This window comes from Vigna angularis, chromosome 6 (genome assembly GCF_016808095.1).
Source record: "Vigna angularis cultivar LongXiaoDou No.4 chromosome 6, ASM1680809v1, whole genome shotgun sequence".
NCBI lineage: Eukaryota > Viridiplantae > Streptophyta > Magnoliopsida > Fabales > Fabaceae > Vigna > Vigna angularis.
In genome coordinates this window covers 10,551,455-10,623,543 of record NC_068975.1, presented here as the reverse complement: position 1 = coordinate 10,623,543, position 72,089 = coordinate 10,551,455, and the positions used below count along the sequence as shown (strand labels likewise).

At 36.6% G+C, this 72,089-nt stretch overlaps 2 protein-coding genes across 11 annotated transcripts; one reads left to right on the top strand and one right to left on the bottom strand.

The window, feature by feature from the left end:
- The first annotated feature begins 28,347 nt into the window (after positions 1-28,347).
- LOC108344091 (AT-hook motif nuclear-localized protein 17) lies at positions 28,348-29,061 on the top strand. The gene has a single exon (XM_017582559.1). The coding sequence runs from the start codon at positions 28,348-28,350 to the stop codon at positions 29,059-29,061; it is 714 nt and encodes a 237-aa protein (XP_017438048.1).
- A 1,939-nt stretch (positions 29,062-31,000) lies between these two features.
- On the bottom strand, positions 31,001-33,940 carry LOC108343921 (uncharacterized). 10 transcript variants are annotated; one of them, XR_008250062.1, is made up of 6 exons: positions 33,491-33,927; positions 33,172-33,377; positions 32,257-32,331; positions 31,785-31,862; positions 31,545-31,709; positions 31,001-31,485 (listed from the first exon to the last, which is right to left on the bottom strand). XR_008250062.1 is itself a non-coding variant. In XM_017582367.2 (5 exons), exons 1-4 carry the CDS (start codon positions 33,583-33,585, stop codon positions 31,665-31,667), a joined length of 399 nt encoding a protein of 132 aa, XP_017437856.1. In that variant the 5' UTR covers positions 33,586-33,937; the 3' UTR covers positions 31,001-31,485; positions 31,545-31,664. The 10 variants fall into 10 exon arrangements, 6 of the variants coding, with proteins under 6 accessions (XP_017437856.1, XP_017437857.1, XP_017437858.1 ...); XR_008250061.1 differs by having other exon boundaries at positions 32,257-32,326; positions 33,172-33,355; positions 33,491-33,924; XR_001833548.2 differs by having other exon boundaries at positions 31,545-31,698; positions 32,257-33,377; positions 33,491-33,940.
- Positions 33,941-72,089: the final 38,149 nt, after the last annotated feature.

The window sequence follows — 72,089 nt, the reverse complement described above, 5'->3', positions numbered from 1 at the left end:
CGCTAAGCGGCACTCTGACAGACTTTGAAATTTTGCTGAATTTTGTACTGGATGGATGTATTGGTGGCGCTGAGGGGTGATTTTGACCCTCAGCGGTGGTTTAGCATGGAATTAGGGTCTTGTTTTTGGTTTACTAATGATTAACAATATGTCTTTTGGTTTTGTAATCTGTGTTTGATGTAGGAATGGCATCCTCTTCAGGCAAAAGAGTGAAGACCATGGCATTCAAAAGGAAAGAAAAGGAACCAGAACAACCCCACTCTAGTAGGTTCCTATCTCGAAAACATGAGAAGCATTTTAAGGTGGTCCAAGATAGGAGGCTCCTTATGGAGAGGAAAGTTGGAATGATACCTAACTTTACTCCTCAATTTGGAGAGCAACTACTGGGAAGGAATTGGGGGAAGCTAGCCACATACCCTGCACCAGCCAATATAGCTGTGGTGAAAGAATTTTACACCAATGAAAGGAAAATTGGTGATTCTCCAGCTGAGGATTATCTAGGCTATGTCAGAGGCCACGCTATTAGGTATGATCCTGACTCTATCAACAGCTTCTTGGGTACTGTATGGGCTGGTGAGCAGTGCCAGTTTACTCTATGTATGGAAGAAGGCATTGATTTTGATGATGTGGAGAGTGTTCTATGTGTACTTGGAGGACATTTTTAGAGGAACAGAACCGGTTCTGTGGTGAACATTAGGAGGACTGACTTGAATCCTCTTGCAAAGTATTGGATGGCATTTTCTCATGCCAACATTCAGCCATGTTCTAATGTTTCAGAAATCACTCTTAGCAGGGCACTCCTCCTTTACTATGTGATCAGGAATTTGAATGTCAATATTGGACAGGTAATAGCTAATGAGATAAGGGTGTGTGCTAACACAATAAACAACATAGAACCCTTAGGACATCCTTCTTTGATCACACACCTGTGCAAGATAGCTGGGGTGGATACTTCTGCTCTACCATTTGAGAGGCCAAGGAAAGCAATTGGTGAGGCCTATTACAGACAATACTGTGGAGGTGAGGAGGCAGCTCAGCCAGTTCCACCAAACCGTACTCACAGAGAAAGAGGACAAGCACAGAGTCAGGCATCTGTAGAGACACATGAAGCAGAGCCTTTCCAAATGAGGGACATGTATATGTCTCTTATAGGTGCACAGTTGCAATCTATCCACAAAGGGCAGGTGGCCACTATTGAGATGATTGTTGGAATGTATGATACACCTCTAGCACACAGGTGGACTATGGATGAGTTCCATAATGTGGTAGCTTGGCCAGAGGAGCAGGCCCAAGGCGACAAAGCTGGAGCAGCTGAAGCTTCAGCTATGGAGAAGGATGAAGATGATGCTGATGATGCTGAGGATGACGAATTTAAGGATGCTGAAGATGAGGAAGAGGAGGAGGATACAGATGACAACATAGACTGATGAGGAGCTGAGATAGAATTTATTGATGAATGCTATCAACACTAGAGCAGGATTTGTTTTATCTTCTGTTTTGTTCTAAACTTATTTGCTTCTGTTAGTAGAATAGGGTTTGATGTACTCAATTGGAAACTCTGTCTGTTATGATAGTTTGCTTATGATTGTTGTGCGGTAAGTAGTGCTTGATGATGCTTTGATATTGATTGATGTTGAGATTGTGCACATTATATGCTTATACAGGTGGTTCACAAGCTATGTGAACAAATGCATGATGTTGTGATTGTGATTATGATACTAAGCAGCATGTGTATATGTGGAATGTGAATGAGCATATATGTGAGGCTTGGAGCTCTAGAGTTTTTGTGAATCAATTCTATTACTTTGAAAGCATGAATGATTTTGCCCAGGTTTTCTATGATTGAATCAATTGCTTGTTTGCATCATATGATCAAGGCCATTTGTTGGTAAACCTTTTATTAGCCAAATTCATGATTTTAGCCCACAAAAGAGAGCACTATGTGTTCTACTCTTTGAACCTTTAGCCTTGAACATAATTTGAAAACCCCTTGTGAAAAGCTTTACCTTGAGTAAAGTAGAAAATATTTTGTGATATTGACGAATGTTCAAGTTTGGGGTTGTTGGGAAGTTATGAAAGGGAAATTGAAAGCATTGAGCTAAGAGCTAAGAACTAAGGATGTGAAAAGAAAAAGAAAAAGAGAAAGAAAAGAGAAGAAAAAGCAAAGCTCAATACAAAGGAAAGTTGGGAATAAGTAAGAATGATTGTGTTTATATGATTCTCTTAACTCAAGGGTTTTGTGATCTAGAAAAACAAATTTTCTTGTTAGCCCAGCCACATTATAAGCCATTGAAAAATCCTTGTGATGATGCATGTTTGTGAATGTATTTGATTATGGTTAAATGAAAGGCAAAGTCAATTCATGTGACATTGTGATAGTCGAGTGAATGAGTGATTACCTCTTATACACTTGTGTTTGAGTGAAACACTTTATCTAGTGAGGAAAGATTCCATGAGCACATGAACATCCATACTTAGTTGATTGATCATTCATGAAAAGAAGCATTTGTTGGATACTAGGTGATTGTGTGAACCCTAAAGCATGTGCATGTCTTGATTGAAGTTTTTGTCATGAGCTTAATTGAGTACTTACTTATCTTGAAAAGAGGATTTTTGAATGGAGTGAACCATTGTATTAATTGGTAGAAGATTGAGTTACAGCTTGTTTGCTTGAGGACAAGCAAGTGAAACACTTTATCTAGTGAGGAAAGATTCCATGAGCACATGAACATCCATACTTAGTTGATTGATCATTCATGAAAAGAAGCATTTGTTTGATACTAGGTGATTGTGTGAAGACTAAAGCATGTGCATGTCTTGATTGAAGTTTTTGTCATGAGCTTAATTGAGTACTTACTTATCTTGAAAAGAGGATTTTTGAATGGAGTGAACCATTGTATTGATTGGTAGAAGATTGAGTTACAGCTTGTTTGCTTGAGGACAAGCAAAGTTCTAAGTTTGGGGTTGTGATAACAGTTGAAAAACTATTATTTTCATGCTTAAAATTGATACTAAAAGCAACCTTTAACACTTAGAAACTAGTTTGGAATCATGCTTTTGTTTATACTTTTGGAAATAAGAGAGTTGGGCAGGTTTATGCTTGATTTCAGTGTTTTATGCAGGTTTTAAGGTGAATTTGATGAAAGAGGTGAAGAAGGATAGAGATGGAATCAGAAAAGAACTCAAAAAGTGCAAAAGAAGAGAAGCAGCAAGTACCGCTCAGCGCCAGTTTACCGCTGAGCGGCACTAATGAACACCCGTTGGCTCCGTTGAGGGGTGAAAGTACAGCTGAGGGGAAGAATTCAACACACGCACTTACCGCTGAGCGGCAGTTTACCGCTGAGCGGTAGTTTACCGCTGAGCGCCATTATTTTGGGCTTAGGCCCACTTTTCTGTAATATTTCGAATAGTATATAAACTTTAGGACTTTCTAGGGTTTGTATCTTTGGCAGAGTACGAAGCAAACACTCACCTTTCCACCCCTTGGAGGAAGATCTTGGATGCTAAGGCTACCTACTCAACTTTCTAGGGTTCTATCTTTCACTCTTTCATTGTATTTCATCTAGTTTCACCATGAATATGGTGAACTAAACTCTTCTTGTTGTTGGGGAATCAATGTAATCTTTTGAAGCTCTCATATATGGAATTTTGTGTTTAAACATCATATTTATGATACATGCTTTCTTTCATTAATAGTTAGGGTTTTTCCTCTTTGCTCAAAGCATGCATTGTTTAACTCATTCGATGTCATGATTATTGATTTTGTCGATATGGACACATACAAGAAAATCTAGAACTGGGGAAAGTCTCCCAAAAGCAGTATTGCCTAGACATAGGAATATGAGGGTTGGTTGCCTTTAAGCTTCTGTGCTTCAGAATTAATTATTAGGGATGCTAGGAATTGTATGAACTCATAATTAAGGATAGGCTTTCTTAGCCGAGACATCGGGTTTAAGGTAATTTAGAGAGTGACATTAACATTGATGAAAAGAATGATGAATTCCTAAAATATATGAGAGTGGATAAGATGAAATTGATTACCCCAACAACATACTCATCCATATAATTCGTTCAGTGTTTGTGTTCTTCTTTCCCATTGATCATCACATGCATACATGTTTACTTTTTGTCTTTTGCATTTGAAACTTATAACAATTTGTTCACAAGTCTTAAATAATCAAGAAAGCATATAACTAACTAGGTCGTGAGTCCTTTGGGAGAACGATACTTGGTCTTACCGAGTTTATTACTTGATACAATTCGGTCACACTTGCTGAGGGTTAAGCATGTTTTTGGTGCCGTTTTTCAGTGTTCATAAATTTGTCATCAACTTGGCCAGAGAAGAGAGAAGGTTTTTTGTACTATCTTTTATGCAAGCAAAGTTTTGAATGAGGCCCAATTGAACTATGCCACCACAGAAAAGGAATTCCATGCCATAGTGTACGCCTTAGAGAAGTTTAGATCCTATCTCATTGGGTCTAAGGTGACTATTGATAACGATTGATTTCACCGTTATTTGGGATTAAATTTTGATAATAAAAGAACCCTTTTTAACTTAGGAACTTGCTTGTTCTCTTGTTTTTAGCTTATTTTGGTGAATAAGAGAGTTTGGGTTATACTTGAAGATTTTATCACAAAATTCTCTTGATTTTGTAGGAAATTGGGATGAATTGGAAAAGGAGTTAAATGTCAAGAAGTTGGAACTCAGAAAGGACAAAAAGAGTACCAGAAGAGAAGGCTGCTGAAGGTCGCAAGACGCTTGGGCGCCCTTTTCTAGAGCCCTCAGCGCAGGATGTCTTTCACCCACGCCTGAGCGCCCTTTTAGGGACGCTGAACGCCAGTCTTCAAGTAACGTTTTGTTAGCAAAATGATGAAAATGAAGTTTTGATGATGTCCAAATCAAGTCAAGAAGAAATCAAGATTCAAGATGTTATGAAGACTTGTATTGCTATGGAAAGCTTTTGTAATACTCTTTGAAATATGTATAGGACTTAGATTAGAAAAAGAAAGTGTTTTGTAAAATACTGTAGCACATTACTGTAGCAATGTACTGTAGCAATGTACTGTAGCAAAACACTGTAGCTAATCGATTAACAGAGGGTGTTAATCGATTAACGCTAATCGATTAACAGAGGGTGTTAATCGATTAACACAGTGACCGTTTGAAAAACTAGCCGTTTTTAGAGCCGTTGGACTATCCGTTGGAGTGTTAATCGATTAACCACTGTAGCTAATCGATTAACACAGTAAGAAAGGCTGAAAACGAAAAATGGAAGAGTCTTTGGATGAGTCTATAAATAGACTCTCATTTCCTCTCAAGAAAAAAATCCAGAGACACAGAAACTCTTCCCTTGTGCTCAAAATACTCAGAAATTCTTGAGACTTGTGTGTTCTTGTTCGGCTTGTGAAACTCTTGTCTGTGGAGCTGGTGAAGTGCTACTACGGTGACAGAGGAAATAGCTGGTTCATCCTTGATGTGTCTAAGGAGGTGTTCGGAAGAGAATCATCCTTCGTGAAGTATTCGGAGGAGGTGTTCATCCTTCGTGAAGTATTCGGAGGAGGTGTTCATCCTTTGTGAAGACTCAAAGGAGGTGTAGTTTCATCTCTTGTGGTATTAAGAGAGGTGTTTTCTAAACTCTTACAAATTGTATCTTTGTGATTGTAGTTTGTAATTGTTTTGTGTTAGTAAAAAGGTTTATCTTGTTTGAGATAAACGATTGGACGTAGGATTGGTAAGATCCGAACCAGGATAAAATCATCTGTGCAAATTTCTCTCAACCTTACTCTTGCTTTATTTGTCTTTGTTAATTGCTAAGTAAGTTTAATTGAGTAGAAATTAAAAGGCACACGTTAGTATTAAAAACCCTCTTGGTTTGTTATTCCACGCTTACCATTCCGCTGCAGCCGCTCCTGACACGTTTCACGTCTGGGTGCCCTTCCTAGGGCATTGAGCGCCACTCCTCTCGCATGCTCGCTTGGGTGCCCAAAGTTGGGGCACTGACGACGTTGGCCCATGACCCAATTCAGCTGTATATAAGGACTTGGACGTCCTAGAGGGATTATCTTTTGACATAATTGACACAAATTCAGATTTTTCCAATTCTCTAGAGGCAGAAGTGGATGCAGAAGCTCTTCTCTTCGGTTTTTAGGGTTTATCTTTGATTCTCATTCCATTGTTCATCTAGTTTCTCCATGGCAAGGGGGAACTAAATTCAATTTGTTGTTGGAGGATGATGTAACCTTGTGAACTCTCATGTATTTGAATTGGTTCTAATTGATATTTGCTTGTTTCATTAATTATTAGGGTTATTCTTCTTTGCTCTATGCTTGCTATGTTTAACTCATTCATGACATGATTATTGGTTTTCGTGATATGAACACATATGAGGAAACCTAGATCTAGAGAATTTCTCCCAAAAGCAGTATTGCCTAGACATAGGGATATGAGTTTTGGTTATCTTAAGCTTCTAATCGTAATGCATAATTAATTATTAGGGATACAAGACATTGTGATCTAGTAATTAAGGATAGGCTTTCTTCGCCGAGACATCGAGTTTTAAGTAATTTAGAAAGTGATATTAACATTAATGAAAAATATGAATTCATATATGCATGAGAGTAAACTAGGTGAAATCTAAATGCCAACAACATATTCATCTCATATTTTCAATATCATCCATTCATCTTTGTGTTTTTCTTCAATTGATCAAAAGTGCATTTATATTTACTTTCTTATTTTTGCATTCAAAACCCTAAATTGTTCTTCAAAGTCTTAATTAGTTAAGTAATTACATGACTGTTTAGTGTTGTAAGTCTCTTGGAGAACGATACTTGGTCTTACCCATTATTATTACTTGATACGATTCGGTATACTTGTCGAGGTCTTAACAATTGTATACACGGATCATGCGGCCATCAAATATTTGTTAACCAAGCCTGATTCTAAATCGCGCTTCATTAGATGGGTACTTTTGTTGCAAGAGTTTGATGTGGAAATTCGTGAAAAGAAGGGTAGTGAAAACTTAATTGCTGATTATTTATCTCGGCTCATCATTGATGAAGTCACAAGCAAGGAAAAAGAAATATGGGAATCTTTTTCAGATGAAACACTCTTGCATATTCAGCAAAGGCCATGGTTTGCTGATATGGCTAATTTTAAAGCTGCAGGAGTAATCCCAAAAGATTTTAAATGGCAACAGAAGAAGACGTTTTTGCATGATGCAAAACAGTTTATTTGGGATGATCCGTTCTTGTTCAAGATTGGAGTCGACAACCTCTTGAGGAGGTGTGTTACTAATGAAGAAGCAACAGGAATTCTTTGGCATTGTCATAATTCACCATATGGAGGGCAGTTTAATGGAGAAAGGACAACTGCTCTTTGGGCATACAAGACTGCAATGAAGACAACTACAGGGCTATCTCCTTTTCAGTTAGTCTATGGGAAAGAATGTCATCTTCCAGTGGAGATGGAGCATCGGGCTTATTGGGCTTTAAGGTTCTTGAATTTTGATCCCTTTGAGACCGCTATAGGAGGAGAAAGCAACTTCTGGAGCTTGAAGAGATGTGCTTGAATGCTTATGATTCTTCAAAGAATTACAAAGAAAAAGTTAAGCTCTATCATGATAGGAAGTTGGTGAAGAAGGTCTTTCATCCAGGCCAACAGATGTTATTGTTCAACTCACGCTTCAAGCTCTTTCTTGGAAAACTGAAATCCAAGTGGTCTGGACCTTTCATAGTTAAGGAGGTCAAACTTCATGGTGCAATTGAGTTGACGGATCCATCTGCTGAAGATCCGCAAAGAAGTTGGGTGGTTAGTGGGCAACGCCTCAAGCATTACTTTGGCGGTGAGGTTGAACGCCTTGCTACAATCATTGAGTTGGTTGACCCTTGAGCATAGCGGTGTCAAGCTAGTGACATTAAAGAAGCGCTTACTAGGAGGCAACCCAGTTTTCTTGACCCTTTCTTGTTTATGTGTTTAGGTTATATGCTGCTTCTCTCGGACTTTAGGGAATTTCACTTGATGAGTTCATCACTCGCATGTCTTGGCCTGGGGACCAGGCCCAAGCTAGTGGAGGAGGTGGCAAGTCCACAATTAGATGTTTTTGAGGGGAGTAATAACAACATCTCCTATTTTTGTTATTTTTATGCTTTGTCTATTTTGTTTTTAATTGTAGTTTGAGTCATGTACTTGGTTAAATGGATAGTGTGCTGAAATGGTTTGGTATGAAGTGATAAACTGTTTGATTGTGATGAGAAGTAGTATTTTCTTGTGTTTTCTTTATTGTGGTGAAAGTGATGTGTTGACAATATTTTTGATCTCCAAAATCGAAACCAAAAACTTGTTGATGGATCGGCAAGTGTACCGAATCGCACTAGTAATATAAAATGGTAAGACCAAGTATCGTATCCCAGAAGACTCTCGGCACTAAACAATTGCGTGATAACTCAATTAATTAAGACTTAATAGAAACGAGATCATTGGTTTAAAATGCAAAAACAAAAAATTAAATATGAATGCAAATTGATCAATAGTAGAGTAACACAAAGATGAACGGATGTTGTTTAATATGAGATGAATATGTTGTTGCGGTTAGATTTCACAAACTTCCTTCTCATGTATATAAGAATTCCTCTTTATGCATTAATGTTAATGTCACTCATTAAAGTACTTAGAACCCAATCTCTTGGCGCAATAAGTATGCCTTAATTCCTAGTTCGTGCAATTCCTAGCGTTCCTAGGAAATTAAGTCTAAAGATTAAGAGCTTAAGACGACCAATTACTCATACCCTCATCCCTGAGAAATATTACCCTTGGGAGAATTCAACAAGAACCTGAATTGTAAGGAACCTCTCGGCACTCATGCAATTCATAAATCATGCAACTAAATGAGTTAAATAGAGCAAGCATTGAAACAGATGAATTCCCTAACAATTAATGAATAAAGCATATATGATTAAGAATCAATTCAAATACATGAGAGTTCACAAGGTTACATCATTCCCCAACAACAAATAGAGTTTAGTTCCCCATAGACATGGAGAAACTAGATGTACAATGGAAAAGCATGAGATAGTAAAACCCTAAGAGTAGAAGAGGAAGCTCCCGCCTCCAGATTCGCCTTTAGAGTAGAAGAGTGTGTTGTTGTGTTGCTCTAGCCAGAGATACCAAACCTAGAGCACCTCGGTCCTTTAAATAAAGTTGGAAAAGAGTAGGAACACGGCCCGGTCAAAAAAAGGCTCGAAATAGAGCAAAAACTGGGTCGGATCTGCAACGCGCGACGCTCGGGCGCCCTATTTAGGGCGCCTGGGCGGTGGACGTCCATTTCTGTAGGGCTTGAGCCTTCAATTTCGCCCAGGCTTCAGGGGTTCAACGCTCGGGCGCCCTAGGGCGGCGAACGTCGATTTTTCCACGCTCAAGCCTCCTATAGGTCGCCCAAGCTTCATGCGGTTCCCTCTTCTGGTGCTTTTCTAGGCCTTTCTGAGCTCTATATCCTTAGCACTTCATCTCTGCTTCCTATATTAACTCATTTTCTATCAAAACAAAGGGAATTAGTAATAAAATAATCAAATTCAACCTCAACTCTCTTATTCTCACAACTTAATGAAAAAGCATGAGTGCAAGCAAGTTTCTAAGTCAAAAAGGGTGCATTTAGTATCAAAATTACATCATAGATAACGATATTTTAAACTGTTATCACAACCCCAAACTTAGAACTTTGCTTGTCCTCAAGCAAAATAGAATGTAACTCAGCTCTTAACAATTATCACAATGATTCAGCAATTTTTCACAATCTTTTTCTCAAGATAAATCATCACTTCAATCAGCCCATCATAAGAGTAATCTTTCAAATAACTCAAAGTGATGCTCAAACAGTTCAACAAATGTTGTTCTTAAGAGTAATCAATCAACCAAGCAGAGATGTAATCAGAAATTCAAAGAACTATTCCTCACCAAGGAAAGTGTTTGACTCAAGTACTCAAAAGTGTATCACTCAAGCATTCAAAAGTATCTCACTCCCTTATAGGTGTATAGTGTTGGTGCCTTTTTCACTCTGCTATCACAATGTCACACAAATTAATTTTGCTTTTCATTTAACCACAATCAAACAGACTTACCAGCAACCCCAAACTTGAACCTTTTTCAATACCTCACAAATATTCTCAACTCAACTCAAGGTAAAGAATTTAAAATAGGATTTTCAAAACATGCTTAAGGCTCAAGGTTCAAAAGGTAGAGCAATTGGTTTTCTTTTTAGTGGAAAAATTTATGAAGGCTAAAAGAATAAGGGAAAACAAAAGATGGCCTTCATCATATGAAACCTACAAGAAAGTAGTTCAATCACAGAAAATTTGGGCAAAATCTTAAGTAATAGCAATTATTTACAACAACTCTGAAGCCCAAAACTCACACAGGTACACTCTCAAGTTCTAGAATTCAGAAAAACACACTAGTGCACAATTGACCTTTAACGTCACCCCATAGACGTCCGTCCACAAAAGCCCCAACGGAAATAATTGACCGGTGGCATATCCGTAAATAAGTGAAACTGTAGACGTCCGTGGTGAAGGGGGTCAGACGTCTATAATATTATAGACGTCCGGGCCCCTACCACGGACGTCTAAGAGGCTGGAACAATCACCTCTTCAACTCCCTCTGTCAGCCCTTAAACGTCCGTTGTGGAGGGGGTCGGACGTCTATAATATTATAGACGTCCGTCCCCCCATATCGAACGTTTAGGGTGCTGACAGGGTGGTTGAAGAATTAATTGTCTTCAACCCTTAAACGTTCGTTGTGGAGGGGGTCGGACGTCTATAATATTATAGACGTCCGTCCCCCACATCGGACGTTTAGGGTGCTGATAGGGTGGTTGAAGAATTAATTGTCTTCAGCCCCTTAGACGTTTGTGGTGGAAGGGGTGGGACGTCTATAATATTATAGACATCTGGCCCCCTCCACCACGGACGTTTAAGGGGCTGGAGACAATTAATTCTTCAACCACCCTGTCAGCACCCTAAACGTCCGATATGGGGGGACGGACGTCTATAATATTATAGACGTCCGGCCCCCTCCACCACGGACGTTTAAGGGCTGACAGAGGGAGTTGAACAGGTGATTGATCCAGCCTCTTAGACGTCCGTGGTAGGGTCCCGGACGTCTATAATATTATAGACGTCTGACACCCTCCACCACGGACGTCTAAGAGGCTGACAGGGAAGTTGAATCGTTCATTTCTTCAGCCTCTTACACGTCCGTGGGGAGGGCCCGGACGTCTATAATATTAGTGACGTCCGGGCCCCTCCACCACGGACGTCTAAACCCCCCCGCGAATATCAATTTTAAATCCCCATAGACATCATATTAGTGATAGCCCCGACGTCTATAGTATTATAAACGTCGGGGCCCCATAGTACCGGACGTCTATTGGTTTTTATAGTAAAACGCAAACCCGCGAGCAGTTACGCTCACTGTTCATCGTCTTCCCCACGAACTCTCTCTGCGGCATTGCTTTCCAGGTGTGTTTTCTCTGTTTTGGACCGTTTAAATTTACTTTCAATCCAATTACATTGTTATGTGATGAAATATCTTTGATTTGAACCGATTAAAAATCGTTTTCGGTGCGTTTTAGTGCAATTTGGTGCGTTTTAGTGCAATTTTTGAATGGGTAGGGCCTAGAGGATCATGCTCTGCTGTAGAACCCACTCAGTATAGCGGTCAGTATGAGTTGTTGATTGATGGGGATTTCCCACGCATTGTGGCTGTCGGACGAATGCTTAAGGTAGGGCAGACTATTCATGGTGTTCCCATATTACCCCAGCACGTGCGTGTGACGATTGACGAGGTTCGGGATCCCCAGGCTCAGCTGCCTGTACCCACTCCAGAAATTAAATTTGTGGGGAAGGCCATAGGATCATTTATTTCCTGGCTTAGAGCATTGATCATGTCACACATCGCTACTCCACAGGTATAATGTCTTTTTCCTTAGTATTTCTATGTTTATTCTTCAAATATTTGTTGATAACTCTTTGACGTAAATTCTTATCTTCAGTTCACACGTCCTCAGAAGCAGCCAATTCATGATACAGTCATACATGAAGATGATGACATGGCTGAAGCGGAGGATGATCCTCTATCAAAGCTAATGACAAAATTACCCAAGTTGAAGAAAGCACCATTAGAACTATACTGGAATTTGAGAGTATTTGGTCTTCCCCCACATGTGCCAGTTTATATCACATTATCTGATGCATTGGAGATGATTGGGGGAGACCGGATGTTGAATATTTCCATCATTCAGCTGTGGTGCATGTAAGATAGTCAATTTGGTCTTTCATATTACTTTTATTTAGATTCTTATAGTTTCTAACAACTTAACTTTGTTGTTTTAGGTACATGGACACAATCGTTGTAGAACAAGGTCGGTCTTCCATGTACGGATTTGTTGAACCTCAGACCATTCAATCGTCTGGTAACACACTTCAAAACAGACAACATTATTTGCAAACATGGATGGATGAGTCAAAAAGAGACGTATACCTTGTGCCATACATTGATGGGTAGGTGTTGTTATATGTGGTCAATTCATTATTATAGTTTCCTTAATTAGTTAAATAATTATTTATCCTTTATGATAGCATGCATTGGCAGCTGATGGTCATCATTCCCAAAGCATGTAAAATTATATGGTTTTGTTCGTTGCATAGGATGAAAAATGACTTGAGAACAATGCTTCAAGGGTAAGTGTTTCTCCAAAAATGACTTTGAATTTGATGTTCACCTTCAACTTTTATGATAAATATAGTCATATTAATTATACTTTGTGTTTTCCATCTGTACAGAGTTATTGGTAAATCACGTGGTCAACTGCTTCAAATTTTGTATCCAAAGGTTTTAAGTCATTTATAGTTCTAATTCATTATTTTCTATGTTATTGAATGATCTAAATTCTTAACAATTTAGTTTGTTATTTTAGTGTAACCAGCAGCTAGATTCATGGGAATGTGGCTTCTATGTGATGTGTTGGATTAAGACCATCATTCGAGCTGTCATTACAGATGACTGGAATGAGGTAATGACGTGTACCTTAAATACATTACAAATCAAATTCATCTTCAAACATATATGAAACCATAATGAATCTTTCTTGAATTTTGCAGCGCTTCAAGAGTACATCGCCTATACCAGAGGACACAATTAGACAGATAAGGCAGGAGTTGACCGCTTATCTTCTGCAAAGATGGAGTTAGGAATAGTTTTATTTGTTGTTGAACATTGCTTAGTTTTAGTTTAAGTTTTAACTTGATAGTTTTGGTAGTGGATTATATTTTACATTAAGTAGAACTTTGTTTATATGAAACGCATATATATATTATTGCAAAATTGTTCTGGGACAATTTTCTGCTTTTCAGGTGTGGTTTTATTGCAAAAATAAATTATTTTTTAAAAAAAAAAACGCCTAGTAGACATCGGTTAGTGCACTGTCGGACGTCTATAGACGTCAGGCAGTGCACAGACCGACGTCCAACCCCACCCCTAGCACAAGACAGTTCAGGCATGTGGTCGTCGGGTGACACACCTCGGACGTCTGTAGAGACGTCGGGGGAGGAGGAGACGGACGTCTATACGGACGTCCAGTGGGGCACGTTGGACGTCTATATGGACGTCCGACGGGTGTACACCGGACGTCTGGATAGGCGTCGGGCCTGACACATCGGACGTCTATACACATGTCCGATGTGGACCCCCCGACGTCTGAGTAACGTCACCCACATAGACGTCGGGGGGAAGGTCGGACGTCAAAAAGCCAAAAGAATGGACGTCTAAAGCCCTTTCTGCACTAGTGACATCCTGCTCAATATCTCAATAAAGTTTTACCTCAAGCACCTGTTTCACATGTTAGAAGCAACCTCCTATGTATTTTCACATCATGCATCATCTCAACCTCAACCCAAACAATAAGCATCAAAAAGTAACACTCTTCAAAACACAACATTAGAAGAACTAAACCACTGTAATAAGATAGAGCAAAGTACATCATTCCTATACTACATAAAAACAATAAAACAATAAACACAGAAGCAAAAAATAGTTCAACAATGAAAACCATAAAAAATATAAACATAAAAATAAAAGAAATCATGTTCTATAGACAAAATAGCATTCATCAGTAGATGCTCTCATCTCTGCCATCAGAAGCAACATATAACCTAAAAAAAAAACTTAAACATACAAAGAAAAATCAAATCCAAACCACACAAATAATCAAAATAAATAAAAAAATCAGAAACTGGGTTGCCTCCCAGTAAGCGCTTCTTTAACGTCACTAGCTTGACCAAAGCAAACACAAAATAAACAAAAAACAATTGAAAACTTAAAGAAACAATAAACAAATAAAAGTTTGTAAAACACTGGGTTGCCTCCCAGGAAACGCTTCTTTAACGTCACTAGCTTGACCCAGTCTTCATCATCATAGCATCCATCAGTAGATGCTAATATTTCTTATCTTCATTGGTATCCCTCAGTAGACACCTATCTTTCTCATCTTCATCGGCATCCATCAGTAGATGCCTAATCACCTAACATCCATCAGTAGATGTCTAGTCACCGTCCTCTTCCATAGCAGCATCCATCAGTACATGTTGTCATTCATCATGTTCATCATAGCAACATCCATCAGTAGATGTTATCTAGCATCCATCAGTAGATGTTATCCTTTATTACAAAACAACTCAAATCCAAATCACACAAATAATAAATTAAAAAGAAAAAATAAAATAAAACAAAATAAGAAATAAAAAATTCAGAGACTGGGTTCTTCATCATAGCAACATCCATCAGTAGATGTTGTTCTCTGAATCCGCCTAGCATCCCTCAGTAGATGCTTAAATCCTAAAAAAAACTCGAACACAAAAAAAAATCAATTAAAGTCAATAAAAAAACCAAATCACAAAAATAATAAAAAAATCAAAATCAATTAAAAAGAAAAGTTCAGAAAACTGGGTTGCCTCCCAACAAATGCTTCTTTAACGTCACTAGCTTGACCCAATAGGCTCATGTTTGAATCACCCAATTCCAACTTTAATCTTGGTGTTCTCCTTTCTGTCTCCACACCAACTTATCTTCAACAGCTTCCTCTTTGTAGGCTTTACTTTAAGACCATCAATATTTTCAAGTACAGATAAGGGCATCAAGTTGATATTGGACCCTAAATCAGTTAGGGCTTTCCCTATTTCATGACTCCCAATAGTGCAAGGAATAGTGAAACTTCTCGGATCTTTAGATTTTGGAGGAACTCCCTTCTGCAAGATCACACTGCAATTGCCTTGTACCTCAATTGTTTCCTCCTCTGGACTTTTTCTCTTTTTGTTGAATTTCCTAAAGAAGTTAACATAACCGGGAACCTGTTGCAATGTCTTAGTCATAGGAATTTTAATCTCCAATTCCTTGAAGATTTCCATGGATTGCTCAAACTGTATTTCCTTCTCCTCCCTAGAATAATTCTTTTCGTAAGGAAGAGGTTTTTCATATAATTCTTTCTTTTTTTCCTCATCCTCTTCCTCTCTTTTTTTCTTTTCTTTCCTCTCTTTTTCCTTTTCTTTTCTCTCACTCTCTTCTTTTTCTTTCTCTATATCTTTCTCTTTTTCGCTCAAACTTTCTTCTTTTATCTCTATTTTTTTCTCATCTAAAAACTTGCCATTCTTAGTGATAACGGTGTTGCACTCCTCTTTAGGGCTAACTTCCATATTGCCCCCAAAATCATCCAGCTTCTGAATTATGAACCTATAATGCTCTTCATCCTTCTACATGCTGCTTGAGTGTTATTACGATGATACTCAGACATATGTATGAACTGTTGAAGCGTGTCATCCATATCAGCCCATCTTTCTAATATAGAGGGTTGTTGCTGCCATTGTTGTTGTGGTTCTCCATAAAATTGTCCGGCAGCATGCCCAAACTGACTTTGATCCATGCTTGAGTGAGGTGCCCAGTGCTTGAAAGTACCTAGGTGGAATTGAGTGCCCATATAATTAATTACTTGTCCGAATTGCATCCTGCAAGCATTTAGACACAAAACCCTAGAAAATATTGTAAGCACAAAACAAAAATAAAAATAAAAAATATGAAAATAAAATAAAAAAGAATAAAATCAAATCAAATAAAATAAGGTAAAATAGAATAAAGCCAAAATTAATTAAGAATCACACAAATAGAATAATTTAAATCGTGAGTCCCCGGCAACGACGCCAAAAACTTGTTGACAATATTTTTGATCTCTAGAAACGAAACCAAAAACTTGTTGATGGATCGACAAGTGTACCAAATCGCACAAGTAATATAAAATGGTAAGATCAAGTATCGTATCTCAGAAGACTCTCGGCACTAAACAATTGCGTGATAACTCAATTAATTAAGACTTAAAAGAAACGAGATCATTGGTTTAAAATGCAAAGACAGAAAATTAAATATGAATGCAAATTGATCAATAGTAGAGTAACATAAAGATGAACGGATGTTGTTTAATATGAGATGAATATGTTGTTGGGGTTAGATTTCACCAAGTTCCCTCTCATGTATATAAGAATTCCTTTTTATTCATTAATGTTAACGTCACTCTCTAAAGTACTTAGAACCCAATCCCTTAGCGCAATAAGCCTGCCTTAATTCCTAGTTCGTGCAATTCCTAGCGTTCCTAGGAAATTAAGTCTGAAGATCAAGAGCTTAAGACGACCAAGTACTCACACGCCCCTTCCTGAGAAATATTACCCTTGGGAGAATTCAACAAGAACCTGAATTGTAAGGAACCTCCCGGCACTCATGCAATTCATAAATCATGCAACTAAATGAGTTAAATAGAGCAAGCATTGAAACAAATGAATTGCCTAACAATTAATGAATAAAGCATATATGATTAAGAATCAATTCAAATACATGAGATTTCACAAGGTTACATCATTCCCCAACAACAAATAGAGTTTAGTTCCCCACAGACATGGAGAAACTAGATGTACAATGGAAAAACATGAGATAGTAAAACCCTAAGAGTAGAAGAGGAAGCTCCCGCCTCCAGATTCACTTTTAGAGTAGAAGAATGTGTTGTTGTGTTGCTCCAGCCAGAGATACCAAACCTAAAGCGCCTTGGTCCTTTAAATAAAGTTGGAAAAGAGTAGGAACATGGACCGGTCAAAAAAAGGCTCGAAATAGAGCAAAAACTAGGTCAGATCTGCAAAGCGCGATGCTCGGGTGCCCCATTTAGGGCGCCCGGGCGGTGGACGTCCATTTCTATAGGGCTTGAGCCTTCAATTTCGCCCAGGCTTCAGGGGTTCGACGCTCGGGCGCCCTAGGGCGGCGGACGTCGATTTTTTCACACTCAAGCCTCTTGCAAGTCTCCCAAGCTTCGTGCGGTTCCCTCTTCTAGTGCTTTTCTAGGCCTTTCTGAGCTCTATATCCTTAGCACTTCATCTCTGCTTCCTGTATTAGCTCATTTTCTATCAAAACAAAGGGAATTAGTAATAAAATAATCAAATTCAACCTCAACTCTCTTATTCTCACAACTTAATGAAAAAGCATGAGTCCAAGCAAGTTTCTAAGTCAAAAAGGGTGCATTAAGTATCAAAATTACATCACAGATAATGGTATTTTAAACTGTTATCATGATGTTGAGATAAATATTTCTTTAGCTTTTAGGCACAGATGGTGGTTGCTCATATCATAGTTGTTTAAGACAGATGCATGGTTTGAATTGTGATTAATATGCTTGGCATGATGTTTATAAATATTTGGAAACTTTTAATTATCCTATTGTGCCCCAGAGTTTTTTTTTATTGAATGCTATTGATTTTGAATCACAATTGGTTTTGCCTGAGTTTCTCTATTTGAACAATTTGCTTGCTTGTTGTTAAGATATCGGCAAGTGTACCAAATCGTATCAAGTAATAATAAATGGTAAGACCAAGTATCATTGCCCAAGAGACTCACGACACTAGACAGTCATGTAATTACTTAACTAATTAAGACTTTGAAGAACAACTTTAGGGTTTTGAATGCAAAACAAGAAAGTAAATATGAATGCAAATTGATCAATTGAGGCTAAACACTAGAATGAATTGATGAAGTTGAAACTATGAGATGAATATGTTGTTGGGGTTTAGATTTCACCTAGTCTACTCTCATGCATATAAGAATTCATCTTTTTTATTCAATTGTTAACATCACTTTCTAAATTACTTAAAACCCAATGTCTCGGCGAAGAAAGCCTATCCTTAATTACTAGATCACAATGTCTTGTATGACTAGTAATTAATTCTTCATTACGATTAGAAGCTTAAGATGACCACATACATAAGAATCTGTTGAAAAGAGAATGGCTTTATTTCTCACACCAAGAGGGGGGTGAATTGGTGAAATGTAAAAACAATATTTTCTTTAAATCTTTTTCGCAAAGTGGATGCCTTTAAAAGCTTTCTTGAAACACAAGGAAAAAGAATTGTTTATGCATCGGAAATTAAATCGATTTAGTACCGTAAGAAGTCGGCTGAATAAAAGAGTGTAGGGATAGAAAGATCAAACGCTGAGTTTTTATACTAGTTCGGTCAAACCTACATCCAGTGTCCTTCCAACCACATGAAGCCAATGCACTATAATGATCAAGGTTTTTACAACAAGGTTTTTATAGCGACCTCACGTCAAAAATATAAAACACCTCTCTAACCCTCTAATCAAAATATAGGCATATACAAACAGACTAGCAGCAAGAATCCCCTCTCATACAGTCCAAACCCTTTGAGCCACCCTTAACGTCAAGAACGCAACACGCTCTTCTTCCTGTAATCACAACAAGGAACCTCAATCCAATCTTTGCAAGATTGTAGCCTCTGATCTCTCAGTTACACCCAATATGCAGATATGATCAGCCTTTGTACGTGCAGTGAACTTGCTCTTCAAGAATCCACAAGTAGATGATCACCACGGTCACTTCTTGTTTCTTGGAGTTCTTTCTCTCTTTCTGTAAGATTGAACTTTCTACAAAAGATATCACAAATTTTTAGATTCACAAAAGTTCTTACAAAAATCAAGTTCGCGTCAATTTATAGATTTTCACAATTCAGACGCATTTTAATCAACTTAGCTACTAATGTAGTCGAATATAGCAATTATGTTATAAGAGTTACCAACAATAAATGTAGTTAATTGAATGTACAATTAATGCAGTCGAATCTCAATCAATGCTTGGTCAACATATTAAAAATATAGTCGTTGTAACATTTAATTCAAGCATTAACAGAATTTCAAAACTGTAACAGACTTAGTCGAATGCATGTTGCATATAATCGACTATATAACACAGTTAAACAAAGTTTTGAAAAACTTTCACTTTGAAAATCCTCACAGCACACTTTGAAAATGGTTTGTGCAAAGCCACAAGTTTTAATCCACTCACCCCATAATGAAGTCAACTTAAAACTGTTGTTTTGCCACACAATTAAAAGTTCAACATAAGTGCTTGTGGTTTTCCTACTATAAAACATCAGACATGCATTCACCAATAAAATCAATTATATAACAGTGAAATGCAATGTATCAACATAATCATGTTCTCAATGCTTTAAACAGATTTACACATTGATTAAAACATATAACATGTAAGCAATAGAACATGTAACACATAAACAGCACATGTGTTATTAATTATGTTGTCATCATCAAAAACTAGAAGCTTTGAGATTGTAGGTTCAGCTAAACCAGTGCTCCCCTATTAACAATCTCACCACCCATGATCCAATTTGGTTCTATTTAAGGGTTTCTACACTCTAGGGTTGGCATCTTTTGGCAGAAGAGATGCAGAAAGACACTTTTCGACTCTCTAGAGGCAGAATTGGATGCGGGAGCTAACCTCTTCAGTTTCTAGGGTTTTTCTATCACTTTCATTCCATTGTACACCTAGTTTCTCCATGACAATGGAGAACTAAACATTAATTGTTGTTGGGGAAGATGTAACCTCAAAACTCTCATGTATTTGAATTTGTTCTGAATTGTTATATGCTTCTGTTATTAATTGTTAGGGATTCCCTCCTTCACTCTATGCTTGTTGTGTTTAACTCATTTATGACATGATTTTTGGTCTTCTTTGTTATTGGGAAATACCTATAAACCTAGATCTGGAGAATTTCTCCCAAGGGGACTATTGCCTAGACATAGGGATAGAAGGTTTGGTTGTCTTAAGCTTCTGTTCGTAATGCATAATTAATTATTAGGGATGCAAGACATTGTGGTCTAGTAATTAAGGATAGGCTTCTTTCGCCGAGACATTGGATTCTAAGTAATTTAGAAAGTGACATTGACATTTAATAAAGAAGAAGAATTCTTATATGCATGAGAGTGATTAGGTGAAATCTAAACCCCAACAACATATTCATCTCATATTATAAACATCATCCTTTCACTTTTGTGTTTTTCCTCAATTGATCGAATTGCATTCATATTTACTTTTAATTTCATTTACATTCCAAACCAATGAAATTGTTCTTAAGTATTAATTAGTTAAGGTATTACATGAATGTTTACTGTCGTGAGTCTTCTGGGATACGATACTTGGTCTTACCATTTTATATTACTTGATACGATTCGGTACACTTGTCGAGGTCTTTAGAAATGACTTTGTTGCATATATGTTCAAAACTGACCAAATGAACAGTGCACACAAGATTCAAATGACCAAATACACTTGCACAAATGTTAATATTGCACTGAAACAGCTAGATGCATCATATGACAGTAGTTGTAACCAAATATTCAGAAAAAACACCAAAATTACAGCAGATTTCATAATTCAGTGAATTGAAAGGAAAACAGCAGCACAAAGACTCTAGGAAAGTCCTAATATACTAGATCTAACTGCAGAATATCAGCTAGAGAATTTAAATGACCTAGGACTAAACAAGGATTTCAAGTACGGTGAATAACTTGGAGGAATTGTGAGACCATATTTTTTTTTCAGCAACTCAACTACTCATTTCGCAATTCTGTGATTGTTAGAGTTGGTATCATTTGAAACATGTTTAAAATCATCAAACATACTCGTATAATGCTTAAGAGACAAAAAATTTGGATAGAAACTGATAATTGCACATCCACCAGATTTGGATCTTTATGCAGAATTTTAAAACAGAATCAACTTTTTGTTAATGCTTTAGCTCATGTGATCAAAGCTAGACAATGTCTTCTTGCTTTATATGATCAATGAATAGCTATCACTACACTAAACTCAATCAAAACGGAAAAATTCAAACTGAACAGATTCAAATACATGATGACAGAATGAAAACTGCAAAAATTGTTTTGCACAAGACCGTGACATAACTAGAATGAAAAGTAAAGCTTGAATTGAACTTAAACAAAGGATTTGCATCGATTAAAATGAACAATAAGCACTAAGGAACACTGGAAACACAAGAATAAAAATAGGAAACATGAAATCACACCAAACAAAAATGAAAAAAAAAAATCAAAACAGTGGCAAAATGGAACAGTACAACACGGAAATGAAGAAACTAGATTGAAGAGTGACTTAACTCTTGAAGAACCGCGTGGACGTGCTAGCTCTGACTACCAAATTGTGGAAGCGGCTCCACTCTTCAAGATTGAGCAGCTTCACGATCAAGATGTAGGTAGCAGAATGAAGATGATGATTAATGTTCTGGATTGCGCTAAGTGTTTGATGAAATGTTTTGTGAAGGATGGAAGTGTGTGTGTTGAATCTCAAGCTTAGAAAGCCTTCCAAAGGGGAAGGAAGTAGAGGAAAACATGCTAAAGAGGCACAAACGTTGAACTTGAAGCAAGGAATGGCTGGACAAATCTCAGCAGCATTTCACTAAGGCATTCAAGTTTCCTTTACAAAGGAGAAGAGCCTCCCTTTTATAGATGATGAGAGGTCTCTAAAACTTTCCTTGCAAGCTTCTAAAAATACAAAAGAAGGGTGTTTGGAGAAGCTACAAAGCTTGGTGTGCAAGTTTCAGAAGCCAGCTAATCAATCACATGTTGAAAACATAAGTTGCACCAAAAACGCTGGCCGTGGCAATGGTTTAAATTGCACTCCTCTTTGCCTTCCTTGCTTTCTCTTGCTTTGTCAAGCTTTCTAAGATGCATTGATGTGGCTGTCGCGGCCCATCAAATTTGATGTGCATTAAATAATGCAGTATAGTGCTAGAAAGTGACTCCTAGATCGTCTCTCAAGGACCAAATGTGATTCAGTCAATAGGTCGAACACTTAGTGGGAGTTTTGTGAAAGATTTTTGTGAATGCAAATGACGAAATTAAAAATGAGAATTAAACACAACTGAATACAATTGGAAACATTAAAGTGAATAAAAACATTAAACTGAAAACTACTACAGATAAGTGTCCAAACAGAATTCAAGCTATAAAAATGCAAGGCTTGAGCTAAAACATTAAAACACATACTAGCGGAAATTAACAGAAAATATGCAAAAAAAAAAATATATGCTTGAACCAATTTTTAACAATGAAAATACATTTAATGATAAAATGCACTTGCCAGCTAATAATAAAATGTAGATTGCGGTTTTGAAGCACAACATAATGGAACAAAATAATGCTTGAACCAAATTAAAGTTAGCGAGAACTAACTTCAAGAAAACTCATTAGGTTTCAACTTTTGAGCTAGAAGTAAAATGTCATTTTGCAGCAATCCACAATGTCATTCATTCGGCAACAATGCAAAGACAAGAAACATAAGAAAGATGTGTACAGTAAAGGAACCAAAACGTGGCAGCAAATCAAACAAAAACTAAGCAAGTAAGCTACTCTAAGCTGGAATAAAAAAAATTAAAGCATCCAAAGCAAAATGAAAGTGTGCTTCTCTTCCAAGCCGTGACCAAGCTGCCTGCTCTATCAAAATCATCTGTAACCTTCCATATCTCAATCTCCGTTACTTCCTTTATTTCCAAACCAAAATCCTCATTCTTAGGTGGCGGCTCTCTCCCTCCTTTTCCATCCAGTTCCACGGGTCTCCTTTTTGCTGGACCGTGTGCTCCCAGAAAATGAAAATCCTACCCCCTTTTTCCCATGCTGATGCTGGACGAAAGTTGGATGCTGCTCGATTTCTTCGTGTGCCCCTCCTTTTCAAGCCAAACTGCTGGACGTTGCTGCTGCTCCAAATTAATTTGTCCGTGGGCCCCTTTTGCCAAGCTGCTGACCGTCACCCCATGCTCTTCATTGTCCGCGTGCTCCAATTGAAGGACGTGAAGGCTTCCTCTGCTGGGCTCCCGTGTTGCTGCTGGCTGGACCGTGAGCGTGGACGTGTGGTGGGCCGTGGTGAAGCTGGATGCAGCTTGCTGGACACCGTGGGAAGGCCTGCTGCTGGACGCACATCTCTCTCCAAGCTGTTGGATGCTTGAAGGCTACTCGACGCTCCCCATTTGGCCCGTGGCTTCTTCGTGCACACCTGCTGCTGCCATCCGTGTGGTATTACTGGATGCACCTCCTAATCTCTCTAAGCTTGTTGGATGGGAGCTGCTAGACGTTAGCTGGGCCAAACACGCGTGCTGCTCCCTTTTTGCTTTCAAGCCCAAATGAGCGTGCACCTCCTTGCAGTCTTTGCTGTCCGTGAGTGCTTTCTTTCTTCCAGCACCCCCTTCTTCATCTCATTTAACCTCCAAATATCCCAAATTGTATTTCCAAAATTTTTCCTGCAATCAATGATGAAAATAATTAGCTCAAATAATTCAAATTAATTAAAATAAGAATTTTTGGTCAAATTAAGCACAATTAGCAAAAATAGAAAAATACCGGACATTTAAGCACAATTCCGTGATTAATTCTAGTACACTAAACTAAGTGAAGTCAAGAAAATATTGACTCATCATGCATATACATGGTTTCCAATCTTTATTGGTGACCTACAAAACAATATAAATGCATTTAGTAAAGAGAAATCTTTATTCTACTTCCCTTTCTTTCGTCTTAGTTTAAGTTGTTTCTTCTTTGGATGGAAAGTCCTAAAGGAGTTGCCATTAGTGTGTCTCATGTCGATGCGGTTCTCTTCAAGTTGGTTGAGCAGTTTCTTCCGTTTGTTTGTCGAATGAAAGTATTCTCTGTCCTTAATCTTTATTTGATCTTGATTGTAATCTTTAAATGATATTTTAGTGAAAAAGGTTAATCATTGTTTATAATGAATAACGACTGGATGTAGAATATTTTGATTCAAACCAGGATAAAACACTTTGTGTGATTTTCTCTATCTCTATACTTTTAGTTTACCAACTGTTTGTTAAAAGTTCTAAAAGAAAATCACAATTTTTAAAAGAACCAATTAACCCATCCCCTCTGGGTTATTGACCGTTTCACGCTCTTTAAAACATTTCCATTGCGCGATACCAATCTCAACAATCTACTATACTCTTTGCAGTTGCTTATATCAAGTATCCACCCACTCTATCATATAGAAGTTAGAAGTGGACGTTACGACAAAGAAGACATTCACAGAATGTTCTCTACATCAAAAGTCGTGTTGAAAAATTCGTACAACCTACTTTTGATAAAGTAATGAAAAAGCATGTCTTGTCTCATAAGTTGACTTCAACCTATGGTTGCTACCTATGAAAACGCCCATGGCAACCAAATCTTGTCGTGCTCTTACTCCATCTTTTGTCTTTCATTTTACGTTTAGTAATGTCTCGACGACACTATTACATACAATTTTTCCAATATGCATCATGTTTATGCAATGTCGTACATTCAGTTTAAGCCAATATGGAAGATTAAAATATTGATCGTTTCTTCCAAATGTTTTTCTCAATGGTCTTCTTTTGATGTTTTATGAACAAAGAATCAATGTTCTTCACCTAGTAGTATACTTCTTCCCCATTTCGAGGTTTGGACACAACATTTCAGGACTTTCATTAAACTTTTTTTTTTCAATTTACAGTAAGGGTGGTTTTGAGGAAGGAATATTCTCTGTATTGTATACACGGTTTTCTGGTCATGCTTCAATTGAAAATAACTAGTATTTCTTCACAAATAGGACATGCAAAATGACCTTTAACATTGTAACCACTCAATTTTCAATATATTGAGAAATCATGTATGGTGCAAAACAATAATGTACGCAAATGAAATTTTTCTTCAGAATATAAATCGAAGACCTCAATGCTTTCTTCCCACTATTTTTAAATCATCAATTAATGGTTTCAGATACACATCAATGTCATTTCTAGAAAACAAGGAGTTAAACATATTCATTAGGGGTGGACAAATAGAACTGAACTGCACTGTACTACTAAAATCTGGACTGAACTAAAAACTAATTTGTCTAAACTGAACTGAACTATAAAACAGTTCAGACAAACTGAACTGAACTGTTTTTTGTTTTATCAAACTGGACTGAACTGAACTATACTAAATTGTACTAAACTACAATATAAACTAAACTGAACTACTAACTATAGTAATTTTAAACTGAATTGTACTAGTTTATAAACTGAATTGTACTAGTTTTTAAACTGAATAGTATAACAATACTTGTTCTTTTTAATTGAAATTTATTTTAATATTTATTTTATTTTATTTATAAATGTCTTACAAATTAACTTTTTAATTATTTGATATTATTATTTTCTATTTTATTTATATTTCTTTTATTATTATATGTGTATGAAAATTATTATTTTTTTTTTATTTTTTTTATTTTTATTTATTTTTTTTTTACTTATATTTATTTTGTCATGAATATTATTTTAATTTTATATTTATTTTTTTATTTTTATTTTTTTGTTTTATATGTGTATATAATTTATTTTATCTTTTTATCTACTTATTTTATTTTAAAATAATTTTTTATTTATATTTATTTTGTTCCCTCGTAAAATTGTTTTATTAATCAATTATTTATTATTTATATTTTATTATGTAAAAAATAAACTAATATTTATTAATTATTATAATATAATAAAAGATGATACTAGAAAAATTATTCTTAATAAACGTTTGTTAACTTTTTTGTCATTTGATATTTTTATAATATTAATTATTTTTGCTACATTACTATTTTTTTTATGATATTTCATTATATATTCATTTAATAAAATTTAACGTTAAAAAATATATTTTAGTTTTAGTATGTAAAATACTATCATTTAAAAATAATAATATTGATATTTATTTTAAAGTAAGTTGATTTTTAAAATAAATAGTTATTTTAGTGTGTGCCCTTACACACATTTTAATATCATTAAAAGTTTTTTTAACATATTTTTACATATTTAATAATATGTTAAAGAATATAATATATTTAAAGTATTATTTTTTTTATATAGTCTTTTTTTTATGATTTATATTACTTAATCATTTAATAAAATTAAATTTAAAAAAATATATTTTACTTTTATTACTTAAAATAATATTATTTAAAAAATAATATATGTTTATTGATAAAAGAATATAAAAATTTGTGATAAAAAAATTTTGTCTTAAAAAATTCATTATTAATTTTTTATTTGAACGGTTTCTTTTATTAATATTAACGTTTTTTTAGTAAGACGGGGCAATTGAACGGAACTAGAGAAGAGAAGAGAGTAGATACAGTTTTCACAGTTAACTGAATCGAAACTGTTATAAGTTCAGTTTTTAAAAACTAAACCATAAAATGGTATACTGAACTTTTAGTAAAAGTGGATCAGTTTTTTTAAGTATAATATAGTATAGTTAACTATAGTACAGTACAGATCAGTTATTTTTGCCCAGCCCTAATATTCATCATGCAATCATAAATTACTTAAATTCTTTAAAAACATTTCATCTATTTATATGTTTTAAATTATTGATTACACCAATACATAATTTATTTGTTGTTTATGGACTTATGTTAAATTACATACAAATGTTGTAACTTTTTAGCCAAACATGATCTTCAAACTCAAATGTGTTATTGGATTTCGTCAAAAGAAATTGTTAGTGAAATATATTATCATAAAATATATTGCTAAATCATAACACAGCGCAACGAAGAATCTCTTCTTTCCTATCTTCTCTTGATTATTTTGCTACCTTCTTTTCACTCTTATCTTGTGTTCAACTATTGGTAGCATAGCACCAGTTATATAGACTTACCATTTACTTTAAGAATAATTTCACTTCCTGAAATTTTTCATTTTCCTTTTATATTCTTTATATGGTAAATATTAAATATATTTATTATTTACAAAAATAGTTGAAATAAAAATTAATTTTTACTAAATTTGATACTTGGCAAATATATATATATATATATATATATATATATATATATATATATATATATATAAACTGAATTCTAAGGAAACTTTTATGATTTTGAAAAAAAAATCACACTAATCCAATATTGTCTGTAATTGTATTATTATAGTTTACAATTCTATTACGAGACTTACAAATATTAATTTATTTAGTATATTAATGACGCTGATTAAAATATTTGAAATAATAAATACTTAATAATAACCCAATATATGGAACCGTTAATTGAATGAACCATGATACTCAATCCTACATTTTTTTTCCTTTAAGAATGATTAAATAAAACACTATAATCAATTCAGTTTTGACATTTTAAACAAAGCTAGAAACAATATCATTAATTGGATATCTTTATTTTAATAAGGTAATAATGTTAAAAGCATTCTTCTTATTAGCAAAAACATGTTTATAACACAATACCCAATAAAGATTATTTTGCTCCAATCCAAAAATATAGTAATTCAACATTAAATTATATTATCGATTTTTCAATAGAATTCTCTAAACTTTAAAAATATTTTGTTCCGTTAAGTTAGCTTATAATTACGCTTTAGAAACCAAAATTATCTTAGTAATAACTTAATTATCTCGAAAGGATAATGATATTTTGACAACCAAAACAACTTTCGTTTGACAACTTTCGTTTCTAGAAATATGAGATCACAACAAAAGTAAATTTTTATGACGGTTCATATTATTTTGATTTTTAATAAATTTTTACAAAATTAATTTACTATATTCTTTTTAATATTCTTTTATAAATTCAAAAGTTTAGATATGTTACGTTGTTATGGTGTAAAAAAATCATTTTTTTTCTATAATTATGAAACATAGAGAAGATAAAGAAAAAGAGGAGTAAATCTTAATTGGTTGTAAATATTTCTTTGAAGAGTGGTAAAATGTCATCAACCTTACTATAAATTCCCACTTAGAAAAAGCTTCAAACCATCACAATCAATTCTCTTGCACGTAGGGGGATCAAACTCTCTGACCCAAAACATTTCAAGTATTTCCTCACCCAAGTTATAGACCTTTTAAACACAACCAACCTCTTCATCACAATGACAAACAATTCCCCTAAAATCTATGACTTAGACTCTACTTCTTCTCAAGATGAGTACACTAACTCCTCTTCCCAACAAGATCAACCACCACAAGCCGCCACCGCCGATCAACCTCGCACCACCGAATCTGGAAGAAGGCCACGTGGTAGGCCTGTAGGGTCAAGAAACAAGCCAAAACCTACCTCTCTCCGAGTGCCCGAAACCACAGAGTCCACTATGAATGTCTTCACTTTCAATGTGGCTTCAAATGGGGACATCATGGAGTCTATTCTTGAGATTGCTCAAAGGGACCAAGTTAGTGTCACTGTTATGAATGTTTCTGGCATGATCAACAACGTGACCCTGGAAGCTTCGAATGAGGCTGCACCACCCATCATTCTCCATGGGCCCTTCAACTTCCTCTCCCTCTCTGGATCCTACTTGTACGACAACCACTACATTCTTCACCCCGGTGCCACCCCTCCCCCTCCCCCATCCTTTGGGATCCATCTCTCCGACGCTCAAGGTCAGGTTTTCAGTGGCATCATTGGTGGCAAAGTCATTGCTGGTGAGAATGTCATGATCACTGTCTCCACATTTAGGAACCCTGACATTTTGATGTACACTCCTGAAGATCAACAAGAGGATGAAACTCACAACGATAGTGATAACAACAGTGCTGGGGATTTCAGTGGGGGTGGCGACTTCATGGGGTTCAACCCAAGTTGTTGAATCCCATGACTTTGTTGAGGATACAACAAAGGAATAAACTTAAGGAAAAACTATCTGAATGGGTTGTGTTTTATTTGTTTCGTTTCATGTCATTTGTTTCAGCGTTAAAGTACGGTTCTTAAATTCAGACCTTAGTTATTATATCTTTTTTTAATAAAATTATTCAAATAATATAGCATTTATTACTGTTTCGAAACCTATGTGATGTAGTAGGAATGTGATTGTGTTATAAATTAACATAATACTTTCTTATCATGTCCACACGTTTGTCTGTTGTAGATTTACTTGTTCACTCATACTTTACACTTCAAGAATCCTTCAGTAAAATACTTTAGAAGAAAAGACTTAGAGAAGCATTTTCATAAAAATTTTAGGAGAAACTTAAAATAAAGTAACTTATTCAATAAATTAATATCAGTTTATATATAAGTTAGAATATAAAAGTTTAAGAATATTACATTAAAAGTTTATATATATATATATATATATATATATATATGGATATATGTGTGTGTGTGTATTACTACATATAGTAACAAAAGTACTTTGTTCCCTTATAAGACATCTTACGAGGGTGTATAGGTTCATCACTATCATGGAACCTCTAATCATCTTGAACATTTTTTCACCCATCTTTAAGCACATATCCCTTCTTCTAAAGTTCAGTAAGGGATGTAAGGTTTATTTCAAGCTTGGAGAATTGAATCTCTTCCAAGTGTTATAAACTCTTAAAACCATAGACAAACACATTAATTTTTTCTTTTATACACACATCTAATAAGTAATACAATAATTTATGAAACTCAATTTCGTTTGCATAGATTATAAGGTAAATAAATAAAGTGCAAACTGAAAAATAAATGAAATCAATAAATTTAAAGACTCAAATCAATCCAAAATATTTAAATTTCCATTAATTATCATTTTTTTAAAATGGATTTCCAATTATTTTTACATCAAACTTGAAAAATTAACTGTTTAATTAAATTAAATGTGTTTCGATTTTGGTGTTTGTTGAAAATTGAGAAAACAATTTAATTTGATTGTAGTAGATAGTCACTTGGAAGTAGAATAATAATAATAAAATATTTAGAATAGATCAATTAGACACCATTAATTTTAAAGTTTATTTTAGTTGTTATTTAATAATTTTCTTGAAATTGATATTATATGTAGGTTATCATTGTGTAAATTATATTCAATTAACTTGTATAGTTTATTCATAAGGTTAAATATTTTGAACTATGTTTTACAGAAATATTTTTATTTGCTTTTAAAATTAAAGATACCAAATAATTTTTTTCTAATTTATTAAATAATAATTTGAATACTATAGTTCTATTTTAATTTTAATGCTTTTTTTTACATTATCCTATTGGACATTTCGATGTTTGTACTCACGCACTTGTTTGCATCTATTCGTTATACTTGATTCTATTATTTGATATATAAATGTATACTTGTTTTCAAAACTTAAATTACACTGTAACAATATCTTTATGAATTATTCTAAAATTAAAACATTACAAAAAAAAATATTATTTAGTGGAAGTTTTTTTTTCAATTTGCGAGAGTTTTTACTCTTCGTAAAATAATTTCCGAAGGTTTTTCAAACCGTCGCAGTTTGAGTCACCACAACCTATCTGCGGGGGTTTTTCGCAACCCCTGGTATCAAATTCAATTTGCGAAGTTTTTTTTGCGAAGGGTAAAAATCTCCTTTATTACTAGCTATTATTTTGTGGGAGTTTTTAACCTCCTTTATTTTCAACTATTTGATTACAAAAAATATTTGTATTTTTTACACTATTTTTTGTATTAATATATGTTATTCAATTCACGAGCTTGCTAAAATAATAATAAAAAATAATAAAATATATAAAATTGTAAAATATACAAAAATAATTCAAATTAATGATTTAAAATAATATAAGTACATTCATTGACAATTATAATGTAAATATAAAAAAGTACATAATGTTTAGATAACATTACAAGATTGACCTGGTCGAAAACTACAAGACCAATTAAAAACATATAGACTAAAGTTGATAACCTAAACAAAATCCCTAACTCAGATAAAAGTTTAACATGAGACACTCTGCATTTGCTTCCTATGCTGCGAAGTAAAAGAGCTTCACTTCATCAACTACTTCCCTTAAACTCATTCCTCCATCACTACTTTTTTAAAATTCAACAATGTATGTCCAACAAGTCATTGTTCGTAGACTCTCCTGCTTCCATTGCTTCTAATCTTTGGTTGATGATATACATACAAAGTTTTGTGAGATTGTAAGCATGATAAACAAGATGAACAATGGATTCATCATCCATTTCTGAACCTACAAAGTTGAGATTCTTCATACAAAAATTTATGACAATATGCAAACTAGAAAAAACAAGATAAATATATAGAAAGGAATTTACCTGTCTTTGATATGCAAACTAGAAAGAACAAGAAGATAAATATATAAAAAGGAATTTACCTGTCTTTGATGTTGGCACTAGGTTGCATCATCTCTTGCTTGACAACAACATATGCTCCACATCTTTCAGTGAATTTGTTAAGATAAACCAATGCTCCACATCTTTCAGCTACATCATATTTATAAGCACACGACCCTTTTTCCTTTACATAGCCTACCAATTTCCTATAACCCAAAGATTCAAAAGGGTAACAAATATTCAAACCCATTTCAAATAGAACACACAAAATTGAACAATACCTTTTACAAAGCTTATCACCAATACTAGTATTACTTCACACAGTCACCAATGACATATCAAAACTACACGGACTCAACCTGCATATTCAACAAAACCAGCTATTTCTTTACTTCATCACTCAAATCCCTCATCCACTTAATACATATAGAGAGTTGTTACTGTCACTAATTAAATCATCATTATTTAATATACAAAAGAAACGAATTTGTCAATGAAATGTCAAGAAACTAGTAGAACTCAAAGTTGTAATACTCTGCATATAACAGATGCTCTCATTTTCCATGATCATGAAGTTTAAATTCAGTAAACAGATTAGTTAATTCGATAAATAATGAGAAGAGAAAAAAGGAGCCATTATTAGCTACTTCAATTATCCAAATCAGTTTGACAATTTCATTTGATAAGCAAAACAAGAAGGTACTATCAAGGGAAAACAAACAGTGATTTATACATATAAAAATTTAGTCATACTTGTAGTTGCAGCAATGTTGAATGTAGCAGGCTGGCCTCTTCAATAGGATCAGGAGACATCTCAACCCCGCTGACCTCAACATCAATAAATAATTAAATAATAAGACTAATCAAAGAGAAAAAAATTCTTAAAAACTAAAAGACAATTTCCAAGCAGTAGCCAATACGTTAAATCAACTCAGCAAAACTCATTATTCAGTTATACTCATTATTATACAAATAAAAAAATCTCCCCAACTGAATAAAACCAGTGCCTAGAAACAGATAAAGACGAAATATTTACGCACGATCAAATAAATAAAAAACCGTATACAAAAACCCAACTGTTTAATAAAATCATTTTCGAGGGAAAGTTTAAAACTTTCAAACCCCAAATCAAGGAAACAATATTCATTCAAAGAATATGGATCCGGGGTTTGAAAAAACCCGCCATCGAAATTTTGGGGATTTTATTCCCATAATTTTCCGCAGCACCAAGAATTGGCCTATAAATGCTTCTGGATCTAAAATTTGAAACCTTATTCCCATAATAAACAAATAGTGATTTATACATATAAAAATTCAGCAATGAAATTGGTAAATGGTACTCCATCACATGCTTGAAATGTCAATGCTTTTCATTCCATAATCTGTTAAAAGAAATTTTATGATGATTAATTAATTAGTAGTAAGGAATCTCGGTAACTATATCCCAAAATTTGAAATCATGATCAGAGCATATAGCTACAATTGAGCTTCCAAATTTCAGTAAACAGATTAGTTAATTCGATAAATAATGAGTAGAGAAAAAAGGAGCCATTATTAGCTAGTTCAATTATCCAAATCAGTTTGACAATTTCATTTGATAAACAAAACAAGAAGGTACTATTAAGGGGAAACAAACAGTGATTTATACATATAAAAATTTAGTCATACCTTGGTGTAACGAATGATGCATATGTCATACCATATAATAGCTCCTACAGTGTTGGAACACCTTCGAGTGAGCTCACTGGCGGTAGTGGTAATGCCGAAGCGGCAAAAATACCCTCTGATGTCGTTTCCCAGAGTCAGATCCCCCATTGTTTGCTTTAAACTCCTCAATATTACTTTCAGTGACCTATTGGCAAATATTACAAAAACTACATAGGAAAAGGAAATGAATCGCATCATGCAAAAATGAAATTAACTCGCGTCGCATTGCATTCCAGTGATTCACAAATCAACTACCAAGAAAAGAAAGATGGCGAAGTACCTGCAATTGACGATCCGTGTCTGTGGCAGGATCCTACATGTTGTGGCCGTGCGTGTTGAAACTGAGCGCAGAGAAGAACGGAATGAAGAAGGCATTGGCGAGTTGCGGATCTGAAACCCTAACCACTTCTCTGCCCTCGACGTTGTGGAGAAGCGACCTCATCATCCAGTACTCCACGCTGTGCTGCTTCTTCAGCCCCCCAATTTGTGGGCCATGGTGGCCAGTCCTCCACGGTGACGGGCGTCTCCACCGTATTGAGGTGGTCAATCAAGGGTGAAGAGAAAACTGAGACAGTGAAAGGTCAGGGAAGAAGCTGAGGCACAAAGGGTTTCTTTCTTTTGGGTTTGTTGTGTTCTAATTCTAGAAAAGAAGAATCTAAAATTTGGAGTGAAAAAAAGTAAAATTTTGGGAGGGAATGCTAAAAAAATGTGAGGGAAATGAAAAAAAAAAGTATTATAATCTATTAAGCTAACCAACCTCTTCCAAAAGAAATCAAAACCTCCGTTATTCTTGGCTTTAAGATGATTTATGAAAATAATTTTAGATAATGTATATTTGAGGGGTTTTTTAATAACCTCCCCAAAATAATCCCTACTAATTACAATATTTTTTGTAGTGAAAATTTAAAGCTATTTTGATAAAAAAAGAATTAATGTAGAGCTTCTATATTGTATAGTAGGATACCTGAGCCAATGGACTGATAACCCAGGCGACCATTGAAGATAAATAAATAAAGCACACAATGGCGAGCTATCTTATGGTCATCTTTGAACGATCGTCCACCTATTAGATAGAACGATCGTTCAGGGATATCATATGTTTGTCATCGCCGCTCTTGGCATCAATCATCATTCAGCGATCGCTGTCTAACGATCGTCTGTTAATTGAACTAAGAAACGGTTGGTCAATTTTAGTCAAAATTGACATATTAAACCTTTGAAACTAAGGAACAAGCGGTTGGAAGTATCCGACCATAATGCCGCAAATTACGGAGTCAATTGACCCAACTTCAAGCACGACATAACGGTTATGTTATCCAGATAGTCAGGTTCTCTAACCTACCGGATTTTTAGGTAAATGATTTATTTTAATTATTAGGTTAAATATGAAAAAGCCAGAGGAAAAAAGGTATGTTTTCCCCCCTAAGAGAGATTAAGAAAGAGAATATTGATTTCCTTCTTCGTTTTGAGCTAAAAAAGGTTCTGTCAAACCCTTTTTTCTGACTTGAGCGTCGGAGTGATTCATCACACCTATATCTCGGCCTCAACTATTCTACTGAAAGATTTTGGCGCCCACCGTGGGGCCGAGGTTTGATATCCCAAAGACGACCACAGGAGCTATGGAAGACATGAACACCCGAGATTTGATCAAGCAACTGCAAACACAGATTGAGGCGCAGGCACAAACTATAAGGGAACAACAGGAAATTCAGCGCAAACAAACCGAGGAGCTTGCAGCGCTGAGGGCGCAGCGTCCTCCGCCGGAAATATCAGCCTCCAACCGACAGGACGATAATGAAGGAAGCCACCATGAAGGACCGTCTGAACATGTCGGCGGAGGAAGGAAGAGGCCCACTTCTATGCGCCTCACCAATCTGCTTCCATTCACGGAAGCCATCATGCAAGCTCATATGCCGGAACCCCCCCCCCCCCCCCCCCCCCCCCCCCCCCCCCCCAACGTTAGAGCGCTATGATGGCTCCGCAGATCCCGACAACCACCTCCGCAACTTTATAGATGCCATGGCATTCTACACGGATAATGACCCCGTCATTTGCAGAGCTTTCTCACTGTCCCTAAAGGATGAGGCACTCGAGTGGTACCACACTCTCCCTCAAAATTCAGTAGATTGCTTCGCCACAGTCGAAGCCCTTTTCCGAAAACAGTATGCTACCAATAGAAGACCGGAGATGACTCTTGCTGAGCTCGTGAATACTAAGCATGAGAAAGATGAAACCATAAAGGCTTTCATGCAAAGATACAATGAGACGGCCCGACGCGTGAAGGACGTGAACCACACGTTCATAATCAGCAATCTACCCTCGTGTTTGAGGCTAGGGTATTTCGCGGAACAGTTGTATGCCGACCCTCCAAAGTCTATGGAGGAACTCCAGTCAACAATCACGAAATTCATCCGAATTGAAGACCTTAGAAACTCCAGAAAGAAACAACAACATGACAGCCCAAACCATAATACTAAGAAAGACATAAAACGACTGTCCAACGACTTTAAAACAGATCGACCACCCCGAAGAGAATCAGGGTGGGCACCTAAGTACGATCGCTACACATCCCTCAATGCACCCAGGACAAAGGTGCTCGAAGAGGCTCTGCACGCTAAACACCAGACCGTTCGGCGAAAAGCCACTCCGAAGAACGTTGACAACAGTAAGGCATGTCGACTTCATATGAACCACGGTCACGATACATAGGAATGTAACATGGTGAAAGATGAGTTGGAAAGACTCATCCGAGCGGGTTACCTCCAAAACTACGTCAAGGAGAGGACATCCACCAGAGGAACAACTCCCAACCGGAAGGAGTCCTCCCGACGAAGCCCCAAACGATCATCTCCCAGGGACGACCGACGAAGAAGGCGATCCCGCAGCCAACCCCGGCGTCCAGAGAGAAAGAGGTCGGTCCGGGGCCGAATCGACACCATATCTGGTGGCTTCGCCGGGGGAGGAGCGTCAGCCTCCGCTCGGAAGCGACATTTGAGACACTTAAAGTCGGTGCACATGGTAGATCGACAGCCTCGATCTATACCCGACATCACATTTACTGACGCAGATTTCCACGCTTCCGACCCCGATCACGATGACCCCATGGTCATCATGGCCGAAATAGCTCGTTACGATGTTAGCAAGGTCCTCGTCGATCAAGGCAGTTCGGTCAACATTTTGTACTGGACAACCTTCAAAAAGATGGACTTGTCCAAAGACTTGATAGCCCCTTTCAACGAGCACATTGTAGGCTTCGCAGGGGAAAGAGTCGACACTTGGGGATACCTCGACCTGCGGACTCGACTCGGAACATGCAGGGATGCACCAGAGCTTAGAGTCAGGTTCTTACTGGTAAAGGCAAATACCTCGTATAATGCCTTGCTAGGATGACCCTGCTTGAACGCTTTCGGAGCCATTGTGTCCACCCCTCACCTGGCCAAGAAATTCCCCACAGAACGCCCACACCTGATTGTTTGACACCAAAGTGGCTCCTCAACGTGGACGGATCCTCGGACAAAAGGGGGGAGGAGCTGGTATTGTTCTGGAAGGACCAAATGGTCTAATCGTAGAGTAAACCATCACATTCAGGTTTCCAGCCAGCAACAACCAAGCAGAGTATGAAGCCTTGATTGTTGGTCTAGCCCTAGCCAAAGAACTCACGGTCGCTCGATTAGAGTGCAGGATGGATTCACAATTGGTGGTCGGGCATATGAACGGAACGTATCAGGTTAAGGATAATCAATTGCTGCGCTACTTCCACAAAGCTAGCACCCTCCTCTAGGACTTCGTCAAGGTTAGCATTATTCATGTGCCCCGGGAGAAAAATGCGAGAGCAAATCTCCTACCTAAATTAACTCACTCCAAGGAGAGAGCACAGTTGTCTTCGATCATCAAAATGACACTCGACCACCCAGTCGTGGAAGCTTTCGTCACCGATGTTCCGACATCGGCGAAAGATTGGAGACAGAACATTAGGGACTTGATGGTGAAGCAGGAGCGAGGGGAAAAGGTTACCGTGAGTGATTCAAAATGCATCGCATGTTTCCTACACATAGGCGACGACCTATATAGGCGCGGCCACAACACACCCTTGTTGAAGTGCATATCGGCGGATGAAGCTGACTACGTCCTACGGAATCTGCGGTTTTCATTCGGGCAAACGCACGCTGAGAGCACGCGTACTTCGCGCAGGATATTACTGGCCAACGATCGACCAAGATTGCGAGACGTTTGTCAAGAAATGTCTTTCCTGCCAGGCCCACGGTCATGATGTCCACGTCACTCCTGAAGAGTTGCAGGGCATCGTCTCCCCTTGGCCGTTCGCTCAATGGGGAGTCGACATAGTCGGACCGTTGCCCCTCGCCAAAGCATAGAACAAATTCCTCCTAGTGGCAGTCGACTACTTCACCAAATGGATAGAGGATGAACCGCTGTCCATAATCAGCGCCCAGCGAGTACAAAAGTTCATTTGGCACTTGATTTGCCGATTTGGTCTGCCACAAAAGATCATCACCGACAACGGTAGACAGTTCATCGAGAGAAAATTGGAGGAATTCCTCAGCAGCCTGGGGATTAAACATGTGACCAGCTCAGTGGAACATCCACAAACGAATGGACAAGCCGAAGCCGCGAACACAAACCTGCTCACTGAATTGAAGAAGCGACTCGGCGAGGCTAAAGGTTTATGGGTAGAAGAACTACCCGAAGTCTTATGGGCATACAGATGCACCCCGCACGGATCCACCGGGGACACTCCTTTCAATTTGATATACGGCACCGATGCCATGCTCCCAGTCGAGGTCGGAGAACCATCACTAAGACGCAGCATCACCAATATGACACTTAATGATGAACAGTTGCAGATGAATCTCGACACCCTACCCGAGCGTCGAGAAGTCGCCACCGTTCGTGCAGAAGCTCAAAAAAGAATACTCTCCCACCGTTATAACACTAAGGTCAAGCCCCGAGCGTTCAAAAATGGCGATCTTGTGTGGCGGAAACGGGGAGAAGCCAGAAAGAATCGAGCACACGGAAAGTTAGCGGCCAACTGGGAGGGACCATTCCGCATCGTTGAGGACCTAATGAATGGGGCATACCGCCTCCAACTCCTCAATGGACAATCCGTCCCCAACACGTGGAATGCTACTCACCTCAAATATTATTTTAGTTAAAGTTCACTTATGTTCATGACACATTATCTTTCTCGATTCCAAATAAATGATATCTTTTTTATTCTTCATTTATATTGTTCTCACATGTCAAGTCCCAGGGTCAAATTTTTCCAACTTTGCTCGGCATGTTACATGGTCGCCCTCGAAGCAGCCAGATAAAAGCAAGTACTCAGCCGGATGTAAATTCACCGAAGAAGCATCTGCACCTTGATGAGTCGGGATACACTCCCTCTGGTAGATGTTCTCTCTCGAACACCCAGTTACATCCGGGATACACTCCCTCTGATAGATGTTCTCCCTTGAACACCCAGTAAAATTCAGGATATTACTCCCTTGGTAGATGTTCACCCTAGAACACCCATCATGATCAATCTAGACGATCGTTCCTAAACCCTATCCACGTCTACCTCACAACAAAACGAGGAAATTTTATCATTCACACAACAACGCTGACAACGTCATGACAAATACGTATTTCATGCCAAACAAAACACAAATTCAACATCACATGAAAGTTCAATATCCACATAATAAAAGTTCCAGCCAAACGAAACACAAGGTCAACATCACATGCAAGTTCAGATATCTAATCTATTACAATGTTAGGAGATCCGACAACGGATTCTCTGGCAACTTCAACAGTTGGTTCATCAGCAGCGGCCGCCTCATTGGGTTCTTCAACAACAGTCGCCTCATTGTCAACATCGTCTTCAGTCTCCAGGAAGGTGTCTTTCGGAATCTCACTTAAGGGCAGCATTTGACCCTCATACACGTCCTTCCGCACGTCGAATGCCACTCCCTCGGTAGATACTTCAAGAAGATGCGCGACCTGCCTCAGAGCTTTCTTGAAACCTCTGGTGTGCTCTACGATTATGGCTTCGGTCATTTCTTCCCTTATCTCTTGATCCTCGACCGCCGCAACACATAAGTCATTCCTCACTTTAGTCAGCGCTACCACAATCTTCTTCGACTGTTCCAGTTCAGCCCCCACCTGATCGCGCTCTTTCTTCAAAGCCAGGCCGGCGGAGCGAGCACCATTCAGCAGCACTTGTGCCTCGACCAATAACTTCTCCGACTGCCTTTACTTCTGTTCGCAGCTGGCGTGGACCTCCGTCAACTCCTTCAATTGTGTTCGCGCCTTCTCTAACTCAACCCGTAACACGCCCCTATCAGAAGCATACGCCATGTGCCAAGCGGCCATGGCTGTTCGACTCGCCATTTCTAACATGGCGTCGACCATTTGTTGCTCCGTCATGCTCTCCACCACCTTCTTTTCAGAGTTATCCAAGTTGAACTCGATTTTGTGGCTCAGGTTAAAGGAAGAATCCCACACGCCGTTCGGAAGAGGACGATTTGTCTCCTCTACAGTCTCCTTCATCTTCTTTGACGCAGCGCTAGTGGTGTCAACCGCTTTGCCTCTCCGTTTCCTTACCAATGGCTGCTCCTCAACGACCATTACTTCGTCAAGAGAAGCGGACTGCACGATCAGAGGAGGCGGGAGGGCTTGAGTGGATTTGGAAGATGACCCTAGGCGGCCAGCACCCGCCTTCCTAGTGTCGATTGCTTGAAAACAGTTGCGGACGGATCCTTTTCTCCCCATTATCTCTGCGAAACACAAATCCCTCTAGTACAATCAGCAACAATCAAGTAGCAAACATAAATAACAATAAGAGAGACATACCAAATATCCTCGAGTCGAAGTCATCATGCTCGAGACAATTTATGAGCCGATGGGAAGAAAAGGGGCATGGCAATGCCGTCAACACATGCAGAGCCTCTAATTCCTCGATCGTCATTTTATCCTCAGCCCACGAGGTGAACCTCAATGGCTCCTGCGTCCAGTACAGTGGAAATTTTGGGCTCCCATCTTCATCGAAAAAGTGCGACCGCCTAGAGTCGAGAATCGACAATTTAAAGAATTTATCTTTAAAGTCCCTGTATGACTGCGAGTAAAGCTCCAAGAGGGCATTACCCGGCTCAAAAATCAGAGACACCTAACCCTTCCTAGCGACCGGACTACACCTAAAGAAATGCAAAAACAGCGCCACAGTCGGCCTAATAGCAAAGGCCCGACACATAACAGCGAACGCTTGAATATACCCCCAACCATTAGGATGCAGTTGGCTGGGTGCAACGTTTAGGGTTCTTAACACATCCATTTGAAAAGTCGTCAAGGGCAATCTCAGGTATAGATCGTAAAACGGCGGGGCATAACAGTAGAAAAATTCGTTCGTGGCGTTCTCTCTTCCATGAAAAACTCTCTCATCCCCGCGACAAGCCACCAACTTGACACAAGAACTATACCCTAGGGTTCTTAAGATACAACTATTCTCTACCCAATCTGCTAAAACTACTCTATTTCTAAATAAGCTACTGAAATCATTTACTTCACGCGCCACCCAATCATAGTCGCTGCCACAAGCCGTGGACACAGCGCGCTCTTCTGGGCCTTCACTCAACACATTTCCATATAAGAACACGCTTTCGCCGCTAAGAACGGTGGTGAGTTTAGGGCGTTCCGCCGTCGATGACGGTCCCGGTGTGTCAACACCGGCATTTTGCCCCTTTTCTTCCATTATCGACAGTACGCACACTAATACGGAGAAAGGGTTAAGATTTACCTGGCAGATTCGTATGGAAGCAGCGTCAATTTCGTATGGAGGCAGAACCAACTTGCAGCAACAACAGGAGAACCGTCACCGGCGTAAAATGAGCGTTTTTGTTTTTCGGCAAAAGTGACACACCTCTTTCATTCCCTTTCGAGTTAAAGACGAAATGAAGACAGACCGCCACGCGCCGTAGGATCAACTCAATCCAACGGTTCTGTTTTCATGTCTTTTCGCATACCCCAAAGGCGGGAAACCCTAAAGCCTTTCACCAAAATGGTGCGTAGCGCTTATCCAATAACTCTGCACTCAATGTCTTGCAGTAAACTCGCATGCTTAAACCGTGCTCGTTTACTCGGACTTGGGGGGCATTATGTATAGTAGGATACCTGAGCCAATCGACTGATAACCCAGGCGACCACTGAAGATAAATAAATAAAGCACACAATGGCGAGCTATCTTATGGTCATCGCTGAACGATCGTCCACCTATTAGATAGAACGATCGTTCAAGGATATCATATGTTTGTCATCGCCGCTCTTGGCATCAATCATCATTTAGCGATCGCTGTCCACTACAAGAAAAAATAGAATTAAATACAGCAAAAATCCGTATATAAAGTCCAAAATCCATATATAACACTTGGTTACATACGACTTATATACGGACAAAAATCCGTATATAAAACTGTCGTATATAAATTATATACGGATATATCCGTATATAATTTATATACGGATTTTTCCATATATAATTTACGTACGGAAAAATCCGTATGTAATTTACATACGGAAAAATCTGTATGTAAAATTCGTATATAATTACATACGAAAAATCCGTATATAAATCCGTATGTAACATTTTTTATAGAAAAAAAAAATTGGTCAGCACTTACACATACATTAATCACAAACTTGTAATATACATATAACTAGTAATCACAATAACAAAAAACAAAGCCGAGAGACGACTATCTAGTAACAGCAGCATCATTCAAAGCCGGAATTATCCAAACAAAAAACAAAAACAAATTAAAAAGCCGAGAGACGACTATGAAGAAGATGAACACGCGAACTAATCTTTTGCAGTTTAGCTCTACTCTCGTGATCAATCTTCGATCTAGGAGCTTTGGAGGCCATTGCGGAAATAAAAACGCAAGCACGAAAAGTATCTGTTTTTTAGTGCAACAAAAGCTTTAAATCTTGGGCGATTAACAAGAGGAAATAAATGTAGAAAAAAGAAATTCGAGCAAAATAGCTTTGCGGGGAAGAAATAGAACCTTATCGCGCGAGGAATTGCATAAATCGAAAATGGATGAGAGAAAAAGAGGATTATGGTTTTTGCAATTCAAAAATTTAGCTCAATCAGAATTAAACATTACTTACCAATTAACCACGGTACCAAGGCTGCACAATGATGGTTCGAATGAGGGAAAATTAGGGTTTCAATGCGCGACCTATGAAAGCTCAACGAAAGAGAACCGAGGCTCCACTGAAGGGGAAGGAGGGCTCGACGAGAGAGAACCACGACCAGAACACTGATTTAGGAAGGGTTGAAGTGAAAGAGAAAGAAGAATAGGTTTGGTGGTGGGATTGAGAAGGAGGCTGAGTGGCTCGACCCTTTTTCCAAACAAGAAATGGTTGCAGCACGAGTGAGAAAAAAAGGAAAGGGTTGACGACTTTTTCTATATGCATTCTAAAATAACTTAATTTTATTTATTTATTAATTAATTATAAATCCGTATATAAAATCCGTATATAACAAATCCGTATATAATATCTGTATATAACGAATCCGTATATAATATCCGTATGTAACATTTTTATTATATATGGATTCAAATCCGTATATAATAATCAGTATATAAAACACAATTTTCTTGTAGTGGTTTAACGATCGTCTGTTAATTGAACTAAGAAACGGTCGGTCAATTTTAGTCAAAATTGACATATTAAACCTAAGAAACTAAGGAACAAGCGGTTGGAAGTATCCGACCATAATGCCGCAAATCACGGAGTCAACTGACCCAGCATCAAGCACGACATAATGGTTATGTTATCCAGATAGTTAGGTTCTCTAACCAACCGGATTTTTAGGTAAACGGTTTATTTTAATTATTAGGTTAAATATGAAAAAACAAGAGGAAAAAAGGTACGTTTTTTCCCCTGAGAGAGATTAAGAAAGAGAATATTGATTTCCTTTCTTCGTTTTGAGCTAAAAAAGGTTCTGTCAAACCCTTTTTTTCTGACTTGAGCGTCAGAGTGCCTTTGCAGGTACCCAGCCCATATTCCCTCAAAGAGTTCTATATAGAAAAAAGACGTGAGGATAATTGCTCAACTGGAAGGAGCAGGAGTGATTCATCACACCTATATCTCGACCTCAACTATACTAAAACATATATATTTCTTGCAAACTTTAAGAAAAAAAATATAAAACATGACCATTAATTTTATCAATATTTATTAATGATTTATTTATTAATATATGTATGGAAATTATTTAAAATTATGATGATAAAAAAGCACCCTGTTAGAAACCTACACAGTATTTAGTGAAAATAATTGACTAGTTATTAAATATAACCAAAATATGTTTTAGAATGGATGATTTAATTAATTGATTTAAAAAAAATGTATACATGTTATAATCAATTTCACTATTGTAATAAAAATATATAATGTGCTTAAAATGTTATATATTAATGCTATAATATATATAAAAAGATATAATAAGACGAATATTTTCTTAAAAATACATTGTTATCGTATATCATAATTTAATTGTCACATATCATCTTGTTTATGCTGTTATTAAATAAATTAATAAATAGAAGTATATAATGTCTTATATAATCTCTAACAATATTTTCTATAATTGTATTATTGCAATATACATCTCTGTTAGGAGAGTCAAAACTATTGACTGAGTTACTATATAGTGAAGGTGATTAAAATATTTGGAGTAATAAATAGTTAATAATAAAAACCCAATGAACAGAACCGTTACTTTAATCAACCACGATATTCAATCCTGTTTTATTTTTAAAATGATTAAATAAAACAGTATAATCAATACAGTCTTGACAATGTAGAGAAATTATTTCTAGAAACAATTTGATTGTACTATCTTTAATTTAATAAAGTAATAATATTAAAGGCATTTTTCTTATAAAGCAAAAGCATATTTATAACACAATTCTCAATTAAGATTATTTTGTACTTTGTGACCTCCATTACTATTCTTGTTAAAAATTGCCGTACAAATAAAGCTTCATATGATCGTAATCAAGTCTCTTGTGCTTAGGTGAATCAACTCTAACACTAACTCCTCATCCCAATGTCGTCAACTATACCACAAGCTCCCAGCACTAATCAACCTCCTATTACCCTCTACCCAATATGCAAGACAAGCCAATGAATATCTTCATTTTCAATAGGGACGTTATGGAGTCTATTCTTAACACTGTTCACGGGTTCATATCATTTGTTAGCAAGTAGGGTTATATATATATATATATAATAAATTATTAAATGTGTTAGGATTATTATATTTTATTAGTTTATTTATTAAAATAATTTAATTAATTAAATTATAATTAAGGATATATATGTCAGGAAAAATTTAGTGTATAAAGATTATAAACAATATTTGATAATTTGTCCAATTGTCAAATTATAAATACTGAAACTTAAAAAAAAGTAATTGATAGAGGTTAAAGAGATTATGGTTGCCACGTATAAATTTTTTATTTTTTTCTCTTCATTCTGATCATATACTAATTAATTTTCATAATATCTCAATCTTGATTTCTTAAATTTAAGTAATAACTAAATATATTTTTATCTTTATATTCCAATAAAATCGAAAGATTTCCTAAAACCTAATTTAAATAAAAAATATATTAATTAAATATTCTAAACATTCATCCATGCTTAATAATATCTATTTATTTAACTTTCAAATCCTCTTTGATTGGAATTCCTCCTTTTTCTTTTGTAATTTTCAAATTTTTTCTTTTTCTTTCACGAAATCATATTTTCATTCAATTTGACATTTTTTTATGGTATTTCGTTTTCTATCCTTGTCTATTGTGGTTTTCGTGGTATTGATATTGGACCTTTGATGATGTTAGAATATGGGTCTTCATTTATTTTCTCCATTTTGACATCAAACTTCCTCAAGAGATATTATCATAGCTATCTTCTTTTTATTTTGATATCTCTTTTATATTTTCTTCATTTGTAGGAAATTCCTTGTTCATCAAATTCAAAGTAAAGTATTTTCTTTTCATGTGAACTTTGAATACGTCTAAGTTGTTAGCACTATTGGTCATACAAAGTTTGTTGTCAAAGGAGAGCTTATAACCTTTATCTAATAATTGAACAACACTTGACAAATTTTAAGTAATCTTAGGAAGATATAAGACATAAAAAATTAATTCACACCTAAATGAATTTTAATTGAAATTGTTCATGAATTTTTCATACTGAGTCTTTCTTCATTCCCCATTCTTACTTTAGAAATATCTTATTTATTGAGTTCTTTGAAAAATGTTCGATCATGAGTCATATAGTTTGTACAAATAAATCAACCTTTTACAGATTTTTTGGATTCAACACATGATGTTGTAATAATTAGTTCTTCCTATGATTCTTCCTTTATAATCTTGACATCTTTTTGGGATGTTAAGATTTGCATATCTTTTCCGAATATTCCAAATTGTTCGTATTTGTGGCATTTTGCATCTAGCCTTCACCAACACTTATTTGTTGATGAATATTTTTCTTGCAATAAGGACAAGATGAAAAAAACTACGTGTTATTGAATTTGTTCTTTTTGTTGTTCTTGACTTCAAGAGTACCTTTGTTAGTATGAAGTAATATACCTTCAACCACATCATCTTCTCTCATTAGTCTTTATTTCTTTTATGCTTGTAATAAATGTATCACTTTTTGTCAAAGTAATTGTAGACAAATCTTGTGTTTTCTAATGAAGTAATAAATGCTTTCTATTTCTTTAGCCCTGTCACCAAAACTTTCTCAACGAGTCTGGAATCTGAAATCACTTTTCCCAAAAAAATTATTTTGTTAGCAATACCCAACAATTTAAGTGAATATTCCTTACGTTTTTTAGATTCTTTCATCCTTTGTAGCTCCAACTCCCTTGTCAAGTTTAGAACTTTCATGCCTCAAATTTCCTTGTTTCCTTCTTATTCAACTTTCAAACAATCCCAATTTTCTTTGAGTGACTTTAGGTTCATGATCCTACTAAGAATCATTTATGAAGTTATATCTCTTTTTTTTTCCTTTTGAATTTTGCTTTAAGCCATGGTGGAATTTTCCAACAATGGATCATCGACATCTTTCTCCATGACTTCTAATAAATCTAGCCCCTCTAGATAAGTTTGCATTCTTACCAGCAATAGGTTATAGTTTTCACCATAGAAGAGTGAAATAACGACTTGTGACAAATTTCCTTCCATTCTACAAGTTCATAAGAATAATGGCTTTAATACCACTCAAGGATTTTTTTTTTCGAGAGAGGATTCATTAGGGAGATATTACATAAATGTAATATGAGTCCAACTCACATAAGAAATTTACACCACTTTCAATCCAAAACAAGGGAATGGTTTTATGAGTTTCCTTTTTTTATATGGTTCTACATTCTCATTTTTATCCAATATGAAACTTAGACTCACACTTAGATTCTTAACATTCTTCTCCTCAACAGGGAATCCATTTTACATTGGTATGATCCTCCTCAAGGGAAAGTATGTATAATTATCTTTATTTATATTGTTGTTGTTATGTTGTTTTTATCATAATGGTCTAAGTCAATCATCGAGATTAACCAACGACTTTTATACCACCATTGGAATATAAGGATTTTGAAATATGAGAGATATGTTGTAGGAAGGAGTTTATTATTTAATTTTATTCACATACTTTATATACAGAGCAAAGTGTAATAGAGTATCAAATATTTACAATATCTCAATCTTGATTTATTAAATCTAAATAATAACTAAATATGTTTTTATCTTTATATAAAGTATTTTTCGAAAACTAAAAGAATTCATAAAAACTAATTTAAATAAAAAATATATTAAGTAAATATTTTCAACATTCATCATTGCTTAATATTTGTTTATTTGACTTTCAAATATTCTTATTTGATTATTCTTCTTTTAATGCTTGATTTCCTCTTCTTTTTTGCTTGTAATTCTTGTTGCTCTATATCTTTCATGGAATCACATCGTCATTCAATTTGACATTCTTTGTTGTAGTTCTTTTTCTATCCTTGTCTATTGTGGATTCCATGGTAGTGACATTGGACCTTTGATGAATGTTAGAATGAGGGCTTTCATTTACTTTCTCCACTTGAACATCAAAATTCTTCAAGAGATAACTATCTTCTTTTGATTTTGACATTTCTTTTATACTCTCTTCATTTGTAGTCGCTGCTCCTTCCCCCTCATTCTTCATTAAGACATTACCCCTCTTCTTCCCCTATCCTTTAGGATGCATCTCTCTGTCATTTGTGGTAGAGTCATTTATGGTTGGAATTCCATGATCATTGTCTCCACAACTAGGAACCCTAACATTTTGAAGTACACTCTTAACAATTAGGATAAACTTAACAATGACATTAATAATAGCAATCCTAATGATCTCAGTGGGAGCGACGACTTCACGTGGTTGAACCCAAGTTCTAGAATTTGTGGGTGGTAAAACTTCAAAAGTAATGACCCGAGTTCAAGACACAAGTGACTAAAGTCAAGGAAGAGTTGTCTAAATGTGTTATGTTTTATTTTATTGAATGTTAGTTATTATACTATGTCTTGAGTGTTGAATAAGTGTTATCTTCAACACTTTATTTGCCTTGGTTCCTTTTGTTAGGTGAAAAGTTGTGTGTCAACTTGTTTCTTTAAACTTATCTATTTTGAACTCCATATCCTCACAAATATTCATGCATTTTCCATATCTTCTTGCAAGAGATTAGGTAACAATCAATAGAGAAAATAAAGCTTGACACAACAAAGAACAATCACACTCAAGCCACACACATCTATTTTCATTAATCTATGAGATCTCAAAAGCTTAAAATATTCTTATAATTTCACTGTATAAATAGTTTTGGACACGCATAAAAGAATATAGTGCATATTGAAAAATTCAATGTATACTTTGTTTAAACCTTAGATGATTTCTCATTATCCATATCATCTAAATAGATATATGTTACAACACATTGAAAATTTTTTAGGATAAAGTTGAAGAGCAGAAAATTTGATGATGTCTCAAAATCAAGTCTCAAGTGCTCTTATTGCAGGAAGATACTCATGAAGACTTGTTTTTATATTTAAGCTTTTGTAATTTAGTAGATTGATGTACAAGATATTGTTTATCCTTGATTCTATGTATTGTTTGCCAAAGGTTGCGTTAAAATTCGTTTTGAATCAGAAAACCTCATTTTATACTCAAGATAATCGATTATCAAATTATAATAATCGATTATGAGTAATCAATTATGACTTGCCATAATTGGTTATCATGAGCAATTATGAGAATTTTCAATCAACTTTTTACCGTTTTGTATTTATTAAATGCATAATCAATTATCATAAGTGGATAATTGATTATCACACGTTAATTAGTTGACAACGAATTTTTGGAGTACCTTGAGTGAGATCTCTATATATTAGATTGAGACTCTCATTCTAAAATAAAACATACAAAATAAGTATATTTCAAAATTCTTATCTGTAGTGTGCGGTGATAACTGTTCTAGGCTATAACCCTTGTGTTGTGGCTTTGAGAACTTGGTGGTGTTGGCATAGAGCGAGAACTTTCACTAGGAGTGTGATTGAGTGTTGTTGTTGTTGCTGAATTAAAAGCATGACATCCCTTGTTAAAATTCAAAGGAGGTGGTTATCCTTCGTGAAACATTTGAAGGAAGTGTTCATCTCTTGTGGGTTACAGGGGAAGTGAGTTTCATCTTTTAGGGTAATAAGAGAGGTGTTCTATCCTTCAACTTGTTTATTTTTTTTGTGATTGTAGCAGTTTGTTGGTTTGTGCTAGTGAAACGTTAATTCTCAATTGAGATTAACAATTGGATGTAGGATCTTTATGATCCGAACCAGGATAAAAATTACCTATGCAATTTTCTCTCTTCCTTACTCTTTAAATTTGTTTAAATTGTTTTAAGGAATTTTTATATTTACAAGAAATTTATTAAAAGAACGATTTGCGATAAGAAACCAATTCAGCCCCCTCTTGGTTTGTTGAACGCGTTTACCATTCCACTGTACCGCTCTGACAATTGGCATCAGAGCTTGCTTTGATAGTAATTCAAAATGATGGGGCAACGTCAAACCTTTGTTGAGAGTGCCTCTATTAATAATACTTCATTGTTTACTGGAGAAAACTATGCTTTTTGGAAAGTGAGAATGCAAATTTTCATGGAATCTATTGATAGTGAGATTTGGGAAACTTTCACAAATGGTCTTTCGGTTCCTATTGTGTTTATTAACAATTTCTAAGAATCCAAACCACGAGAACAATGGAATGTTGATGATAGAAGAAGATCCCAATAGGACGTAAAGGTTCGTAACATAATATCATTTGCTTTAACTGTTTATAAATTTTACAGGATCTCAACCGGTAAGACTGCTTAAGAGATGTGAGAGATGATGAGAGTCACCCATGAAGGAAATGATGATGTCAGGAGTGCCAAAAGAAATACTTTAATCCAAGAGTATGAGATGTTTCGCATGAAGTAGGGATAAACTATTGTAGATGTTTATAAGCACTTCACGAATATGGTGAATCATCTCATCGGGTTATGTAAGTCCTTTGATAATGATGAATTAAATATAAAAATTCTTAAATCTTTGGACAGGATTTGGCAACCAAAGGTGACTACCATTAGTGAGTCACAAAATCTCAACACCATGTCAACGGCTGCATTGTTTGGTAAGTTGAGAGAACACAAACTAGATCTCGAGAGATTGAACGAGGATGAAGAGAAAGGAAAGAAAAAGACTTTGGCATTCAAATCTAAGATTGATAAAAGCAAACATCTTAATGAAGAAGAACACTCTGCAGAAGATGAAAAAAATATTAGTCTTTTCATTAAGATATTTAACAAGTTCATGAAGTCCAAGGGAAAAAGAAGATTTAAAAATGGGAAGAAGGAAAACGAGGAATCATCATCAAACTATCATTGTTATGGATGCGGAGGAAAAGGACACATGAAGGCATATTTTCCAAACACAAATAAGGGTGAAGAAAGAGGCCAAAAGAAGTTCTTCAAGAAAAAGAAGGCATATATTGCTTGGGAGGAAGACAAGGATTCTACAACGAGCTCAAGGGACTATAATGAGCAAGCCAACATATGTTTAATGGCTGATGATGACATCTCTGAAAATCAACTAAATTCCTCTAGCGATTCTGAAGATTCAAATTAAAGTGAGAGTGAATTACTTGACATGTATAAGAAATTATTAATTGAATAAGAGAAATTAGATAATGCTCATATGAAATTGAAGAAAGAATTTAAAGAATTAAAATCAAATCATATTCTTGAAGAAAATAAAGATTTAAAAATAAAATATTATATTATGAGAAAGGTAAATATACTAAAAGTGAAGAATGTATTTCATGTTCAAATAAAAAGAAGGGTCTTGATAAAACAACCAAAGTTGAAAGTCGTAATAATTTAAAAATCAAAAAGGTTGTTAAACATGTTCCTAAAAATAATTATAATTATTACAATTATAATTATAATAATAAAATTAAAAATGTTGCCAAATATAATTATAATTGTCATGATTATAATTATCATGATTATAATTATAAGAATAAAATCAAGTATATTCCTAAATATAATCAAAATTATTATTATGATTATAATTATAAAAATAAAAATAAAAATAAACATAGAAGAACTCATAAAGTTTGGGTAAGAAGGAACTACTTATAGGAATATTCTTATTTTTCTATTTTGCAGGTTATTTCAAAATTAATGAAGAAACTTTTGCAGGTTATCTCAAAGTGAAGTCTCAAGTGCTCTTACTGTAGGAAGATTTCATGAAGACTTGTTTATATATTAAAGCCTTTGTAATTTAGTAAATTGATGTATAGGATGTGGTTTATCTTTGATTCTATATATGTATTGTTTGCCATAGGTTGCATTAAAATTTGTTTTGAATCAGAAAACCTTATTTTATACTCAAGATAATCGATTATCAAATTATAATAATCGATTATCAATAATCAATTATGACTTTCCATAATTGATAGAAATTATGAGAATTTTTAAGTAAGTTTTTTACTGTTGTGTATTCATTACATGCATACTCAATTATCATAAGTGGATAATTTATTATCACACGTTAATTAGTTGACAACATATTTTTGGAGGTATCCTTGAGTGAGATCTTTATTAATTAGATTGAGACTCTCATTCTAAAATATTACATACTAAAATATAACATACTAAAATATAACATACGAAATAAGTATATTTCAAAATTCGTATCTGCAGTGTGCGGTGATAAATGTTCTAGGGTTTGTATAAACCTTGTGTTGTGGCTTTAAGAACTTGGTGTGTTGGCATAGAGCGAGAACTTTCACTGGTAGTGTGATTTAGTGTTGTTGTTGTTGTTGAGTTGAAAGTCTGTCATTCTTTGTGAAAATTCAAAGGAGGTGTTCATCCTTTGTGAAAATTCAAATGAGGTGGTCATCGTTCGTGAAACATTCAGAGGAAGTGTTCATCCATTGTGGGTTACATAGAAGTGAGTTTCATCTCTTGGGGTAACAAGAGAGGTGTTCTAACCTTCAACTTTATTTTTTGTGATTGTAACTGTTTGTTTGTTTGTGCTAGTGAAGTGTTAATTCTCGGTTGAGATTAACAACTAGATGTCGAATTTCTGTAATCTGAAACAGGATAAAAATTACCTGCGAAATTTTCTCTCTTTCTTACTCTTTAAATTTGTTTAAATTGTTTTAAAGAATTTTTATATTTATGAGAAAATTATTAAAAGAACGATTTGATATAAGAAACCAATTCACGTCTTCTTGATTAGTTGAACGCGTTAACCATTCTTTTGCACCGTTCTGACAAATATCCTTGACGAAAGGTCTAGGTGTAGTTTCAAAAATGATATTAAGTCATAAGGAGACGAGAAATACATACCAGAAAAAAACTTGTTGCAAGACCAGATTAATTCCAAAGAATATGTGAAAAGTGGTCTCGTACTGCTTCCTATTTAAATTCACATGAAACATAAAGAAAACCTTTTATATTGAATCTTCTTATCAAAAAGGACATCTGTTATGACAAAGCTTCCAAAGAACCAAGATTTTGGAAAAAAGGATGGAAACATTTCAAATTAACTTGTCAATAGAACGTTAAACTGAAAAATTACTCTCTCAATCTCAGCGTTGGAAGGCAAACTTAGAAGACTTTTGTTATCATCATCACCAACCATCCTAGGAATATAAAGAGAAATAAAGTGACTCAAGAAATTATCATGATCACAAAAATTATTTGTAGCATCATAAAGATCCTCATAGAAAACACAATCTTCAATCTATTTAGAATCCTCCATCTTAATATCCCCATTAACCAATCTAGGAATAGAACTTGCACTGAAACATTTTTTAACCACTACATGAAAGAAAGTGGTATTTTTGTCACTATCCATGAACTATTTCATTCTAACTTTCTCCTACATAAAAAGGTTGAATATCCAAAGCAAAATTAAGAATCTACAAAGCTTCATTTCCCTCTTTAAGAAGAGCATCAATATTTTTTGTAGAATAAACAATAATATGTTATTCTATAGCATCCATAATTTGTTGTTTCTTCCCAACAACAACATGCTTATTACTATAAACCTCTCTATTCCAAGGTTTAAGTTTTTATTTTAGAATCTGTAATTTTTTTGTTGTTTTGAAAATCAACATTGGACAATCAAAAAGCTTCCTTAGACCAAGATTGTTGTATGATCTTCTTACAATTCGGATGCTCCAACCATATTTTAAACAATTTAAATAAAAAAAGGTATATTGAAAGGTGAACTGTGAGAAAGAGATATGACTAGCGGATGATATCATAATAGCTCCTAGGTAGAATTTTTCCTCTGCATTTAGATCATTGGTCAAGACAAAGAAAGTTGCATAAAACACTATCAAGTTTCCTATCAATCTTTTCGTTATTGATGAATATATTTTCAATCAATTAGAACACTTAATTTCTTGAATTATGATTGAATTTACATATTTGTTTTAATACGATATTGTCCAATTGAAATCAATTAAGCTTTAACTAAAATCATTTATTAAATATAGTTTTAAAGTCCTAGAAAACATTAGACACCTAGATAGACAAGTCTAATTAAAGAGTCTAGTTTGTTGGACAAAATAGACGAGTTGAACATCAATACTCTATGTACATTTAAACTCGTCTATTTTATGCACTACTAGACTCATATGCTCTATGGAGAACTAGACTTATTTGATTCTCTGAAGGCACATTAGGTGATCTACCATGTTTAAGAATATAGTAAAAGATTTAAATAAATAAAACAAAACTGGTTGATTTTCCAGCTTTCTCATAATTAGATTCTTCATTGGTTTTCATTTAATTATTGTTCAATCAAAATATGACGATATCCCAAATTAAACAAATAACCATTCAATTAATTTGTTAAGTTTCTCACTTATTCCACCATTTATAAGAAATATAATTTTTAGACTTTACACGTGATACCATTAGCAATGCATAGTCTTATATATTCTTTTACCTCTTTTGTTAAGCAATAAAACATAATTTCGAGTTAACTAACCAGTTAATTCATCTAGCTTATTTCAAGTAAGATTTTATTCACAATTTATCCATTCCACCATCTATGAACGATAAATCTAATAATAATTCTAATCAAAGACATAATATTGAATTATAAACAACCATTTTAAAACAATCCTAAGAAAAAAAATCAAAATTCATAAATAGCATATTAAAGTAAGATTTATTTTGACATAAATTCAAAGAATAACATGTTTATTACACTTAACCTTAGAATCCATTATCAAAATTACGCAAGAATTAACCCAAGGCACTTAGTCTTCCATATGGGAAACAAAAGAAGTCATAATGTTAAAAGAAAAGTAAAAATGGTGAAGATAAATGAAGATGGAAGTGATGATTCAATGATTGGTGGGTGCTCATTGTTGCTCAGAATCACACTTACCCTTCTTCATTTGTCGGATTTTGAGAACCATGTAACAAAACTAATTTTACTTGACAAATTTCATGCATATTTGTTATAGATTTTGTATAGAGATTTTGGTGTCTATTTATTGTAAGACCCAAGAAAAACGTAGAACTTATAAGTGATTTTGTAATAAGACTTATATGTTTTAATGGAATTCGTATGTTTTAATGAATATGAGAAGCTCTTTTATGCCACAACCATGGATCTTCTTCTTTTACTACTAAACATGAAATATTTTTATTAGACACGTTTTTTAAATCAATTAAATAAATATTTGCATGCCTAATACCTTTGAAAGCAACTTTAGAAGAATTTTTCTCATGGATAGTGCACTAATTTGGTTCAAAGGTTACATTGAAACCTTTATCACAAAGTTGACTTATATTGAGTATATTATGCTTCAATCCTTCAACGAACAATATGTCTTTTATCATCAAGGTGTCTGTACTTCCAATGTCTCATACACAAGGATTTTTCCCTTGTTATTGTCACCATATGTGACATAGCCTTGTTCCTTCTTTCGGAAGTTTATAAACTTCTTTTTGTCCACTGTCATGTGTCTTGAACAACCATTGTCAGGATACCACACGGACTTCTTAGATTTTGAACTTATCTGAAAAATAAAAAGAACAAGTTAATTTAGGTACCCAATAATTTTGTATGGGTCCTTTGGGTCAGTTAAAAAAATTGAATTATTTTATAACTCAAGTATATCTTCTGTAAGGAACACCATAATGTTTTATTTTACATTTGTTTGAGGTATGATTCTTTTTCATGCAATAAAGACAAGTAACAACATTTGGATTCCTATAAGTAGTTCCTTCTTCTACCCAAACTCTACGGGTTATTTTATTTTTATTTTTATAATTATAATGAGGAACATACTTATTTTTAACAACCTTTTTTATTTGTAAAGTATTTTTACTACATTCAACATGGGTTTTTTTATTTAGTAGCTTGTTTTTTTATTTGTACAAGAAATACATTCATCACAACTAGTGTATTTACCTTTTTCATAACATAAAATTTTATTTTTCAAATTTTTATTTTCTTCAAGAATATTTTCAAATTTAATTCTTTAAAATTCTTTTTCAATTTCTTGTGAGCAATATCTAATTTTTCAGATTCAATTAATAATTTTTTTAAGTATAAAGCAATTCACTATCACTATAAATAGAACCTTCAGAATCGCTAGAGGAACTTACTAGACTTTCGGATATATTGTCGTCTGTCATTAAACAAATATTTGCTTGCTCATCAGAATCGCTTGAGCTTGATGTTGATTCATTATCATCATCCCAAGCAATGTACATTTTCTTTTTCTTCAAGAATTTCTTTGTATTTCTTTCTTCACCCTTCTTTGGATTTGGGCAGTTAGCTTTGACATTTCCTTTCTCTCTGTAACCATAACAACGATATTTTAAGGAGGATTCTTGATTCTCCTTCCACCCGCTTTTGAATCTTCTCTTTCCTTTAGGCTTCATGAACTTGCTTAGCTTTTTTATGATGAGACTCATATTTTCTTCATTTTCATCAGAGTCCTCCTCTTCTTTAACATTCTTTCCTTTATCAACCTCATATTCGAAGGCTAGCATCTTTTTCTTGTCTTTTTCTTCATCCTCATTTAGTCTTCTAAGATCAAGTTCATGTTCTCTCAACTTACCAAATAGGGCCGCCATAGACATGGTGTTGAGATTTTGTAACTTGTTTATCTCAATCACCTTAGGTTGTCAACTCCTATCCAAAGATTTAAGAATTTTGATATTTAACTCATTATTGAAACACTAATCTAAACTAATGAGATGATTCACAATGTGAGAGAAACATTTCTGAACATCAATGATTGTTTCTCCTAAGTTTGAAGTTGGTTGTTTCCTCTCAAATGTAAGTGTTACGGTATAAGGTAAGGGGTAATAATATGGTTTGGAAAGTATATGAGAAGGAGAAGGAAGGTAGGAGGGAAGTGAGGCCGAATGGTATTGACTGTAAAGGCCGAACAGTAGCCGAATGGTGGAAGACGTTGAAAGGTCTAGCCGAATGGTGGAAGGTGGTGAAGAGCGGGAGCCGAACGGTAAGAGGCAGGGGGAAACAAGCCAAACGGAAGAAGGTGAGCAGCGAGCAGGCCGAACGGTGGAAGGTAGGGAGCGAGCAGGCTGAACGGTGCACAAGGGGAGCGACCAGGTCGAACGGTGGGAAGCAGCAAAGGACCTGAGCCGAGTGGTTAAAGAGCAACCATCCTAACTATCACAACGGTTAGGATAGGCGGGAACTAATTATAGTAAATGGAGCTATATTTGAGGAAAATATTCAGTATAAGATAATTAGAGTAAATAAATATATATTCTAGGGAAATATACAATATAAGATATTTATAATTAATTATATATGCTAGGGAAATATAAGGGGGAATATTTACATTAAATATAGGGATATTTATATTAAATATAGATATATTCTAGGGAGATATTTAGTATGAGATGAGCGGGAAATAATTAGTATAAATAAAGCTAGAGTCTAGGGTTAAGGGTATGCTTTTGATTTGAGAATTTTGTAAGGGAGGTTATGCTCCAGAATAATTGAAGGAGGTTATGCTCCCAATTATTGTTTTTTCTATTTGATTCAGTTATTCTTATCAATAAAAGAGGTTTATTCATCCATTTTTTATTATCCATTTGTTTGTGAGAGTGCGTGAGAGATTGTTCTGGTTAAGTTTCGTACTTAGGTACGTAACAATTGGTCCGACCTGCCGGATCGTCAAGAGAGGAGAAAAAGCTGGAGAACATGGAACTTTCCATGGGGGGATTGAAGAATAAGATGGCGGTAGTCCGCAAGGATTTGCAAGAACTGTTGAGGATGATGGGAGGGCGAGCCCGACATCTAGATTGAAATTTAGATGGAAGCCAGGGGTCTGTGAACGGGAGAAGGGAGGACCGACGAGAGGAAGGGGAAGGCGAGAGAGATGGTGGATGCCACGAGAAGCAACCAAATTGGAGGAAAAGGGTAGAGTTAGCCATTTTTGACGGAGTTGATCCGTTGAATTGGATCAATAGAGCTGATAAATTTTTTGAACTTCAAGGGATGTCGTAGGAAGAGAAGGTTCGCCTAGCCTACATCAATATTGAGGAAAAGGCCGGATACTGGTTCAGATTTTGGAAGGGGAAAGCCAAGAATTGTTCTTGGGATGGTTCAAAAGGAGGGAATGGTGATCCGATTCGTAGAAAGAAACACGAGGTCAGTCTTCGAAAGACTCGAGGCTAGTAAGCAGTTGGGGACCTGATAACAGTTGAAAATCTGTTATTTTTATACTTAAAATTGACCTTAAAGACAACCTTTATGACTTAGAAACTAGCTTGGAATCATTGTTTTGTTTATGTTTTTGAAATAAGAGAGTTGGATGGGTTTTATGCTTGGTTTTCCTTGTTTTTGAAGGTTTTAAGATGAATTGGATGAAATAAGTGAAGTAGGAAGAACTTGGAATTAGAAAAAGAAGTGAAAAGTGCACAAAAAGAGAAGACACGAGTACCGCTCAGCGGAAATTACCGTTGAGCGGTGTTCTTGAGGTCCCGTAGTCATTGCTGAGTGGAAAAAATGCAGTTGAGCGTCAAATAGAAGAACACACACTTACTGCTGAGCGGTATTTACCGCTGAGCGCCATTTTTATGGGCCTTGGGCCACTTTTCTGTAATTTTTAGAATAATATATAAGGTTTTAGTCGACCTAGGTCAGTCATCTTTGGCTGGAACGAAGCAGAACACACTTTCTTCACCCCTTGGAGGAGGATTTTTGATGCTCAAGCTCCACTCTTCAAATTCTAGGGTTCTATCTTTCATTCTTTCATTATTTTTCGTCTAGTTTCACCATGATTATGTGAACTAAACCTTCATTGTTGTTGGGGAACCATTGTAATCCTTTGAAGCTCTCATGTATTGAATTGATTCTTTATAATATATGCTTTCTTTCATTAATTGTTAGGGTTTTTCTTCTATACTCTATGCATGCTTTGTTTAGCTCATCCAATTGCGTGATCATTGATGTTATTTGTATGGACACATATAGATATATCTAGACATGAAGAAATTCTCCCAATAGTAGTATTACCTAGACATAAGAATATGATGGTTGGTTGCCTTTAAGCTTCTGTGCGAATGTAATGCATGAATAATGGCTAGGGAGACAAGACATTGTAAACTAGTGATTAGGAGTAGGCTTTCTTCACCAAGACATTGGGTTTAAGGTAATTTAGAAAGTGACATTAACATTAATGAAGAAAGATGAATTCTTGAATACATGAGAGTGGATAGGATGACTTGGTAAACCCCAACAACATAATCATTCATATTATTCATCAACCGTTTTTGCATTGTTCAAGTCCATTGATCAAAACCTTGCATTCATGTTTATTTTTCATAGTTCAACAACAATATTTTCGGTTACAAGTCTAAGATAATCAACAAATCACATAACTGTTTAGGTTGTGAGTCCTTTGGGAAACGATACTTAGTCTTACCATTTTTATTACTTGATACGATTCGGTTACACTTGCCGAGGGTTAACAGGACCGTGAAAGAATACGTCCAATCTCCGAATGGGAAAGGACTTCCGGAATTGAACGCGAAAGGACTGCCAGAATTGAACGGTAGCAGACTGCTGGTTCCGAACGTGAGAGAACGGGCGAAACCTAAAGAGAGAGGACTTACCGAGCCGAACGGGAAGGGACAGCAGGAACTGAACGGTAGCGGACAGACGAATTCAAACGTGAAATGACTGCTAGAACCGAACGATAGCAGACTGCTGGATTCAAATGTAAGAGAACGGGTGGAACCTAAAGAGAGAGGACTTACCGAGCCGAATGGGAAGGAACTACTGGAACCGAACGTTAGCAGACTGACAGATTCGAACGTGAGAGGACGGCCAGAACCGAACGTGAGAAAACTGCCAGAACCGTACGGGCTAGATCTGGAAGGAAGAATGAAGGCTTTAGAAGGAAGGGTAGATGGAAGAATCAATGGCTTGAAGAGAATAATGGATTCTGTAAGAAGGTGGGCTAGTGAAAAGAACAGGTGGTTTGCAGTTTTTGATTCATCGGCTGAAGGGAGAGAGCGATGTGAAGTACTAAAAGACATCAAAGACCAATTCCTCAAGGCTTATGATTCTGGAAAAGTGGTGACCAGAATGTTGGACGAAGAATGGAAGACATTGGAGGAGGTTTTACCACCACCCAAACATTCAAACCTCAATTGGAGGGCAACAACAAGTGAATACCCTTCTTATGGTAACACGATGATGAAGAGAACCCAGGAGATCAAGTTTCACTGTTCCAACCTTGAGGACAAGGTTATTTTTGCAGCAGGGTGTAATGTTACGGTATAAGGTAGGGGGTAATAATAAGGTTTGGAAAGTATATGAGAAGGAGAAGGAAGGTAGGAGGGAAGTAAGGCCGAACGGTATTGACCGTAAAGGCCAAACGGTAGCCGAACGGTGGAAGACGTTGAGAGGTCTAGCCGAATGCTGGAAGGTGATGAAGAGCGGGAGCCAAACGGTAGGAGGCAGGGGGAAGCAAGCCGAACGGAAGAAGGCAAGGAGCAAGTAGGCAGAATGGCTGAAGGTAGGGAGCGAGCAAGCCAAACGGTGGACTAGGGAAAGCGACCAGGCTGAATAGTGGGAAGCAGCAAAGGACCTAAGCCGAGCGGTTGAAGAGCTACCATCCTAACTGTCATAGCGGTTAGGATGGGCGGGAACTAATTATAGTAAAGGGAGCTATTTTTGAGGAAAATATTCAGTATAAGATAATTAGAGTAAATAAATATATATTCTAGGGAAATATACAATATAAAATATTTATAATTAATGATATATGCTAGGGAAATATACGGGAGAATATTTACATTAAATATAGGGATATTTATATTAAATATAGATATATTCTAGGGAGATATTTAGTATGAGATGAGCAGGAAATAATTAGTATAAATAAAGTTAGAGTCTAGGATTAAGGGTATGCTTTTGGTTTGAGAGTTTTGTGAAGGAGGTTATGTTCCAAAATAATTGAAGGAGGTTATGCTCCCAATTATTGTTTGTTCTATTTGATTCAGTTATTCTTGTCAATAAAAGAAGTTTATTTATCCATTTTTTATTATCTATTTGTTTGTGAGAGTTCGTGAGAGATTGTTCTGGTTAAGTTTCGTACTCAGGTATGTAACAGTAAGGGAAAATTCAAGTAGGCAAGGTGGACTTGAAGCTTTACATAGTAAACTTTTTACTGAGTTGTTAGAGAATTAAATTCATTTTCTGATGCACCCCTCTTAGTACCCCAGGTTGTCATGCGTGGGCTTGGACATAAAAGAGTCTTCATTGTATTGGATGATGTGGCTACCTCAGAGCAATTAGAACGTCTCATTACAGATTATGGTTTGTTGGGACCAGGAAGTAGAGTCTTTGTTACAACTAGAGACAAACAAATTTTTCGACCAAATGATGAGATATATGAGGTGAAGGAATTGAGTATTCATCACTCTCTCGAACTTTTCAGTTTGACTGCTTTTGAAGAAAAAATACCTAAACATGGATACGAAGATTTATCAAGAAGAGCAATTTCGTATTGCAAAGGTATTCCTTTGGCTTTAAAAGTTCTTGGTGCAAGTTTACGTCGAAGAAGTAAAGAGGCATGAGTTAGTGAATTGAGAAAAGTCAAAAAGATTTCAAAGATGCAAATTCATAATGTTTTCAAGTTAAGTTATGATTGCTTTGATCGTTCTCAAAAGGACATCTTTTTAGACATTGCATGCTTCTTGAAAGGAGAAGATAAAGATCGGGTCACAAATCTGTTGGAAGCTTGTGATTTCTTTGCAGCATCTGGAATAGAAGTTCTTTTAGATAAAGCACTGGTAACAATTTCAGAATTCAATAATATAGAAATGCATGATTTAATACAAGAAATAGGTCGAGAAATTATTGATCAAGAATCTATCAAAGACCCTGGAAGGGGAAGTCGATTCAGGAGAAAATCTGACATACAAAGCAGTAGCAAGGGTGGTCTTTGCTATGCCACTCATGCCCCATATTCCCAGGGTTCTAACCTCTCTTGACCCCATTCTTAGTAATGATTCAATTTGTTCATAATTTTCTTCAATTCCAACCAGTCCTTTTAGTTGGGTTGGGTATCTAGTAGTCAGTTTTCGCAAAATGTCAACAACAATGTCCATAAGGAGCTTAGATTCAATCCTAGCACATGAAAATGGGGAACAAAAAGTATATGATGTGTTGTAAGTCTAACAAAAAAGTAAATATAATTGTCCACAATGTCGAATTAGCAGTCAAAAACCCAAAAATTTGTCGAATTAGCAGTCAAAAACCCAAAAATTAATAATAATTGGAGAATGAAAAATCAATGACGTATAAAACTTCTAAAGCAAACTACTATGAAACTTGTTAGGAATCTGGGTAAGAATCCTAACTTTCTACCTCACTCACATACTTCAGTAAAACTCACAACAAGAAATGGAAAAGAATGGAACTGTATTCACATCAAAGAATCAAGAATACAACTGGGAACCTTGTCTAACTGAAAACAATAAAAGAGTTTCTTTTATAAAGACCCTTTTCCCGCCCTACTTAACTGTTTAGCAGTTAAGTACTCTTCCTCACCTTTTTCCTCTCATAAACCTTTGATGAGTCGTTATTTCTTGAATTATATTTAGTTTATTGCACTTAAATAAATCAGGGAATTGTGTTTAATTGTCTGTTATTTCCCCGTTTTCCGAATTCTGCTTAATTTGGTCGGAAATTCGTAATTGTGCTAATTTGGGTTTTCTTAGCTGATTAAGTGCATTTCTGGTTGCAGGAAAGTTGTGAAAACATCAACTAGAGCATTGGGATATGGCGTGACACACTCAAAGGCTCAACATTTAGTCATTTAGATTCTAATTAAAGTTGTAATTTCGTTTTCTAGAAACCCTTAATTAGAATTAGGTATTTTGGACCCTTTTAGGGGCAATTTTGTAAAAAAAACTCATTTGTAGGACATGTGCCTTTTAGGTTAGGGTTTTTAATTTATTTTGTGAACCCCACCCTTATTAGAAAGGGGACACACGGCCTAGGTTAGCCGCCACTTGTTACATTTCCTCTCGGCTTGTGTTCTTAGGAGGGGAGAATGATGTTTACGCGATTTTTCATTATGAATGAGAGAAAAAGCTTCACTTTTCTATTTTGCTGATTATACATGGCCTTTTTATTTCTTTGGCTCAAACAATTTTTATTTTGAAGAACGTTCACAGCCGCTACTGGCCACTTGCCATTTTGACTCTCTCGGTCCTTGGTTTGGAGGCCATTTATTTTTGGATTTTTGAACTTTACTTTTGGCTGAATGCTGTTCTTGAACGGAAGAAATGAAGAGCTGACGGGTTGGTGATGATGGGATGGAAGAAGTATGTTTAAGCACACGGAGAATGGATGGAGCAAGGCTTGTTACGTTTAGAGGACAAGAGTCTAGGATTTTTGGAAGCACACGGACAACAAATGGATGGTCCAGAGTTGGTGTGCACGGTGTCCGAGAATGAATGAAGAAACAGAGTGTTGTCCGTGATGTGGAGCAAGGAAGAGGTGTTCGGTTTTTACTTTTTCACGCTTGAGTCAAATTTTATTTTCATATCTTATATATTAAAGTGGATTTAGGTTGAAGCAGCTAGCTCATTTCATTCTCATCTTCTTCACTTTCACGTTTGAATTCAATAAGTATAAATTATATTCTATATATGCATTCAAGAAGCAGCATGTTTATTTAAATCACTTTTCGTGATGAAATGCATTTAATGTTAAGCTAAAAGTTCATATTCAATTGGTTCATGAAAACGTGCATTGAATTTTCATTCTTGCTGCACGTGATTTAATGTTTTGCAATCTATGGTTTATGGATGTCCTTTTCTTCAACAATTTATTTCACTGCTCCAATTGCTTTAGCTGGAATGCGGGTATATTTAAATGCCGCTAGGTTTTTTTATTTTTTTTCTTTATTTAATTTTAATACTCACTTTAATGTTGTCAATTATATTCAGTTGTATTTAATTTCCAGTTTTAATTTAGTTTATTTTTGAATTACAAAAACACTTTCAAAACCCCCACTACGTGTTTGACCTATTGACTGAACCACATTTGGTCCTTGAGAGACGACCTAGGAGTCACTTCCTAGAACTATACTGCATTCTTTTATGCACATCAAATTTGATGGGCCACGATAGCTCGCATCAACCTTCCACGTCCTAACATTACTCCTCCTTGAGAATCAACCTTGTCCCCAAGGTTGAACTTTGGAAACTATTCTTGCATCACCATTCGATCCTCCCACGTTGCACTATCCACCCCTCCGTCTTGCCATTCAATCAGTACTTGCTCTCGCTGATCTCCTCCTTGTTGCTGAACCCGTCTGTCTAGTACCTTGGTTGGCCAGCATGATGGTCAACTCATTTGTAAGTCTGCTGGCAATTCCTTCTCCACTCGATTTATCCCGATGGCCAACTTCAGCTGGGACACGTGGAAGACCGTATGGATCCTTACATTCTCAGGTAGTAGCAATCTGAATGCTACCTCTCCTATTTTCTGAATCACCCTGAACAGCCCGTAATACCTGGCTGATAATTTTGGATGTAGTCTCACCGGCATAGAAGTTTGTATGTGCGGCCGGATCTTCAAATATACCCAATCATCCACCTTTATAGTCATCGGCCTCCTCTTTCGATTAGCCTGCTTGACCATCATATCTTGAGCTCTCGTCAAGTGGAATCTAAGCTGTTGCAGCGCCTTATCACGCGTCTGAAGTTCCTGGGCTACCGCTTCCACCAATGTTTCTCCCGGCACAAACCTGGCTAAAGATGGTGGCGTCCTCCCATAAACCACTTCAAACGGTGTGCTCCGCCCCCTAGTAGCTGGTGTTGTACCAGTATTCTGCCCAAGGAAGGATCGGGCCAGCTTTTTAGCTATTCAGAACAAAAGCACCTCAAATATCCTTCTAAAACACGGTTCAACACTTTTGTCTATCCATCGGTTTTCGGATAGTAAGACGTCCTCATCTGAAGATGGGTCCCCTGCAACTAGAACAACTCCCTCCAAAATGAACTGAGAAATAATGGACTTAGGCACTCCGTGTAATTTCACTACTTCCCTCACAAAAGCTTCGGCTACGGTTCTCGCTGTATAAGGATGTTTGAGAGGGATGAAGTGTGCATACTTGCTTAAACAATCCACGACTACCAAGATGGCGTCACACCCTTTTGACTTCAGCAACCTCACTATGAAATCCATGCTGATGTCTTCCCAAATAGCTTGGGGAATTGGCAGCGGTTGTAAAAGCCCTTTGTGGTGAAGCGACTAAGTATTTGTGTTGCTGGCACACTAAGCACTAGGCGACAAACTCTGTTACCGCCTTCTTCATCCCAATCCAGTACAGGGACTACGTTATCCTCCGGTAAGTGCGGTATACTCCTGAATGGCCCATTGTTGGAGTTGTATGATACTTCGCCAGCAGTTTCGGGACCCAGTCTGACTTGGCCAAGATGACCAACCTTCCTTTGTAATGTAGTCGCCCATTCTCCATCGTGAATGAGGAGTACTTCTCTAGATCCCGGGTGATGTCTGCCATAACCTTCTTTAAATCTTCATCTTCTTCTTCCTCCTTTACCACTTCCTGGAAATCCTTCCAGTATGGCCTCACCATTCCCTTCAATTCCTTCTCCATCCTTGGACTGTGTTTCTCGGTTCCTTCCTCCACTTCTTCCCCTTCCTTTCGTGACAACGCGTCAGCTACTTTATTAGTGGTTCCCGTTTGGTACACAATCTCGAAATCATAGCCAAGGAGTTTGGCAATCCAATGTTGTTGAGCTTGAGTGGTTATCCTCTGATCCAACGAAAATCTCAAGCTCTTTTGGTCAGTGTGCACGACAAACCTTTGACCCAACAAATATGGCCGCCAATGCTGGATCGCCATCACCACCGCCATGAGCTCCTTCTCGTAAATCGACTTCCCTAAAGTTCCCTCTGATAACGCTTTGCTAAAGTATGCTATGGGTCTCCGTTTCTGCGTCAGCACCGCTCCGATTCCCTCCCCTGAGGCGTCGCTCTACGTGGAAAGGTTGCGTAAAATCAGGTAATGCTAGTACCGATGCTGATGTCACCGCTTCCTTTAATCTTTTCATCGCCTCCCTGGCCGCCTTTGTCCACACGAAATTTCCCTTCTTCAGCATCTTAGTTAGTAGTCTTGCTATCTTGTCGTAATCTCTTACAAACCTCCAATAGTACCCCATTAGGCCCAAAAAACTCTCAGAGCTTTCAACGTCCTTTGTTCTTCCCAGGCAACGACCGCCTCCACCTTTTCTTCATCCATCTCGACCCCTCTCCTTGTTATAACATGCTCCGAATACCTAATCGAGGTTTCCCCAAATTCACTCTTCTTCCTGTTGGTCACCCACTGTTGTTTTTGTAAGCGGTCCAACACCATGTTCACTTGCTGCAAATGCTCCGCCTACGTTTTGATGTACACGAGAATGTCGTCGAAGAAGACGAGAACGAACTTCCACAAATACGGTCGGAATAGCTCGTTCATGGCGCTCTGGAAAGTCGCGGGGGCGTTGGTGAGGCCAAACGACATTACCGGGAACTCATAATGCCCCAAGTGGGTTCTGAACGCCATCTTCTGGATATACGCTTCCCGCATCCGGACCTGGTGGTACCCGGCTTTGAGGTCCACCTTCGAGAAATACCTCGCTCCTTTAAGCTTGTCCAGCAGCTCTTCGATCACCGGTATGGGGAACTTGTTGGGGACGGTGGCTCTGTTGAGCGCTCGGTAGTCTATGCAAAATCGCCAGCTTTTGTCTTTCTTCTTTATGAGAATCACCGGGCTCGAATAGGGACTTATACTTGGTCGAATAATCCATGCATGCAACATTTCTACCACCTGGCGTTCGATCTCCTCTTTCATGACATGTAGATAGCGGTATGGGCGCACGTTGACAGGGTCGGCCCCATCTTTTAAAATGATTTGATGTCTCTCTTCCCTGTTAGGAGGTAGTTCGCGGGGTTCCCTAAATACCCCCTCATACTGCTTCAAAACTCTCCCCATTTCCTCCTTCTGCTCCTCCGTCAACCCCTATTCCGGTTTATCCTCTCGTCTCGGTCTTCTGCTTTCCAAGCTCCAAACCAGAGCCCATGTCTCTGCTTCACTCAGTTTCAACAAATTTTCTGGTTCAACCACCCTTCTCTCCAACGTCGGATCCCCTTTTATAACAATCTTCTTCCCTGCTTACTTGAATAACATGGTTGACTTCTCTCAATCTAGTGTGATCTCCCCCAATTTGGCCAACCACTCAACTCTGAGGATCATGTTTACTCCTCCCAACTAGAACAAATAGAACTTCTCCTCAATCCCGACTCCCCCCATGTCGACCACCACCCTCGGACAACACCCTCGGGTCTTCTAGTAAAGACCCCCAAACCCTTCGAAAACGGGTAAACCTATTCTCCTCTCCCTGCTGGGTTGCACTTCACGATGTTCATCCCCTCTCTCTCCTTCCTCTTCCTTTCGTCGATCCCAATGTTGGTCGTCCTGGTTGTGGCCTCGACCACCCAACATCCTTATGATTTCTTGCAAATATTGGCGTATTGCAGCATAATCTTGACGTGTTGCAGCATAATCTTAACATATTGCTGCATAATCTGGTTGTAACTCCCCTATCTGCGCCTTCATTCTATGAACCACAATTTCCTTCACCCTCACACGATTCTAGCGATGTCAGGTCAGACCATTTTGTTAGGATTCTTTATTGTAAGAACCTAACAGTCACCCTTACCATTGATATGCACTCATCCATACACATAAAGTAATCTATATATAGAACCTAATAAATGGAATAAAAAAAATTCTTAAAACAGTTAAGTCTAAATATTTAATACATGTGTCAAAGCATAACACATGCATCAAACAATTTGCCCAAATTTAACACTACTAGACTCTCGCTTAGTACATGCTCTCCTCCACTCTTCACAAAATGATTATGATTTAGAGTCAATCATCACAATTCTCCACTATCATGGAAGAGCTTACTCATCACCTTCCCTTATCCTAAAGTGAAAAATTAATCCACTCGATACAATGCTTGAATCTCAATGTCGGCAAGGAAACACATATTTGGAATTTTTCTCCAAGGCTATCTTCTCGATTCTAACCTCCCCAGACTCAATAGCTTTCCCACGAAGTACAATCTAACAGCTACGTATTTGGTCCTCTTCTGGTGATGAGGATTGTTCTTAGCCTCAATGAATTTTGGATTTAACTAAGGTGTGGACGTAACTCATGCTACCAAAACGAAATTAGATAAACAAATACAAAATTTAAGGAGTGATGATCATTGATGAACCCTAAAATTTGCAGAATTTGAAAAAAAGAAATGTTGACCTCTAGAACTTGAATTAGATGGAAAATTGGCATAAAAGTAGGTTCCATAAGCAACGAAGTTGATAAGCCTTGAGAATCGTCACAAAAATTAGGAAATTCGTGATAAAATCAAATGATTGAATGAGGAACCCTAACCGAGGAGTTTTCTCACCTCAAATGATAGCTAAAAGTTCTATCTATTCCATTTATTTCCAAATTATTTATACAATTTAGTTTTCTTGCACTTGGAAGTATATAAAGGAAAATTATGGTCCTAGCATTAGAAGCATAACTAATGTGTCTAAGTGGTTAAAATTGAGCTTGAGGTCAAGGTTTCAAATCCTAGTGAATGCATTTCAATAAATTGTATACCCCTTTTACAAAGAAAACAACATAACCAAAGCGGGACCAAGATCTTTCTTCCCAAACTCTAAGCTTAATTTTCTTTGAGCTCATTTATTTCATTTTTATACAGTCTTTCTTTTCTTCCCAAGATGTATAGCAAGTATGATAACTACTCGTCTAGAATTTCATCTATCTGCCTTGAACTTTGTTTCAAGCTATACCAAGATTTCTTCAAGAGATAGTGTCCTCCAAGATTTCGTGCAAAAAAGTTGTCAAAACATCTAATTATTCCAACATCAGATATATTGGTTAACAATAAACATCAAAATCATTATTGAACATTGTTTTACCATAGGTGAGAAGATCTCATTATAATCTACCCTTCCACTTGTGTAAAACATTTAACGACCAATCTCTTCATGAACATTACCACACATTCCCTCCATCATCTTAAACACCCACTTGCATCCTACAAAATTTTAATTTCTTGGATAGATCCATAAGCATCCATGTGTGGATCCATTTTAGAAATTCAATCTTCTCCTCCATGCCAACCTACCACAAATGACTTTCTACACCTTTTATGATAGGCCTTGGTTAGTTTACAAAAGGAGAGAAAGAATTAAAGAACCTAACTGTATTGACAGTTAGGAGGGGACTGAGAAAGAATTGTATAAATAACCTCTGTTTAGCAGAGGAGGGGGATTTTGAAAGTTATTGTATAGATAGGTTCCTTGAACCTTATGAGGGAGGTTATGCTCCCAGACTATTCATTGTATAGGCTATCTCTTGAGAAATAACAAAATTCTTCCATTTATCTTTGCATTATGTGTGTGTGAGAGGGTTTTGGCTAGGTTTCACACTTAGAAACCTAACATTTGGTCCGACCTGCCGGATCCGAGGAGAGGTGCACGAGGATTCAATGGAGGGAAGAGTTGACAGAAGGTTCAATGTGATGGAGGGTCGGTTAGATACGGTAGAAATTGCGTCAGAAACAGGGGCGTTGCGCCAAGATACTATCGCAATATGCCAAGAATTAAAGGAGATCACGAGGATGTTGGGGGGAAGAGGTCGACATCAAGACGACCATCAATCGGAGGGTAGCCAAGCGTCGGTCAATGAGACGAAGTAGCCGTCCCGAGAGTACGCTCAATTGGAGGAATAGAGTGGAACTACCCACTTTTGAAGGATCGGATCTACTCAACTGGATCAATAGAGTGGACATATTTTTTGACTTGCAAGGAGTAACGGAGGATGAGGAGAAGGTGCGGTTGGCGTATATAAGTATGGAGGGCAGTGTTGGATATTGGTTCCAGTTTTGGAAGGAGAAAGCTAGAAAGCAATCTTGGGCGGGGTTGAAGGAAGCGATGGTAGCACGGTTTCGGGGGAAGAAGTAGGGGAACTTTCTTTGAAAGGTTGTCCACTATCAAGCAGACCGACTCGGTGGATGATTTCATCAAAGAATTCAAAATCTTGGTAGGCCAAACGTTGAAGCTACCGGAGGAAATTCTTTTGGGATATTTCATGGTTGGGTTGCAAGAAACGATACATAACTAGGTGCGATTACTCAATCCCCAAGAACTGATGGTCGCGATGCGTATCGCGCACGACGTGGAAGAACTACATCGGGGTGCAAACTCAGGAGGAACGAGAAGAAATATAACGAACTGGAATAAGCCGATCGGGACGGTGTCGCGGGTAGAACCCATACATCAAAACTAAAACCGAACGGGTCCAGCGGAGAGTAGTGGGTCGGTGCGTAGAGAATCGACACAAGCGAGTCAGGTGGCGTCATCCAATATCGATAATAGAGGACGTAATTTTCGAAACTTACCTTACGCCGAATATGTGAAACGTAGGGAAGAAGGCAAATGTTTCAGATGTGGAGGGGCTTTCGGGCTTGGGCATCGATGCCCAAAAAGGGGTTTGAGGATGTTGATTTTGGCAAAGGATGAATAAGGAAATGAGACCTCTACCAAACCGTACCCGTTCGGCCCCTACCAAACCGTTCGGCTTCATCATTTTTGGCTAAGTGAGGCCTCTAGCCAAGAAAGCGGACATCTCCATCTGCTTCCGGTCTACTTCGATCTCAACTTCCTCAGTCCACCTTCTTCATGTCATCCACCATTTCTGCACACCTATTTTTTTCCGTTTCTTCACTGCTTCGATTTGGTTCGACCCTCGCAACCGCACCTCCTCTACCTACACTCTGTCCCCACGCTGATGGGTTTTTATTTCCGCTCCATCCCCCATCCTTATTTCCCTTGCGAGCTTCCTTCATGTCCCTGGCGATTCGCATGGCGGCCATTAGTGCTTGGGGATCTTGTATTTGAACTTGATTCGTATATCCTCCTGCAAGCCCGCGAGGAAATACCCTAGTAGTTGTTCCTCCGGCAACCCCTTCGTCTGCCCCGCTAGACAATCGAATTCTTGGACGAACTCATCCACTGTCCCCATTTGTTTAGTCTCTACTAATCGCTCAACGACCGACCCTTTATTTCGACCCCCAAACCTCATTACCAGCGCATCCTTCAGCCCTTCCCAAGATTGGTTCCTGGCCTTCTTTCAACAGAACCGGATCCAATATCCTGCACTCCCTTCCATACTAATGTATGCTAATCGCACTTTCTCCTCCTCCGATACGCCTTGCACTTTGAAAAATATTTTCGCGCGATTGATCCAATTTTGCGGATTGTTAACCCTCGGCAAGTGTAACCGAATCGTATCAAGTAATAATAAATGGTAAGACCAAGTATCGTTTCCCAAAGGACTCACGGCCTAAACAGTTATGTGATTTGTTGATTAAATTAGACCTGTTAACGAATTCTTATAGATTTAAATGCAAATACTAAAAAGTAAATATGAATGCATGTATTGATCAATTGAACAAAAGAAGCAAAGCGTGATTGAAATATATGGAATGATGATGTTGTTGGGGGTTTTCAATTCATCCTATCTACTCTCATGTATTCAAGAATTCATCTTCTTCATTAATGTTAATGCCACTTTCTAATTTACCTTAAACCCAATGTCTTGGTGAAGAAAGCCTACTCCTAATCACTAGTTTACAATGTCTTGTCTCCCTAACAATTATTCATGCATTACATTCACACATAAGCTTAAAGACAACCAATCCTCCTATCCCTATGTCTAGGCAATATTACTATTGGGAGAATTCTAAGTCATAAAGGTTGTCTAAGTCATAAAGGTTGTCTTTAAGGTCAAAATTAAGTATAAAAATAACGGTTTTTCAACACGGTTAAAACCCTCGAAAAGGGGCAATTCTACCCGTTTTCGCCACCCACCGTGACTTTTGCCAAGCTCTCCGTCTCTTCCTCCGATCTGGTCTTCTTGCCTCGCCCTCTGATTGACATTTAGAGACGCTTGACTATCGTCCGACATCCCCTCTTGGTCACGCGCTTTTCCTCCCAAAATCTGCATGACTTCTTGCAAGTCTTGCCGTATTGTTATCGTATCTTGGCGTAGTGCTACATTTTCAGCCTTCATTCCGTCGACCGCTATCTCCATGGCTTTTAGCTGGTTCTCCACTACACTCAATCTTCCATTGAGTCTGCCCCCCATTGCTCTCTTCTCCCCTCAAGTGGATCTGACAGCTTCTCGATCCAACAATTCTCCTGTTGATACGGCAGCGCTCTGCTTCTCGATCCGGCAGGTCAGATCAATTTGTTAAGTTTCCGATTGAGAAACCTAACTTTCTCACAATATCCAAACACACAACAGCACAGAAATAAGAAATAACAAATGATTTGTATATATTGTATGTATTTATTGTAACGTATTACGAAATACAATAACGGGAGCCTAATCCCCCTCAACAAGGTCCAAGACCTGTTTACACAAAAGTATATGGCTATCTCCCTTCTAACAAAGAATAAAACTCTATTTATATAAGGTCTCCCATCCCGCCTTTCCTAACCACTCTCTCATTTTCCCGCCTTCTATCCTCTTACCTTAGATCCTATCACTATACATATACATTTCTTAGCTTGTGCTTTCAATTTATCTTTCCTGACATGTAAAAGTGCAAGGCACCA

Coding starts and splice junctions, on each gene's coding strand:
- LOC108344091 (XM_017582559.1), top strand. CDS start 28,348: ATGACAAACAATTCCCCTAAAATCTATGACTTAGACTCTACTTCTTCT.
- LOC108343921 (XM_017582367.2), bottom strand. CDS start 33,585: ATGCCTTCTTCATTCCGTTCTTCTCTGCGCTCAGTTTCAACACGCACG. Junction 33,356..33,490: donor ACACGGATCGTCAATTGCAG/GTACTTCGCCAT, acceptor ATTTGCCAATAG/GTCACTGAAAGTAATATTGA. Junction 32,332..33,171: donor GCATCATTCGTTACACCAAG/GTATGACTAAAT, acceptor ATTGATGTTGAG/GTCAGCGGGGTTGAGATGTC.